Source organism: Anastrepha obliqua, chromosome 1 (genome assembly GCF_027943255.1).
Source record: "Anastrepha obliqua isolate idAnaObli1 chromosome 1, idAnaObli1_1.0, whole genome shotgun sequence".
Lineage (NCBI taxonomy): Eukaryota > Metazoa > Arthropoda > Insecta > Diptera > Tephritidae > Anastrepha > Anastrepha obliqua.
The window spans coordinates 172,328,234-172,389,181 of NC_072892.1; the positions used below are offsets into that span (position 1 = coordinate 172,328,234).

Below are 60,948 nucleotides of genomic sequence, written 5' to 3' on the forward strand. Positions count from 1 at the left end.
ATTTGGCAGGATATGATGTTCGCTGGCGCTATGTATCCTATCGATAGCGACTTTCTCACCTCTGTACGCACCGAGGTGCTGCAGAATGCGCGTCGTATCGCCTACCATCCCAGTTTGATCGTACACGCCACCAATAGTGAAAACGAATTGGCTTTGGCCCAAAATTGGTATGGCACTTTGGTTGAGCAGAAACGTTTCGAAAAGGAATATCGCGAATTATATTTGAATAACGTGATTGGGCAACTGAAAGCCTTGCAACATGCGGCACGCATACCACCACTGATGTCCTCGCCATCCGTAGGGAAACGTGAAGAAAAATTCAACTACCTCGCGCCCGATCCACAAAGCGCGCAATATGGCGATAGTAAGCTGATGTGCTTTATAAATCATAGTAAATGCTGATTTCTCTCACTCTCTCACTTGCTCTCTCTTTCTCCCTCTCTGTCACTCTTTTAGTACATTACTTTGTGGTGCACGAAAACGGTTGGAATGTCAACATCTATCCCACACCTCGCTTTGCCTCCCAGTATGGCTTCCAGAGTTTGCCGCGCAAAGAGTCTTGGAAACGTAGCATGGCTGGCGGCGAGAATTTAATGGAATTAATGCGTCATCGTCAACACCATCCCATGGCAATGCTACCGATTGTGAATCTGATACGCCCGAACTTGCCGCTGCCGCTCACGAAAGACGCGCGCTACACGGATGCTCTCATTTATTTCAGCCAAATCGCACAAGCAATGGCTCTTAAAGTCCAAACGGAGTGGTATCGCAGTCTTCGAAACTCTGAACATCGCACAATGGGTGCGCTCTATTGGCAATTGAATGATGTCTGGGTGGCACCTTCGTGGTCCACTATTGACTTCTACGGCAATTATAAGGTAAGAGGCAGTTGACAGTTGCAATATTTCTCACTTAAGTTAAATAACAAACCTCTTCCAACATCGCCATCAGCTCGCCTATTACTGGTCTAAAGAATTTTTGGCGCCTATTACACTCATTGCTACACCTGACTCCACCGCTGGGGTCATCAATGTGACAGTGGCCTGCGATCAGGTCGAAGTCAGCACAGAAGGTATTCGCGTCACAGTGCAACTATTCAAATATGACAACTTGACGGCTACGAATTACACCACATTTGATGTCTTCTTGGTAAGTTGCGCGCATTATTTAAGTACAAAATTCCCTTATAACCGCTCATAAACCGATTTAGAAAAAAAATGCTGTTGTTAACGCTCAGACACTTGCCAATGATAAAATCTTCACAAATACTACCACCGAGAAAAATACCTTCTTACAATTTGTGCTGCATAGTGCAACTGAAGAGCTCTCTTCGACCTACTACTTTCCGTCGGCCATTAATAAAGCACAGGGCATCAGCGATCCCGAACTCACAGTGAGTGGTCAAAGCAATTTTGTAGTTTTTTTTTTCTAACTAACTTCGCTCTCTTTTAGTTTGATTTACAATGGAAGCACTGCGTCGACAATGGCAAGACCTACGAGAACGCCTACACTTTAAAGATTATGGTAAAGCGACCAGCACTTTTTGTCTATATCGACATCATTCATCCGAAAGTGGGAAAGTTTAAGCTTTCACGCAACGGTTTCGTGCAAACCAAGCAGTCCACGAAAGTGGAGCTGGTGTTCACTGCGGCAGAGTGTATCATCCTACAAAATTCCAATGTCGTAATTAAAACAGTAAACGACTATAAGGTGTAAAGTGAAGCGGGCTAAGGGAAGTAGTTATTAAGAAATATATAAAATGTGTATGCCCAAGAGTATAAAGAGAAGTATAATAAAGCAGAAATTTACTAATCGAAGATGCTGTTTTTGGTTAGGTACCATATTATGATAAGCTGCTCCCAACGGCTTGAGCTTTCCGGTAGCTTCGTAAAATTAAATTTTCTATTGGCCTTTTATAAAATACCCTCGAACAGGTTAAAAAAAAGTACGAGGGGTGCCTTTTATATGTCGGGATTTGGCAACCCTGGTATTGAAATCTGGCAACTGACAGCTGTATCGCAAAGTTTGACATTTTTGGCTTTTACGTACTCAGAACGATTTGAAATACCAGCGCTATTTGTGTTGTTTACAGTAACTTAAAAGATTCATCTCGGTCCAAAAATGGAATTAAATCGTGAACATTTTCGTGCGATTATTTTTTACAGCTTTCGACGTGGATTAACTCAGCAACATTGCATAGATGAACTTAATTCATTTTTTGGCGATGAAGCTCCATCAAGGACCAGTGTTTATCGATGGTATGGTGAACTCAATCGTGGTCGTAGTTCACTCCAAGACGAATTTCGTGAAGGTCGTCCAAAATCAGTTGTTGTTCCGAAAACCATTGATGCTGTGCGCGAACTTATATTGCAAGGTCGCCATGTGACCTATCGTGAGATTGAGACAATCTTTGGCATTAGTGGGACCAGCATACATTCAATATTGCATAAACATTTGACTGTCAAAAAAATTTGTTCGCGTTGGATCCCACACAATTTGTCAATCGCTCAAAAAAAGGCTGGTGTCGATTGGTCGAAGGAAATGCTCAAAAAATACGATCGCGGGGCTTCGAAACACGTCTATGACATCGTGACAGGTGATGAATCATGGATTTACGCGTATGAGCTCGAAAGTAAACAGCAGTCGACTGTATGGGTGTTTCAAGATGAGCCAAATCCAACAAAAGTTGTTCGCGCACGAAGCACTTCCAAGCAAATGGTTGCCTGTTGAACAGTAAATTCTGAGTGGTACACAACCATTTGTTTGCCAGTTGTCTTCCAAGGAATTAGGAAAACCAATCGCCAGGACAATGCGAGCTCTCACACATCGGCTCAAACAACTGCATTTTTGAGCACCCAAAACATCGAATTGATGGGTCATCCGCCGTATAGTCCTGACTTGGCACCGAATGACTTCTTTTTATTCCCGTACGTAAAAAACAAACTGAGAGGTCAACGTTTTTCGACACCTGAAGAAGCGGTTGCGGCATTCAGAATGCATCATTTGGAGGTACCTCATTCAGAGTGGCAAAAGTGCTTCGACAATTGGTTCAAACGCATGCAAAAGTGTATAGATCTTCACGGAGAATATTTTGAAGAACAATAAAGTGATTTTCGATTATTAAAATTTGTTTTTGTTCTCTAATCCCGACATATAAAAGGCACCCCTCGTATTTAAAAAGTTACACCTTCAGTTAAGCACTTCGGCTCTGGCTAAACCCCTATACAGATGTATGCATATATGATGAATTTTGACTATTCTACCTGATTTTTTCTAATTTTTTACGGCAAATCTATATTTAGACTCTCTTTTACGGTCATTAAGCTTACCTGCACATACCTATACAGTCCGTGTCAGAAAAAAATAACCGGTTTTTTCTTGTAACCTTAAGATAAATTTCGTTCTGGTTTTTGCTGCGTAATAGTCCCACTCAAAGGCCCACTCTACCAGTGCCTATTCAGATTAGTGTCGTTCGAAACTTTCCTGTAAACGTAACCAAACAGAAATGAGTGAGAAGTACGCGAAGCGTTTCGAGACGCATTCGAAATAGCCGCAATTATCTTACGCCGCGGCTGCAAAAGTGATTACAAAATAAAAAAAGTTTGTTGTGATGTGGAATCAGCGGTGTAAAGTGTACAAAAATCTTTTTGACTTTTCTGGCCACGGCTTGAAACGAATAACAAACAAGCAGGATAAAGTGATCGTCCAACTTTTTAAGCGGGACCCTTCTTTGCGACTACGCCAAGCACAATCAGTTCTTGCTAAAAAGGGAATAGATGTGAGTATCAAAACCATCGAACAACGACTAAAGGAGACGAACATATCCTACCGTCCCACATCATCAAAACCACTGCTCTCAGAAAAATACATTGAGAAACAACAAAACAAGAAAATTGTGTAATGTAGTAATGGGTTGACCTTCTCAGTCCCCAGACGCCAATCCTATTGAAAATACATTGTGAACTATGAAAACGCATCTTGCCGGTAAGCCGGTCCACGATTTAAAACAACTCTGGTTCTCTGTCGACGAGTTATGCAGAAAAGCTGGTTCAAAGCATGCCGAGAGGATGCCAGGTTATACTCGACAACGATGTAGTCTACACGGCTTATTGAGTAATTGCGGCTCGTAGTTTTTTACATACTTTCATGTCAAAAAAATGTTAAATATCTATATAATATATCTTTTATACTTCATGAATAATCGCGCTTACTTTTTTCTAACGAAGACTGTATAAACCGGTTTCTGTATCGTCTCTTTGCCCTTTTTTGGGTACATTTATATTTTTCAGTCAGCCAGCAAGTAAACGTTGAACACTTAACACGTTAGTGCCAAATAAAAAGTAATTTACGCGCAAAATAAAGCTTCATAATGGACGTTTAAATGGAGTTCTTTTCAACACAAGATCACGTGGAAGAAGTGTTGATTACACAGGTCTGCAAAAAAATTAGTTCGGAATGTCCTATAAAAGTGTAGTGTCATTTCCGAAGTAATTTTTTGCGTAGAATCCGAATCGGGGGTTTAAATTGCTCTATCACGTCAGGATTTTGAGATATCCTAACCTAAGCAAGTTTCCATGCTTGTGAATTTTTCGATATTCGAAAATCCATTGAGATAACATGAGACGTGATACGGTCGATTACATAAAAAAAAAATAAATAATTGGCGCGTACACTTCTATTAGGTGCTTGGCCGAGCTCCTCCTCCTATTTGTGGTGTGCGTCTTGTTGTTGTTCCACAAATAGAGGGACCTACAGTTTCAAGCCGACTCCGAACGGCAGATATTTTTATGAGGAGCTTTTTCATGGCAGAAATACACTCGGAGGTTTGCCATTACCTGCCGAGGGGCGACCGCTATCAGAAAAATGTTTTTATTAATTTTGCTTTCACCGAGATTCGAACCAACGATCTCTCTGTGAATTCCGAATGGTAATCACGCACCAACCCATTCGGCTACGGCGGTCGATTACATAGTCGCACAAAAAAAATAAAAAAAACTTCAAAATGCGATATCTCAGTGAAAAATAAAGATATTTGAGCAAACTCAAGGGCATTTAAAAGAGAAAGACTTATACTTTAAAATACTATGTGTACTTTTTTATGAAGAGCAAAATCTGCGTAGCTACATAACCTCAAAAATGGACAAAAACAGCGTTTTTTGCACTTCTAGGTTAGGATATCTCAAAATCCTGACGTGATAGAGCAATTTAAACCCCGGATTCGGATTCTACGCAAAAATTACTTCGGAAATGACCCTACACTTTTATAGGACAAAACATTGTCGACCTGTGTTATTATCACCGGCTTTCTTCGGCGTTGGAGACCGATATTCGTCGTCGAAGTACAGATGCAGATACTGATGTCACTACATCATGCATTATGATAGTGATGATGATCGAAATGATGATTATTTGCCTGAAGAATAAGCATCCGATTTGAGGAAGAAGAAATAATCGAGCCAAATGATACTTGCAGCGATGAAGAAATTACGGACGATTTAGCGAATGAGTCGACGGTTGCGCCATGCTGGCGAGTGCTGACTATCAGTTTTTCTACGGCAGAGATGGAACAAAGGAGAAGAAAAATTAACCAAAGGTTTTACGTATCGAGGTTATGTTTAGTTAGTAGCATCTCTTGGAAGAATACGCACCAAATTTCAGTCAGTCTATTTCTTTGTGTTTGGCATCCGTCGAAAAAGTCGACGTACCAGCTCACGTCTCAGCAGTTATGATCACAAAATTAATGTAAATAGGACTCCAACTCGTTTCACATCCCCTCGGAACAATCGGCCTATTTTTGGCTCCCCCATTTGAAGAAATCGCTAGCGGGAAAAAAATTGTATTCAAACGAGAATTTGATTGCAGAAAAGAATGCCTATTTTTCAAGCTTGGAAAAGTCCTATTATTCGGACGAGATCAACAAACTAGAACAGCACTGGACAAACTGTAGGAGCCTAAAAGGACACTAAGCTGAAAAATAAAAAGAAACTTTATCCCAAACATTTCAGTAGTTTTTATTTTTTCCCGGACTTTTTAAATGACCAGCTCTGCAAGCGTTCATCAGTCGTTGCCTCTGAAGGATTGTGCGCGTTTTCTGGCTAAACACGAAAATGGAAATGGATTGGGCATACAATTCGGCAAAAGTAGCCTTAGACGGATGCCCCACAAGATAGTCGCAGACGCGGGAGACCATCCAACACGTGAAGACGATTAGTTGAAACAGCAGCGCTTCAGGCAGGCCGCTCGTGGCGACAAATCAAATTTCCTGCATTGAACAAACCTAACTTTAACTTTTTTGTTGAAGCCCTATGTTCCTCCTAGGAACCACGGGAAAATGCATATACATATAAATATATATATATATCGTAATTGGGAAATGCCGCTTAAGTGGCAGTATTTACCCGGATTTAAATCCTGGCCATTCTGATAATGTAGAACCGACTGCCGTGGAAACATCAAGGCTTGTCTAAGATCTTCTTGCCCTAACCTTTCTTCCATTCCTATCTTGAGTTCCTTCCTAATAGTATCTTTGACAAAATGTGCCTCAACTTTTAGCACAACCATTTACGTTTACCCCAACCTCAGCTTTCTTTTTTGTTTGATAAAATATTTCGAGAGATTCGACATTACTGAGTTTCTTGTTTTGTAAGCCGTCAGCTAAAGATACGAAGTCTTAAAAGCCCATTCTTCAGATACGTAAGTAACGTAAATATATTTAAATGAATTTCATAAAAAGTCTGAAAATGCTTGGATAACATAGGAAATCGGTTAAAAATACCTTCCAGAACTTAGCACAGATGAAAATTAAGTGTTTCTTATTGCCCTTCAAATCCTAAAAAAAAGTGGAGCATATTGGAATGATGGTTATGTAAAACTGTAATGGAAACTAAATCGTAAGAGATGGTACATTCGTCCAAAATGTACAGAATGCAAAAGCGACGCCCAAGAACAGTAGAAACAAGATTGCGCCCGTCTGAGGCGAAAATTAGCTGATATTGTCGAATTCGCTGAGAGTAAAGTAGCGGTACTACGATTGGTGCTACCTTTTTATTCTCTCCATCATGAGTGACGCCCATCTCGTACCGCTACTTTGCTCTCAGTGAGTAGCCGGGGGTATGCAATTCGTTAGTGTTTTTCTTGTGCAATTTCTGTTTCTTCTGACACTCTTGTACGTATTTTCACATTTCTCTCACGCAACTGCACCCGTGGGACGTTACGTATTCTGATGGACGCAATCTTGAACTCTATCGTTCTTGTAATAGTCATACCACAGAGAAGACTTTATGCTAAACAACTGAAAAAGTAATCGCCTGCGTGTTTATTCTACAGCAGCACCAGCCTCCTTATTCAGAAGGCAAACCTTGTATGAGTTACATAATTCGTTGGCCGATACTTGTCATTATTTCTCATCATAACCTCAGTCGATACTTCTTATTGTTTCTTTCTTCTGCTACCAATTTTATAGCGTATTTTCTGGTATTAGACTTTCCTTCGCTACAGTTTTAACAACTTACAATAATATTTTATTTTGTTTAGGCAAATTTCGCTCTTATTTACGTCAGCCCTCCAATATCATGTTTTTTTATTACTTAAGTTTGAGTAGCCAAAGAAGAAAATATATTTCTAATGGGAATTAAGCGAAGCAAAGATTGATGTACCGACAGCGAGGTCTTTCTACTGGAAACAGTTTCAACAGAACTCGGCACCATCTCACAAAGTTCGAGTGAACCAAGAATGGCTAAGAAACAACGTTCCGAACTTCGTAACGTCCACACAATGGCTCTCAATTTAACCAGACGCGAATCGGATGGATTATTCTCTTTGGACCATTTTGGAGAGTAAGGACCGAACTAAAAGATTCACTAGTCTGGAGGCGCTGTAAAAAACCCTTGTCTGCGAGTGGGCCAAAATACCTAAAAGTCACATTGGTGCAGCTTGCGTTTCGTTGTTGGACTGTCTCAAGGCCATGGCCAAGGCAAAAGGTGGCCATATCGAGCAAAAGTAAATTGATTCTTAATTTTGTATTATTTTCACACATTTTTTACTTTGAATTGAATAAAAGTAATTTTCCAAACTAAATGTATGGCCTTTTTAATTGGTTACACTTCGAGTGCCGGACCCTGTAAATGGAAGAAAATGGCTAGCAACGGCCAAATTTTCTAGAATTGGGTGGAAAATCAAATTAAGCGGAAATCGCTCAAACAAACATCTTTTTATTCCTCTGTTTATAATCCACCGCTTAACTCAATTACATTTATGAAGGGTAGTCCAAACTCGAGTGTATTTTTGATTCATAGCACAACATCATCGCCTACATCGGGCAACTTTACGGCTCGAGATGAGCTTTAGCTTCGTTCACGACTCGTTTCCATGCATCCTCGGTAAGAGCTCTCCAGTTTCTTACAGCCAGTGTCCGCAGGTCCTTCAGAACTTGTTCAAATCATGTTAGTCTTGGAGTCTTCTGCTTTACGCACTACGGCACTACAGGATTGTTTGACACGTTTGATTTCTAGGGGCGGTCATTTCTCACGCAGGTCATATTACGCTGACCCATCGCAGTCTGTGGGGCCGCCCTAGCCGAATGTGTTGGTGCGTGACTACCATTCGGAACTCACAGAGAGAACGTAGGTTCGAATTTCGGTGAAACACCAAATTAAGAAAAACATTTTTCTAATAGCGGTCGCCCCTCGGCAGGCAATGGCAAACCTCCGAGTGTATTTCTGCCATGAAAAAGCTCCTCATAAAAATATCTGCCGTTCGGAGTCGACTTAAAACTGTGGGTCCGTCCATTTGGGGAACCACATCAAGACGCACACCACAAATAGGAGGAGGAGCTCGGCCAAACACCCAAACAGGGTCGCAGTCTGTGGGACTAGACGTATTTCACGATGTTCTCGCCATTACACAACATACCGACAAAAAAGCAGATTTTCGACTACCCACTAATATGACTTCATTGAAGATGACAACTTAGATCTGGGCCAACCATTTAGTAATTAAAAAAATTATTGAATAGTGGGATACCAACTGTTTTTATCACTTAATAGTAAAATTGCTCGCACAGACATATTTTTTTCAATTAGTTTTTTATTACAAAAATAATACATTCAGTTTGAATTCACATTCCAACATGGCCACTTACAAGCACATATTTTATTTACAGCCTTAAAACTAATGCACAGTGAGAATTAGGCACATAATTTCGGTTAAACTTGTCCCCTTAAGAACAAGTCGTATGTATGTAAATATATAAATATATTTTCATCTACACAAAATCTCTTTTATGTATTGATTTCCATTGACGAACTAAATAATAATTTCACTAAAAATTTAATGTTAGTCTTGGATTTACATTATTTCCTATTTCCACCTACAATACTAATAAATTTCAGAAAAGTGTGTATTGTCTATTATCTACTATCGTTCCACATTTCACTAGAGCAACCATTTCAGGAAGCTGCCAAACACGGTTATGCCCAACAACAATGCCGGCACTGTTACCGTCAGAAAACTGCGCATTCGATTGCCTGCACCACGCGCCGCGCGGTAATCCTCTTCAGGCAGGTACTCGCGTATGTGACGTGTCTTGTTCATCATCCAATAGAAGGCCTGCATATTGCCCTGACGCTTCAATTCGCCACCGACGAATTCCCGGACTTTCGCATTATACTCGTTGAGGTAACGTTTCTAGGGAAGAGAAGAAAATCAATTAAGAAACCAGTTAATCCACAAGTGTCTAAAATTAGGCAGAAGCAGTGAATAAAATTGTTTTGGAGTTATGGACTTATATTATGCAACGTCATGTGAAATGGTTCAAAAAGAAAAGAAGCGACTTGAGCGAAGTCCCCGGCAAGGTGCCAATCAAGTGGCGAAAAAACTGCAAATATCTGACCCTAGCAATCACCGCATACGAAAAAATGATCCCAAAGTTAAGCCTTACAAGATCCAAAAGGCGCATGAACTCGCACCAAAGCAGCAACAAGTCAGACTTGAAAGAGGGAAGGAGTTCCATCGCTAAACCGAATGCGGTCAATTTCCGAACATTGGGTTTTCTGACGAGAAAATTTTTCAAATTGAGCAATTCGTAAGCACTCAAAACGATAGGGTTTATTTGGTCGACCGTTCATACGAGATCGGGAAAGTATTCTGGAGGTTGCTTTGAAGCCGTAGGCAGACAAAGTTTTCGGTAGCAGGCCATGGATGTTTCCACGGGACTCCGCACCATCTCATAAAACTCGAGTGAACTAAGAATGGCTAAAAACAACGTTCCGAACTTCATAACGTCCACAAAATGGCTCTCAAATTCACCAGATGCGAATCCATTTTGCAGAGCAAGGTCCGAACTAAAAGAGGCGCTGAAAAAAGTCATTGTCCGCGAGTGGGCCAAAATACCTGCAAATCACATTCGGGCTGCTTGCGATTTGTTTCTGTACCGTCTCAAGGCTATAGTCAAGGCCAAGGCAAAAGGTGTAAAAGTAAATTGATTCTTAATTTTGTATTATTTTCACACTTTTTGTTACTTTTTTGTTTGAATAAAAGTATATTTTCAAACTAAATTTATGGCCTTTCTAACTGGTTATATTTCGTGTTCCGGACCCTGTACTCGTAGACTGAGAACTACTTACTCTGATGACGACCACTGCGAACGAACTAAGGATTACGATTTGAATATCCTGAAATATCCGGTCCTCTTAATGGGGAAGGTACCTCTGCCCGGCTGGTTAATGTCCTCGTGAGAACAAAGATTCTTTCTATGAGCGCCTGGAATGTTTCAATGGGCGCTGCCCCCTTCAAGACACAAAAATCGTGCTTGGTGACTTCAATGCCAGGGTGGGTAAGGAGAGAATTTTCGGTCCCACAGTTGGAATATTCAGCCTGCACAGCAAAACATCCGTCATGTCAGTCAAAAGCAATGCCACAACGGATACAAAGCACTGTGACAGCCCTATTATACATGTTGCAGTAGACGGGTGAAAAATGTTCGCGCTAATCCGAGACGTACATAGGTCAATGATTAGTGGGCAACTGCTCACCGTAGATTTTATCTACGTTACAATATTCGACGATTATATTCATTCATGGCTGCAAAAAGGTTCCCGGCAACAAGCTCGGTGACAAACAGCCCACGGCCAGGCCCCAGCCGCATATCGAGAACAAATGAAAAAATTGAACTCAAGTTTGCATGATAATCCGCATCAGCCCGTGCGCAAGGGGACCGCTGCACTGGCACTTCCAAAAACTATTGTACATGAAATATTGAGGAAGAGTTTTAAACTTCACCCATTCAAAGTTCAAGCCAAACAATTACAATTTGTGTAAAAATTTCTGCGAAACAATGTTGGAGCGCTTTCGTACGGCAATCAACATTTTCTGGAGCTAAGAAGCTATGAAACCCATAAATTAGAAAAATTTTCATTATTGGTCACCAAACGGACATAACGCCCTATTAAAACATCAACAGCCACTTCCAAATCCCAAAGTGAGGGTTTGATGTGCATTGTCAGGCAGTGGAATAATTTGTCCACTTTTTTTTCAATACGCGAAGGGCAAGCAATTTCTGTGGACGCTGTCTCTAATGGCGCATGCTCAACGATAATTTTCTGCTAATATTGAGAAAACATCCTTCCTTCAATACATATAACGGGTGATCAATTAAGAGGAGTTTTTTTCATTTACGTTTTTTTTACAGATCGCGCGCGAGTTGTGGCAAACTGTCATCGTGGATTTGTTGAACAGCGTTTGGCATTTCATCATGGAAAGACTCACACCGCAACAACGTCTACAAATTGTTCAACTGTATTATAAAAATCAGCGTTCTGTGACAAATGTTTTTCGTGCGCTTAGACCGCATTATGGTCAACATAATCGGCCTGCCTTAAACACTATTCGACATACCATCAACAAATTTGAATCCGAATATTCATTGGTGGATAATTCTCGACCGAATAGACCACGTCCAGCAAGAAGCATTGAGAATATAGCGGCAGTAGCAGAGAGTGAACGTGAAAACCGCGATGAATCGATTCGGCACCGTTCTCAGCAACTTGGACTGTCGTATGGAACAACTTGGTCAATTTTACCGAAGGATCTTCATTTAAAAGCATACAAAATACAGCTCGTACAAGAACTAAAGCCAAATGACCTTCCTGCACGCCACCCTTTTGCTGATTGGGATCTTGAAAAGATTGAAGAAGATCCGCTGTTTTCGAGCAAAATTTTGTTCAGCGATGAGGCGCATTTCTGGCTCAATGGTTACGTCAATAAGCAAAATTGCCGTATTTGGGATGAAGAGCAACCAGAACAGGTTCAAGAGCTACCTTTACACCCAGAGAAAACAACGGTCTGGTGTGGTTTATGGGCTGGTGGAATCATCGATCCATATTTTTTCAAAAATGATGATGGCCGCAACGTAACTGTGAATGGTGCTCGCTACCGTACCATGATATCGGACTTTTTGCTACCTGAAATTGAATCTAATGATCTCTACGACATTTGGTTTCAACAAGACGGAGCCACTTGCCATACAGCTCGTGAAACAATGACTTTATTGAGAAGTCATTTCGGAGAGCAGCTGATTTCACGTTTAGGACCTGTGAGTTGGCCACCAAGATCTTGTGATATCACACCTTTGGACTTTTTTCTTTGGGGATTCGTGAAGTCCAAGGTCTATGCTGATAAACCAGCTACGATTGAAGCTCTGGAAGCCAACATTACGCGTGTTATTCACGATTGAAAATTTGACCTTCAGAATGGACCACCTTAAGCGTAGTTGCGGCCAACATTTGAATGAAAGTAAATGTCAAAGAATGTCCTTTCAAATGATAAATAAAGGTTTTGAACATAATTTACATTTTTTTTTTTTTTAACTATTGAAAAAAGCACCTCATGATTGATCACCCGTTACATGGGTTCAACAAGATGGCGACACGCTGCACACAGCCAAAGAGCCCATGGCGATTGTGCGTAATTTCTTCCCTAACCAACTAACCAAATGGCCCTAACCGGTTTCGGTGAGATATTTAGGCCACCCCGGTCGCCCGATCTTACCCCTATGGACTTTTATCTGTGGCATTACCTCAAAAATAAAGGCCATGACACGAACTCAGCGATCATCTCAGCACTAAAAGAAAGTAAAGTGTGATCAGATTGGAGGTCCTTTCCAATAGGGTATTTTTGGCACATAACGCGTGACTACTGTCAAACTGAATACATAGTTTTTTTCAGAATTCATTGACATTTCAGCGTGGAAAGTCTAACGTCTCTACAACGTTTACAAATCATACAAATTCTATTACAAAAAACGAAGCGCTGTGAGAAGTGCTCATCGCGCACTCAGACCAATTTATGGTGTACATAACTCCTCTAGCGAACGCACTATTCGGCAAAACTGTGAATAATTTTACATTATTGGGTGATACTCGACCGATTAAACTACATACAGCCCGAAGTGAAGATAATACTGCGGCTCTAAATGAGAGTTTTGCCGAAGACCCGGAAGAAACGATTCGGCGCCAATCTCAACAACTAGGCCTATCTTAAGGCAGTACTTGGGCGATTTTACGCAAAGTTCTTGGTGTGAAATTGTATAAAATACAGCTAGTATTCCAAAGCATCATAATTTCAGTTGTGGGGCTCTTGAAAAACTCGCCGAAAATCCGCATTTTGGGACCCGAAATTCGTTCAGCGATGAGGTCCAGTTTTGGCTTGATGGCTATGTCAAAAAGCAAAATTGCCACATTTGGGTTCAAGAGCAACCAAAAGTAATTCAGCTATTGCGTCCATTGAAACCAACCGTTTGGTGCGACTTATGGGCTGGAGAAATCAACGGCCATATTTCTTCAAAGACGGCGCCAATGTAACAGTGAATGGCACACGCTATCGCGTCGACTTTTTGATAGCTGAAATGGAAGCCCGCGGTCTCCACAATAAGATGGCGCTTCTTGCCATACAGCCCGTGAAACAATGGATTTACTGCGGGGTCGTTTCGATGAGTGCTTTATCTCTCATCTCGGATCAGTGGATTGGCCACCAAGATCGTATGATATAACACCTTTGGACTTTTATTTGCGAGGGTGTGTAAAATCTAAATGTGTTGTGTATAAACCAGCTTCAATTGAGGTATGCGAAGCTAACATTACTAAAGTTGTTCGCGAGATGCCGACTGAAGTACCGAAGGCCGCCAGCAAGTAATTCATAATACGTGTTTACGGATGACGGAATTACGGCGCAGTTGCGCCCAACATTTGAAAGCGATTATTTTTAGAAAATAAATGTTATAATTGATTCTACACAAAAATAATAAAGAATTTTCGTTGTTTTATTTCAATTTAAAATCCAATACCTCTAAATTGATCACTCTTTATAACAGTATCTTTATTCCTTTAAGCTGTTATAAGCAGCCTTTATGAGATGTAAGAAAAGTTAGGTTATATGAGCTCAGAAGGGCTGCTCTAAAACGGTCGCTCGTTAGTTTGGTAATATTACGTTAAAATGTTTCTGCCATTATTAGAATCGAAATTTGTGCTTGCTAAGGAGTTCAATACGTGTCTTACCTCCATTGCGTTTAAGAGCGTTGGATCGATTAGCTTGGGCTCGAAAGGCACCAAACTCACTTGTCGAAATTCCAGAAATTTCATGCCATTCGGATGTACTTTGCCGGTGTCCACCACCTCTAGCACATTTTTCAGTCGTACACCAAATTCACCCGGTCGATAGAAACCAGCCTCTGGAAGTGTTCAAAAATAAATTAGAATATGAAAACGCCAAATTGTAATATAAAACACCCACCACTTGAAAAGAAATAACCCTCATGAAAATGATGTGAACCCTCCTGTCCATACGCTATTGATATTGGGGCTATGGAAAATAGTGAGTCATTAAAAATTTTCCTCTCACACTACCATTTTGCTATACTTCAACTTACGCTCCTTCACCGCTCCGTAAGCGCCTATGCCACTTCCAGTGGTCTGCGGATAATCAATCATATCCTCCCATTCTAGACGGCGCACCAAAACATCCACACCCGATGCACGCAAGTTTGAGGGGAAACGCAATTTCGACAATTCCAACATGCCCGCCAACACATTCGTATAGGCGTGTTTCATAGCGGCTGTCGGTTCGCCGAAAATGAAAGTACGCGAAACATCCGTTGTACCTTCGTAATATTGACCACCCGATTCGATGACCAATAAACTCTGATCGGTCACTTCAATGTCGGTGACATTACTCGAGATGTAATATGGCAGTGCGGAATGTTCGCCAAAAGCCACGACACTGCGCTTGGAGAGGCCACGCGCATTGCTCTGTGAAAGCCGCGAACGATCGATCTCATATTTCACCTTCTCCTCGGTCCATTGTTCGATGAAAAACTGCATTGCGAATGCGGGCGCTTAAAAAATTAAATTGCTTTGAAAGCCGCATTTATACTCACTCGGTTCTCCAGAACGCTCATTGCCTCACAGATGGCTGCCGCATCACGTATGTGCGCCTCACGCATGCCACGTTGCTCTTCGGGCGTTTTTTGGGCGCGCATAAAGATTATAGGCGAGGCCTCTATGTAAATTATGTTACTCGGCATTGCAGAGAAAACGGCCTCAGATGCACCCTCCTCCTGCACACAGGGACCCGGTACAAGTACGCGTTTCCAAATCTGTGCGTATGTTCTTAAGTCATTCCAGACTTTGTAGTACTCCTTGATTCTGCAAAAGAGAGAAAAGAGCAAGTTGAGAGGGCGCAGCAAAGAAAAACGGACTCTTAAGAAATTCTTACTTCACGCAGCGTTCGTTGTAGCAATCGGTGTGCAAATGATAATCAACACCCTGTGTCATCTTACTGTAATCAACATAGAAAAAGATCTCGTCGTGGCTCACCACGAGATATGACTGAAAAGAGACCACCAAAATAAGCAAATAGAGAGTAATTCGCATCAATTATGGTCAGCTCACCTTCACCACTGGTGTATAGGGTATGTCGAGACCGCGTATATTCAGCAAATAGGCAATCTCTGTCAGCGATGTGATGACCATGGCATCACAACTGTACGCTTGCAGCTTTGAACGCAACTCGTCCACTTTACTCTCCCACCTTTCACCGGCGAACTGAAGCACTTGCACGCGTATTGTGAAATTCGTAGGACTCGGACGATCTACCCAAATCATATCTACCAAATTGTTATTAACCTTATCGAGTGACAGTAATCTGTGCGCCAGCTCACGCTCCCAACGCATCCACAGATGATGTGGCACCAGATGCGGATCGGCACCCACTCGTTGATTCGCATACAATTTAGACTGCAAGTAAAGTTAATTAAGTGGCAAATATCATATATGTATTTAGTGATCCTTTTTTTTTCAAAATTCACAAGCTAAATATCACTCACCGAAAGCCATGTTGTTATAGTTACGGTTGCATTCATCCGATAGAGCTCCCATTCGCAATCGATTTCCGCGTCGACTTGCTGTACATAACGATTATCTACCCATATTGCGGCGGCATGTGCGGTAACAACCGCAAAGGCTCCTATGCCTGTGAAGCCAGTTAGATAATACAGACGTCGATCACGTTCGGCCATTTCCAGATTCATGTGCTCATCGTAGGGCGACAAAATGTAAGCGTCTATCTCGAGGCCGCGCAATGCGGAGCGGATGCGCATCTGTTCGCGCAGCGCATGCAGTCGGTGACGGTGCTCGGTCACCGGTTGTAGCTTGAATTAATATAAAAAGAAATAGAAGCTGGTCAGTAAGCGGCAAGTAACTGAACTCGTCAGATATATGAATGATCACAAAGGATCAAATGGGGAAGAAGTCAAGAAGAGATTTGAATTTAGAATTTTTTTTACTAACTCCATTTTTTATTGCATTCTGACTATTTGAAAACTTATTTCAAAACAATGTTGATTCAATCGTAATATATTTAAAGAAAAAATATATATAGACTTATGTAGGTATGTTTGAAGTGCCACTCTGGCACTCACCAAGTAGTATTAAAGCGCCATTTTGACACCATTATGAGACTTCGAGCGGACCTTCCAGTGACCTTGATCGCCTAAGTACCAAACCCGGACATTTAAAGAGAAAGTACTCAATAGGCTCCTTCTCTGGAAGGTCCCACAGCTTCTGCAATGGAGATTATAGAGGAAACCCCAGCTTTTCTATGTGAGTGCCGATCGTCAGTTTAGAAATTGATTGGTGTGGACCCCCCTGGACTTTTTGAGTCCTCCATCTGGATACTGGGGCCAAAGGGTTTTGGAAATACCATATAAAGAGAAATAAGTTGAGCAATTTAACAACAGTCAGAGGGATGCCGATAACCAGGTAGAAGGTCTCTGAGACCAATTCATTCCCTTCTTCGCAAGCTCATCATTTCCCTCTGTGTTTCTATGTCCTTGAGTCAAGAGCGGAGTAATGTTACATGCATATCCAAGCGGTTTAATATCTCCCTGCAGGACCGCAAAGACTCCTGCCTGAAAAACACTAGCAGCATTCGGCAGTTTAAAGCGAAATAGATAAGTTGACTGATTTAGAGAGAACCCTTGCCCCGACTACCGATTCCAACTTGGAACCGTCAGTGAAGGTAGAGGTACCAGCTTCGTTGCAGATTTTCCCCTCGTTCCAATCCTGCCTACTTGGAGAGATTGTCCCATCCCGACCCTCAAACTCCAGTTTGCGGATGAAAAGATTTGTACGAAGTTCTAAAAATGCGGAGTTAACTGCCTGAAAATGCTGTCTATTCTTTGAGTGGTTTCCTTCAGAGACCATCTTCCTTGCACTTGGTCCGAGGTCAACCTGATTGCACTTTGATCAGCGATGGAAATAAGGAGAAAATTGATGGGAAGTAAGTGCAAAACGACATTAATAGCAGCACTGGGATAAGTTCTACATGCTCTGGTGATGGCAATACAAGGATTCTTTTGCACACTCCTCATCATTTTAACTACTTTAGACTTAAATCTCTGTAGTATTTCGATATTTTAGTTGACTGCTGTACCCCATAGCTGGATGCCGTATGTCCAAATCGGTCTAAGAATGGACTTATACGAGTATGAGAGAATTTTGTTTTGTAGAGACAGTAGGTAGAAGTAAATTTTAAACCCAAAACTTTTCTTTTGGTGAGGAGTGAGTTTTGAGTACATAAGGAAGCCGAAATACTTAAATACGTTTGATTGTGGAATCTCGATGTCATTAAGCTTGACTGGAGAACAGTGTTCACATCAGGTTGTAAATATTACTTGTGCCGATTTATTTTCATTCGTTTTATTTTTTTTTTACTTTGTAAAGTATCATAAGTCACTGTACTCCATCAAAAACTTGAGAGATGGCGAGAAAAGCAGCTGTGCAAAATTCTTTACATATCGAAAGCTTTATTTATATATTCGACGCTTATATAAGTAGAGTAAGGACTATTTTTATAAGTTAGTTAGCTAAACTTTCCCTCTGGCGTGCTCAATCTTGGCAAGAGAATACCTGCCTTAGCAAGCTCATCGGCGCTCTCACTTCCTTCTACTCCTTTGTGTCCTGGGATTCAGTAATAAGTGGCCTGCCCGATTCCGCAGAGGTCATTCATTTTAGATCTGTGATGCTGAACGCATTCTGAGTTACTCCAAGGAGCCACAATTGCTTTAATACCCACTTGGCTATCAATGAAAATGTTTGTCAGAGTATTAAAAGGACCAATATATTAGAAGCAATTCAGCTGGTTTTGATGCGGCATAGATTTCAGCTTGAAATATATTATTGTAATTAGATATTATAAGCCATCGAATTATAATTGCTCACATTCCCTGGTATAGAGAGGATATTTGATAAGTTTGTTTGGGCACTTATGTTCCTCCTATGAGTAAGAAAGTTAACTCTAATTGTCGAATTTAGTGAGTGTTTTGCAGATAGAAATGTTTGATGTCGGTCAAAGATGTCACCTGATACCTCACGTCGATTCCATGGATACTTCTTTAAAAACGAGGTTACCCATCTCCAATAATAACTAAAAACTTTCTTTTATGGCGAAAATTGAGAAACTTCTTTGATTTAATAAAAAAGTTTAAAACCACTCAGACAGAATTTAAATGGGGGAAAAAGAAATTTAATTTAAAAAAAAATCTATTATTTTCTCGTCAGGTCAGTCCATAAGTTCGTGCGTTTTTTAAAGGTGGTTTCAAAATTAATAAAAAAAGATGTTTAAAGTATTTATTAATCAATAATATATTTTCCTTCATTATTTACAAGGTCTTCCCAACGTTTAGGCAAATTTTAATTCCCTGCTCAAAAAATTGTTTGTCCTTGGAGCCAAAAGACGCTTCGATTATAACTTCTTTTTGTTAAGTGCCTCATTCAGGTTTGATAACTGATGGGAATATCCCACCAAATAGACAGGAGAATCTTCTTAGGGTGAAGGCCATCTCTAGATGTCGGTTCTGGTGTTTCATCTTTATCTAACCATTGGCGTTTGCGAACAGGATTATTGTAAAGGACCCATTTTTCATCACCAGTAACGATACGGTTCAAAAGACTTTCATTTTCAAGCCGTTGCAGCAGCTGAGAACACATTCATTCTCTGCTGAAGATTGGCGACAAAAAGTCTATGCGGAACCCATTTTCCCAGATTTCAAACCTTTCCCAACTGAACCAGATGCCTGTGAACTGTTCCATGCGATGAATTTAACCTTTGAGCTATCATATCGACTGACAAATTTGACTCAGCTTCCAGGAGTTCGTAGTGATCGATATCTCGTAAGTATATATTAAAGTTTATGCTCGTTGTCAAGGTGACACTCCACAATAAAAAAACTTCTTTTGCTATTTTTTGTTTGTTCCATTCAGTTACGAGTTACAGGGTGTTAACAATGGAAGTCAACAAAGGGAAAATTCGGTACATTTTACATTTTTCTTTGATTAAAACGAAAGTGCAAGCCAAGCCACTGAATTTGTGAATGGTGTTTATGGTGCCGATGCTGGAACAGTTAATTACGAGCAATTTTGGTTTCATCGATTTCGTTCGGACATTTTTGATGTTAAAGATGCAGCTTGCACAGGCAGGCCCATCATTGAAAATGTCGATAAAATCACAGAAATGATCGAAGTTCACCGGCATGTTAGTAGTCGCAGAATCGCCCAGGAGCTAAAGATCGACCATAAAACAGTTTTAAGCCATTTGCGCAAAAATTTTACGAAAAAATAATGGATTTATTCTCCCCAGCTTAATATAAAAATCTCTTCAGGATATGGTCCCTATACTCATATAATCGCATGCATACTCAATTTTATAAATTAGTATTAATTGCACATGGAACGATTTTTTAGCGAAGCCATTCATTTCATTAAAATCAAAACGGAAATTGTTCGAAGCGGTATGCAGAGCGATACAAACCCACGCAGCGCAAGTTTGGGGATATGCCTTATTCGATGAGGTAAATAAACTTCAACGTTCCTTAATTAAAACATTCCTCAAACTACCCGAGTTCATTTCAAATTACGCAATAACATTAGAAACTAATTTAGATGATAGCCACATTTATTCTTTAGAACTACACATGAAGTATATCTGGAAAACTATTTATAAATACAATTGCAACAAACTCCCACACAAACTAATACAAGGCATCTTAAGTAAAAAAGTGTTTTGGCTTAAGCATCTGAACGACATGGGAATGGAGTTCTGTCTGAAGTTTGAAGAAAACATCATCGCTACAGACTGGCAAGATCGCTGTGTGCAACTTCTTACCAAAGTGAAAATAAAAGATATCAACATGGCAAGGCAAAAAGCACAGTCAAGCGCGACGCGAATTTATAAACATTTAGACCACTCAAAAGGGGAATCATATATTAAAGAAGATATGCGACTAGCAGACATCACAACAATTTTCAGAGCAAAATGTAATTTACTCAAGCTAAATGCAACCACGTATGAAAATAGCCAAAAAAATTTGCGCCCTCTGCAATTTAAACGAGGAAGAAGATGTGCAGCACTTCTTAGGAAGATGTCCGGTACTGAAGGAGATCAGAACAAAATATCTAAACGCAGCGAAGCTAAATGAAGCAGAAGTAATAGATATACTTAATGGTCACAATTAGAAAAGACTAACATGCTTTATATGCTCAGCCTTGCGCTATAGAAATTTTCTTATTGCAGAGTTTAATTTTTGATTAATTTTTGAGCTGTGACAGACAACATTGTTATTGCCATAAATTTATTATTTCTATCTTTATGTATTTATATATTTAAACGAATTATTGTAAAAATTATTGAAATGTAAGATGAAATATTTATAAATAAATAAAGAATTACTACTACTACTACTCAATTTTATCAACTGCACTAGACCACCACAATAATTTGTAACCTTCTGCCTGCATGCAAAACTCACTGTCATTTATGTCCAAGTCAATAATCTTTAAGATGTTTTATAATATATTTAAGTAGTCGTATATTAGCAGACAAATCGTATAATCTACTCACCAATTTCCCCTTACGGTATTTGCAGACCTCACGAAAATATCCGGTCGGTTCATTGGCCGCTGAGTTGGCTACTAACACAGCTGCAAAAAAACAAAAAATTAAAATAAAAGTGACATGTATAAACTCAATTAATTTGACATTAAAACACTAAGTAAGCAATTAGTAAGAACCGAAAAAATTATTGGTGATCGTAAAATTACTGTTAGTTTTGGATTTTACGGCTTAAACGATCGCATTAGTTTTATTACTCAAAGTATTTTTAGACAAACGAACGGCGAGAAATTCAAAATCCAAATTGCAGTTGTAAGTGTACATTTAAAAATTGTTGTGAAAACTCTTGGAAACCAAACATACTGGGCGTGTGTGTGTGTGCCCATACAATAATACTAAAATCAAACTTTCTATTTCAAAAATAAATCAAATGCGTCACAGTCCTTCTCTGCCAAGTTCAATATCATAAATATATTTGTGTGTGTATGCATGAAATGCATAAGGGTGGGGCAATTTGGTGCAAAAAGGAGAGTTATATATAATATAATATATTTGAGAGAATCTATGGAATTTTAATGCCATTTCTCAGATTACGTTGACGAGTTCCCTGGACGAGATTCAAAAAATATACATCTCCAATGCAAGATCAGAAGATCATCGATTTGTTTGTGACAAAGCCGCACTTATTGTTGGGTGAAGCTTAAGAGGTTAAGGGTAGTCAGAATTAAAAAAACACTGGATTCTTTTGCATTTTCTTAAAGTATAATATCTTAGAAATATTGTGTGAAAATTTAAAGTGAATCCGAAAAATACTTTTCGAGTTATTCAACAATTAGCAAAGGGCGCACAGGCGCTCCGTAAGCGATAGCAAAACTTTAAATGCGTTTTTCTCAAAACTATTTTTTGGGATTGGGGTTTACTGTAACTTGAAAACTGTATTGTAAATTTCAATCAAATTTATAGTGCTTTTGAGGATTTTCTTTTTCAAAAATTTCGATTTTTTTTTAATTAATTGTCGGTTTTCCCCTAGAAAATCTGAAAAATATTTCCTGAGGCCGCCTTGTTGTTAATTTTCAAATATAAAAAGCTTCGATCAGGCACAAAATTATCCATTAATAAAACTAATTTCTCTTGTCCGATTGAGTTTAAATGAATTTCCAAGGACTTGTGATGATCACCGCAAGGGACTTCTGGAGAAACGAACTCGACACAAACAGCGATAACTTTTACAATTATTAATTTTTTTAACGTGATAACGTCTTATAATTCGGTTTAGCCGGCTGCACGCACGAAAAAATGTGTCGTTACCTTGCTCATTGCCGTTACCTTGAATGAACTGCAAGCGAAAGCGCAGATCGGAGGACAAAGCAAACAAAGCAAACGAACGGCAAGATCTCTCCTACTTAAGTGAGCGTATACAGTAGGTTCTGTTTTTATGCAGTAGATACGTTCCGCAAGAAACAGCATAAAAAAAAAAACAGCATAAAAAAAGCTACTAGTTCTATAGTAAAACTATAGATACGTTTCAAAAGTGCTAAAACCGCATAAATCTGAAATAATGTAATAAAATCGCATAAAAAAGGGCACTAGTCCCATATTATAACTATAGATACGTTCCATAGACCGCATGAATCTGAAATAATTAAATAAAATCGCATAAACAAAATATTGTATTTTTGAAAATTATATCTTTATTTAAGAAACGTCAGAATCGAAAAATAAATTTAAGTCAGAAATAGAATCAGACAATACCCACATGTTGCGCATTCGTTTAGGATTTGGCGTAAAATCACTTTCGTCTCTTGAAGAAATGTACACGTCTGATCTAGATGGTTATGCAGGCGGTTCCATACTTGTAGGGTTAGCATTTCTGATGTAATCTGTGATGAGTTTTTGCTTAACTGGTTTAGAATCTTGTTTATATGTACAATTCCCGATAGGTCGGTATGCATTTTTTAATTAAAAAAACCGCACTATTTCAAAACCGCATAAAAAAAAGCCGCATAAAAAAGAAACTTCTGTATATGTATGTATATGCGCATATATAAATTCACGTATTTGTATTTGCATATGCCTTCTTATTGATTATTATTAATTTGATTTACTTGAGGAATTTAAAATAAAACTAAGTTTGTTAATAATACCTGTTGTTTTAATGTTATAATTATTAATTTTTTTATTATATATGAAGGAAAAAATGTATTTTAATATTTACCACATACCTTATAAGATATGTTGTATACTAATATATGTATATAAACATGCATATACATATACAATTTCACGCAATTTTCAAAAAGAACAAATCTATATGTAAAGATGCATGATGCAAAGAATAATGAGATGGCGCCCATCGTGGTACCGTTACTTTGCGCTCAGCGAATTTGACAACTAGTTACGTGATTTTAGCTCCAGTATGGCCAGATTACCATTTTCGTAACTTGATTTATCTTTTTTTTTTTTTTGTTATTTTTATTATTTTTTGTCTCGGAGTTTTAGTTCATTCCACATGACATTTTTCTAGCCTATTCTAATTAAAAGTAATGTTTATAATTTTGTAAAATATACATTTTTTAATAATTATTTAAATAATTCACTCAGTTTTATTTAGCTTTGCTTTTTTTTAACATCTGGTGGCATTGCCCGCGATTGCCGGTGTTGTTGGTGTTCTTCTGCTTTCGGCAGTCAAATCTCTCTCTCGCTACTGTAGAGTTGCCTAGCTTTGGATATACAAACGCACTAAATGCCCATTTAAAGAAAATAAAACACCAAATTTTTATTGGATCACTCAAAGAACTTTGTATGCGTGACAAATTGTCTGTAGAATGTGCGTTTTTTTTTAAATAAATGTGTTATGCTTATGTACAATTTAATTTATGAGTTTTTTTTGTTAAGCGAGACTCTTTTATTAAGGGAATGACTTTTTTGCTATATTTAAAGTTATGTAACTAGATAAAGTACTCTTTTTGTAAAAATGTCAGCATGGTTTCTTTAGTATTTTCTGGTATTTTGTTGCTTATTTTTACTATGAATACACCTCTTGATGCCCTATGTCTCACTAAGGATTGATGACCGGAAGAAACGATTACACCTCTATGGTTTTAATTCGCATTCAATAAAATCAAAGGCTTTTTAAAATGTGTAAAAAGGTTTTCAATCTTAAGAAGAGTTGAGAGATAGGCATTTAATATTTTTGCATAACCTTAAATGGAGCCAAAAATTAAATTTGCACTTTCAAATTATCAAATTTTTTAGGAGTAAAAAAATTTTCATTAGCACTAAAATCTTCTCAGAGTGACCTTTTTTAAACTTCTTTTGTATAATAATACAGTTTTTTTAACCTAAAGTTTCGCTAGCCTTAAATTAAAAACAAAAAGAAACAAACACCAAACTTAAAAATTGTCGCATTTTCGGTATAAAAAAGCACTAAATTTATTGCGAAGAGCAAATGGTTGGCAATACTGCACAACTCAGCAAACGTGACGTCACGTACGCTCTGATGGGCGCAATCTTGTTTCTATCATTCTTGTGTAAATATGCATACAAATCATATGGACATATCAAATATTATATACGAATCTATTCCGTACGCAAGCAAATGTAAGCTAATGTGCTTGAACTGCAAGCGAGAGCGCGGAACGAACGACAAACGCATGTATATGCGCATTTGTATATAAATTCACATATTTGTATTTACATACTATGCCTTCTTCCTGTGTGCATGGTAATGAACCATTTCTCTATTGAGAATAGGACGATGATAGAAAAAGTAGGAAATGAAAGGGAGTGCTTCGAGTGTAAAGTGTCTTGAAAAAGGCAAATCGATGATGTTGCCTCTTAGTGTTGTTGACTTATTAACGTCTGATGCCCATCGAAATTGAACATATCCTTCATGAATTTGATAAATGTTTCGTCATTTTTCACGTTTGTGTAAATGTAACTTGACCTATTCCATTGCAATTATATTTACCTTCTCCTCTATATCCATACAAAATATCTATCAAACAAATAAAATTAAAATTTTGTTTTGAAAATTGCAACCCTTACATCAGTATTTTCTTATGACGTTGTCACGTTAAACTATCGTCAGTAAACCGACTTTACAGACAACCTCTTTTTTTTGTTGAAATTTGGCTAAAGTCAAGTCGAAAATGATGTATTAATGCCATGTTTTTTTTTTCGGGCCTCTGACTACCTCAAACCCCTGAAGCAATTTTAAGGAAAAGTGGTGTCAACGTATAGAAAGACACTATTCGAGGACATTCACGTGCAGAAGGCCTCAAATTTTGGAGCCCATTGAAAAAACCGCTGCTCTCATTGTCACACATTCAAGAAGGGTTAAAGGAAATTCAGAACGAAATTGGACTAACGTAATATTCAAGGATGAATTTTCCTTTGGGCGAATAGTTGCCGACTGCCCAGGTGTACTGTTGATAATGGACAACTTAAACGAATCCGGTTAAAGTTCACGTTTGGGGCCACTTCCCCAAAAAAGGATTTGATCTTTTGTTTACCCCCCTATTTAAAAGCAATTTTAATTAATAAAACATAGCGAAGCTGTTTGGAAGAACTATAAACCCTTGGATTTTACAGGAAAACAACGCTCCCAAGTATCGAAGCCGAAAGTGCGTAGAGTGGAAACAGCAAAATGGATTGAAATGTTGGATTGGCCTTAACAGTCGCCAACGCTATTAAAAATGTCTAAGAAAAAGTTAAGCAAAAACTCAAAGGAAAACAAATGTGGACACTCAAGCAATTATCAATGCAAATTCGGCTGAATATGAGCCGATTACCTCCACAACTGGGGCAGAAATTAACACAAAGTATGACTCGAAGTTGAAGGGCGTTTGACACGCTCAACCCTGGTGCCCTCTGGAGGACCATCTTCTGTGAAGAAGTATCTGAAAAAATGAAAAACTTCATAAAATAACTGTACACAGATGCCACTTGCAGAGTGTGATTTGGGGCAAAATTTTCACTAATGGTGTTGCACCACATCTCTGTTGGATGGAGACAAAGGACCCTATTGGGAAAAGTGGAGGTATTTTATCACTCTTTAGTTATTGAAATAAACCTTTTCCATTAGTAATTATTTTTTTAATTTATACAGGGTGGGACAAATAAGACCTACTAATATTAAGCACAAATAACTTTTTTATTTTTTGACATATTTATATTTCTCTTTTTGTGGGTTTTTTTGTATTCTTGTCAACGATCAAATGTTTTAACGCAGCGTAAATATCGGCAACATTGTAATTCCAGATCAGCTCCCACAGCCTTTATGATAAGAAGTTTGGTCGGTCGTTTTGAGGAACTGGGTTCAGTGGCCGACCATCCTGGACGAGGTGCCCATCGAAATATTCGCACTGAAGACAACGTGGAAACTGTGCGGCAGAGTGTTGCAGATGATCCATCTGTCTCATCTGTCGTTCCAGCCAATTGGGCATTGCCAGAACGACATTGCGTAGAATTTTAGAGTTGGATCTTAAGTTGTACCCATAAAAAATTCAAATTGTGCAAGCACTGCTACCACAAGACCACCAACAACGACTACAATACGCTATTCGTTTTACACAATTAGCCACACAAATTAATTTTTTAAATAATGTTTTGATGTCGGATCAGGCGCATTTCCATTTAAATGGTTATGTCAACAAACAAAACTGTAGATTGTGGGGCTCTGAAAATCCAACGGCAACACACCAACATCAGTTGCACCCATCTAAATGTACTGTTTAGTGCGGTTTTATGGTTACTAGAGTTATCGGTCCATATTTCTTCGAACTGATTTCAGGAGCTTCTAACAGAAGATTGATTGAAAACCTTTTGCGGCCAATGGCGGAGCAGTATCCTAATTTGTGGCTTCAACCAGATGGAGCAACTGCGCATAATGCTAGGCAAACTATGGACCTGCTGCGTGAAATTTTTGGCGAACGTCTGATTTCTAAAAATTCAGCCACACACAAATAAGCCACCCGCACTTATACAAAATTTATACATCTCTTTACATTTTGTACGATACTACAACAAAATAAGAACTTAATGAGGATGAAAAACTACTTTCTTAGAAAAACTATTTGGAAAACTCAAAATTGATTTAAGATTCATGGTTTCTTCAGAAACTTTGCTCATGATTTCGCGTGTACTGCTTTCATTCCCTCCTCACTTCGCCACAAACAATTTACCCACCCTAATGAACACACTCTCGCTGTCGTACAGCTACAAATCAAAATCAAAAAACACCATTCACTTGTCATAGCTACAAAATATATTAAAAGTGTCAGCATTTTGTCTGGGAAATGTCAAAATTTGCAAAATGGTTTAAGCAAAAATATATTTTACAAAGGAAGGGGGTTTGCCAAAACTTCAGAGCGACGCTGCCAATAATTTTGCTAATCATTTATAAATATGCACATACATATGTACATATGTTCGGTAATTTTGTTGCATTAAAATGCACTTGTTATGACATTTTTTCGGATGTAATAATTCACAAATTCTGCTATTTATTGTCTTGTTTTCATTAAAGGAATTTTATTAAATTTTAAAAAAACATTTTTTTTTTGTCATTTCTTTCGAAAGTGAGGTTTGCACAACATTTTAAAATAAAATACAAAATGTTTTTCGCTTTATTAGCTTTAAAATTTTGCAACATTCAGCGTTCATAAATAGTTTCGAGCTCTCTCGACTGCGTTTCAGCGCACTTTCTACATCGACGGATCCAAAACCAATGATGGTAGCGGATCTGGATGGCACTTAGACAAAAACACTAAGTAAGGGTTTTCCAATAACGGGTGTTACAGGAGAATGGATTGCGCTATCGAGAGATGATTAACGATTTTTTATGGCCGGAATTGGATGCTATTGATCTGGACAACGTTTATTTTCAACAAAGATGGCGTTACGTGCACAACAAACAACGAAACCATTGATCTTTTACGGGAAAAGTTTCCGGACCGTGTTTTCTCTCGAAGAGGTGATCACAAATGGCCACCGAGATCTTGTGATTTAACACCTTGTGACTTTTTTCTTTGAGGCCACGGGAAAGAGAAGGTCTACGCCAATAGCCCAGGGTCGATTAAAGACCTCAAAGATGGAACTCGGGAGGATATCGAGGGCATAGGGCAACCACTTTGCATCAATTCGGTAATGGAAAATTTCATGAAAAGGTATTGTCCTGTAAGCGTGGTCGTGGTGGTCATTTGCCTGATGTTATCTTTCACTATTAACGGCGGTCCTTCCTCTTTATAATGAAATAAACATCCGATCATTTATATTAAAAAATAGCATTTTTCTTTGTTGATATTCAAACAACACCTTTTCCAATAAACCCTTTATTTCCACGCTACAGGACAATATTCTTAACGTAGCGATATTCTTAACGGAAGCGTATGCCATCTTGAATGCAACTGGCTCCTTGAGAAAAAATTAAGGTGTAGTAGTAGTGACAGTCAATCTGCAGTAAGAGCCCTTGCTAACCTGGTCCATGAATTTAAGACAAAACGGGACAGTATTGCAAAACACAACAAAGTTTGTCAAAGTTTGAGTGCCTGGACATTGTGATATTACAGGGAAGGAGTTGGCTGACAAACTGGCTAATGCAGGCTACGCAATCATACCACTACAGCCTGAACCCTTTCAAGTTGAGGTGTAGACTTCATGACGTCTACCCATAAAAGGCGTTGGTCTGAGTTGAGCTCCTGCAGAGTAGCCAAGTGCTTTGTGAAAGAATCAAACAGGGAATTAGCGACCTTTTAAAACTTAGTACGATGGGCCTGAAAGTATTGGTGTGTTTAATCAGAGGGCACAATGGCTGTGGTCAGTATATGGCTACCAAGGTAATCATTGGTGACCCAATATGCCTATCCTGCCGTGAGAATGAGGACACTGCAGATCATTTTCTCTGTAGCTGTTCGGCGTTTTTTAGAATTAGGCTTAGGCTGTTGGGGTGCGATGTACGGAGTATGGGCAAAGTTTATACTTTTTCTCTTGCGGGTCTCTTAAGACCCATCAATTAATTCAAAAGATTCGTGGAAGAGTGACCTCAAATCAATTTTTCCGTCTTCCCATCCATACTGTATCTATCCTGTCTCTCTATTTTTCCCACTTTTCCCTATTTTTAGTGCTTGAACTTCTAGCACACCTCACAAATCTAATCTTGTCTAACAATACAAAAGCAACTGTAAGTATTTCGCGTGTTCCAGTGGAAAGTGTTAATCCATTTACATAGCAAGGTTGCAGCTTTGTATGATACGAATTAAGATGTGAAATCTCACATTGGCAAAGCAAAAGCTGTTTTTGGGCTCCTTTCTTCTGTGTGGCGCAATAACAAACAACCTTAACGCCCACACAAAATTGAGGTTTTTAAAATCCTACGTGGTATCGGTTTTGCTTTACGGCTGCTACACATGGAAAGTGTCCAAATCCATTACTTCGAGCATCCCGGTTTCCTTAAATTGCTGCGTGAGCCGATAGCAAATTCTGATTTCCCAAAAAAGGCGCAAATAGAGTCAGTCAAAGTGCTCATGAAACGCCAAAAATGGAGGTGGACTGGTCATACCCTACGCAAAGAGGAAAAATGCATTGCCGGACAGGTACTGGAGTAGAATGCTCTTGCGAATGCTGGTCGCAAGCCTGCTAGACCAAAGGAAACCTGGAGGCGAACAGTCAAAGAGGAAGCTAGAAGCATCGAAAAGAGCTGGAGCGACTTAAAGTACATTGCCAAGAATCGCACAAGATGAAGGACAAGCGTGGTGAAGAAAAGAAGAGCAGATCTTACACAAATCATTGGAAGATTTACTCTTTGAAATGAAGAAAAAAATTATAGAAAGATTTAGAACGATTATATTTTTATAGCATTTAAAAAACAAAAAAAAAAAACAATTTTCCATTTACATTCCTGTAAAATATAAAACATTTTTATGTAATAGTTGCCAACACCGCAGAGACTTTAATTTATTTAAAAAAAAATTAAAAGTAAACAAAGTACTTAAATTCTATCATCACTATTTACAAGTTTTTGAATGATATTCCATCAAAGAAAAAAAATATTTTTTTAACTTTTTTCTAAAAACAAAAAACAGATGAAAGACGCACGCACATTCACCACGCACAAGCACCTCAATCGCTTTCACGATGATAACATCAACCAAACATCAGCCGGCAAATTTGTAATAAAATAATAGTGAGAATGCTTTTAGTCAGAATTTCATGGTCAAAAGCAATAATTTAGTTCCAATTGCAAACACATGGCTGTCGTCCGTTCATTCATGCCGCCATGGACCAATGATGACGCGGCTCATCAACATCAACGCTGCCCGTCATGCCCTGCATAAAGCGCTGGTGACATCAGCTAAGCTAAACGCTTATAATTTATTGGTAAGCCGCCAAGATAAAGGATTTTCGGAAAATGTTTTGAGGAAATGCTGCTAAATATTTAATGTTCCTGTTAAATGGCCGCGTAGTCATGCGGGTTAAAAATTATGAAATTACGAAAAAGCGAAAACAAATTAAAATATTAATCATCTGTGCGTATGCGGATCTGAGGCTTTCACTGATACGAAATAAAATTTATGAAGAATGCGAAATCTTGATGATTGTAATATTTATTTTTAGTTTGTTTACGATTGCCTTTTTGTGAATTTTATGTGTGTAAGAGGCATGAAATGGCAGAAGCAGTGTGTGCTTAGAATAATGTAAGTAAAAGTTGTTGTAAAATGAAAAATTTAAATGGAACTATTTATGGCAAGAATGATAGAAAGAAGATTGCGCCCATCAGAGAGTGCGTGACGTCACGTTTTTTCGAGTTGTGCAGTATTGCCAACCATTTGCTCTTTGCAATAAATTTAGTGCTTTTTATACCCAAAATGCGAAAATTTTGAAGTTTCGTGTTTGTTTCTTTTTTTTAATTTAAAGCTACCGAAACTTTAAGTTAAAAAAAACTGTATTATTAAACAAAAAAATGTTAATATAAAAAAGGTCACTCTGAGAAGATTTTAGTGCTAATGAAAATTAGTTGGTTCTTATAAAATTTGATATTTTGAAAGTGTGAATTTAATTTTTGCTCCTTCTAAGGTTATGCAAGAATATTAAATCTTCTAAACTCTTCTTAAGATTGAAAACCTTTTGACACATTTTAAAAGGCGTTTGAATTTACTGAATGCGAATTAAACCATAGAGGTGTAATCGTTTCTTCCGGTCATCAATCCTTAGTGAGACATAGGGCATCAAGAGGTGTATTCATAGTAAAAATAAGCAACAAAATACCAGAAAATACTAAAGAAACCATGCTGACATTTTTACAAAAAGAGTACTTTATCTAGTTACATAACTTTAAATATAGCAAAAAAGTCGTTCCCTTAACAAAAGAGTCTCGCTTAAAAAAAACCTCATAAATTAAATTGTACATAAGCATAACACATTTATTTAAAAAAACCCACCTTTTAAAGACAATTTGTCACGCATACAAAGTTCTTTAAGTGATTCAATAAAAATTTGTTGGGTTATTTTCTTTGAATGGGCATTTTAGTGCGTTTTTATACCCAAAGCTAGGCAACTCTGCAGTAGCGAAAGAGAGATTTGACTGCCAAAAGCAGAAGAACACCAACAACAACTGCAATCGCGGGCAATGCGACCAAATGTTAAAAAAAAGTAAAGCTAAATAAAGGCGGCCGCCGTAGCCGAATGGGTTGGTGCGTGATTACCATTCGGAATTCACAGAGAGGTCGTTAGTTCGAATCTCGGTAAAAGCAAAATTAATAAAAACATTTTTCTAATAGCGGTCGCCCCTCGGCAGGCAATGGCAAACCTGCGAGTGTATTTCTGCCATAAAAAAGCCCCTCATAAAAATATCTGCCGTTTGGAGTCGGCTCGAAACTGTAGGTCCCTCCATTTGTGGAACAACATCGAGACGCACACAACAAATAGGAGGAGGAGCTCGGCCAAACACCTAACAGAAGTGTACGCGCCAATTATTTATTTTTTTAAATAAATCTAAGTCAATTATTGAACTAATTTTTAAAAAATGTATCTTTTACAAAATTATAAACATTACTTTTAATTAAAACAGGCTAGAAAAATGCCATGAAGAAAGAACTAAAACTCCGAGACTAAATAACAAAAAAAAATGCCAAATCAAGTTACGAAAATGGTGATCTGGCCATACTGGTGCTAAAACCACGTAACTCATTGTCAAATTCGCTGAGCTCAAAGTAACGGTACCACGATATGCGCCATCTCATTATTCTTTCCATCATGCATTTATGGTATATGTGCATTAGGGGTATCCCAATTCGAATGGAAAATATTGAAGTTCTTTAGATTTTTGTATTTAAATAGAAATTTTTAATGTATATATACATTAGGGGTGTCCTAAAATGAGTGGAAAATGGTGAAGTTCCTCCGGTTTTTTGAATTTCAATTGAAATTTTATGGTATATACTTGTACCTTCGTTACATGTGCATTAGGGATGTCCAAATTTGCATGGTTCATATTTATTAAACTTCTTTTAGTCTTTGAATTTAAATGGAAATGTTATAGTATAGACCCTTCATTATATGAACATTAGGGGTGTCCAAATGTTCATAGAAAATAGTAAACTTCTTTAATTTTTTAAATTTAAATAAAAATGCTTTACTATATATACTTTTATTTTATGCATTGAACATTAGGGGTATCCAAATTTGAATGGAAAATATTGAATGTTATAGTAGTAGTTCATTATATGAACCTTAGGGGTGTCCATTTTGCTTGGAAAATATTACCATACGTTGAATTTTTTAATTTAAATGGAGATGTTTATGACACATATAATATACTATACGTTCTTTATATGCACATTAGGGGTGTTCAAATGTCAATTGAAAATATTAAACTTCTTTAAGTTTTTGAAATTTAATGGAAATGTACCTTCAATATATGCGCATTAGGGGTGCCCAAATTTGCATGGAAAATATCAAACTACTTAAATTTTTTAAATTTAAATAAAAATGCGCGATAACCGCTTACGCGATTTTGGCTGAATTTAACAAGGCGCGCCTGTCGTTTCTTTCTCGTGCTAACCGGCGCCAATTGGACACACCAAGTGAAGCCAAGTCCTTCTCCACCTGATCTTTCCAACGCAGAGGAGGCCTTCCTCTTCCTCTGCTACCACCAGCTGGTACCGCATCGAATACTTTCAAAGCCGGAGCGTTTGTATCCATTCGGACGACATGACCCAGCCAGCGTAGCCGCTGGATCTTTATTCGCTGCGCTATGTCTATGTCGTCGTAAAGCTCATACAGCATATCGTTCCATCACCTACAATATTTGCCGTTGCCAACGTGGAAAGGTCCAAAAATCTTCCGCAGAATCTTTCTCTCAAACACTCCAAGCGTCGCTTCATCGGATGTTGTCTTCGTCCAAGCTTCTGCGCCATACGTTAGGATGGGTATGATGAGAGCCTTGTAGAGTGTTAGTTTTGTTCGTCGAGAAAGGACTTTACTGCTCAGTTGCCTACTTAGTCCAAAGTAGAACTTGTTGGCAAGAGAGATTCTACGTTGACTTTCAAAGCTGACATTGTTATCGGTGTTAATGCTTAGGAACCAACTATACGAAGTCCTTTACAACCTCAAAATTATAACTGTCAACAGTGACGTGGGTGCCGATACGCGTGTGCGCCGACTGTTTGTTTGATAACAGGAGGTACCTCGTTTTGTTCTCGTTCACCACCAGACCCATTCGCTTTGCTTTTTTATCCAGTTTGGAAAATGCAGAACTAACGGCGCGGTTGTTAAGGCCGAATATGTCAATATCATCGGCATAAGCCAACAATTGTACGCTCGCACAAAAAAAGTCAAGACTTATAGTGAAAATAGAAATCGTATTCGTAAATAATCGTGAATTGAGGCAACCTTAATGTACATTAAAAAATACGCTCAAAAATATTATGTTTGCTTATATTTTCTTATTAATTTTTGGAGCCTTCAACAGCCTTGGCTAAAATATTACATTAAATAGAAACACTTTTACATTTTAAAATAACAAAAATGGAAATACTAAGAAATTTTAATTGCTCAGCATCGACGCAAATAACGCAATTTTTATATTTTTCTGGCCCTCATTGGGATTTAGCATTAAAATATTTCAACAGTTGCAGCAATAAAATGAGGCTACACTCGTGAATACTTTTCCTTTTTCTTATAAACTACGCAAATCATAGCGATCTCTGCCAGCCCATACACATCTATGTACTCACCTAGAATGCTCAACGCCAATCGCCAAATCCATTTAGCTGTCGTCATCTCAGGAATGTTTTACTCCAGCCGATGCTATCGATGCTCGCGCAATATTCACAAAGTTTTGCGCGTATCACAGTTTGCTCTGCTTACAAATTGATCTGTCTTCACCATATGTTTGTATGTATGTGTGTGTGTACTTATAAAACATGCAAACGCCCACACACGCACTCTTCACTACAAATCACTTTTCCGCAATTAACGCCAAGTGTAGCTGCAGTGCTGCGTTCACTTTTCGCAAATCACATAAACTTTTCGCAAACGCCACGGCGCTGTCTCATTGAGGGCACAACCGGTAATTCAGATGTGGTTTACTGTTGTTGTTGAACTAAAGAAGCAAAGATGTTCTGAAAAAAGATGTGGTGAATGCGGTTTTGTTATCACGTGGTTTTTAATGCGCGATAAGATTGCCAGTGGAAACTAGAAGAGCACAGCTGCCTTGATTGCGTGAATGCACTGTTGCTGTTTGTGGAGTCAAGCGCTAAAGATTTAGATATTTTTATATTGTCTACTTTATCTGGTGTGTGCATTAGTGCACACATAAAAAGATATACGGATACACTGAAATTCTGGAAGATGTTTCGTATACCCTCTGTTCAAAAAAACACTTTTATTTTCATAAATAAAATTTTTTTCGAAAATTGTTTAATTATATAAAAAAGTTCAAAATTATCATGCTGTGAAATGCGGAGGGCAACCGATCAATTCAGTGGGCTGGCCTCGACAGGCCACCGACAAAATGTACTTGAAAAATGCAACAGACTAGCCGTACAGCACTCAGACACAAATAAATCCATTGTACTGCACTCGGATTCTCTTTTTCATTTTCTTTAAATCTACTCGACCTCCGAAGAAATCTGAGCAGATCTTGTGGTGCCAAGGAGCCAAGGTGGTCGCTTCTTAACACATCAGTGCCAAAGACCTCAAGCCAGGTTCGAACGAAGTCCGGACAGACGTACAGGAAGTGGTCCGCCGTCTCATCCTCCTATTCACAAGCTGGGCAGAGTACACTGTCTGAGATGCCTACCTTTTCCAAGTGCTTGGCCCATAGAAAGTGGCCCGTCAACAGTCCAACCAGCCTCCTACAGTCCCCTCTGCTCAGTGACAGGAGGAACTGCGACAGTCGGTCGGACATGACAGGTAACATCAGTTTTATCCATCTGGAGCCTCTCTCAGCCTGCCAAGCTCACTTGTGGGTTAGAGTAACCCATTTGCTAACCGTGGCTTTGATGGCTGCAGAATGGAGTGACAAAACGGGCTCTGGGCCAAAGAAGTTGGTCTCAGAGCCCATCCTAGCTAAAGAGCCAGAGGTCTCGTTACCCACGACACCCACGTGTCCCGTGACCCATGTTAGCATCAGGCTATTATGTCTGCCGACATAGTTCAGCCTTTGATTTACAGGACTCGACTACCATTGAAGTGGTTGGGGGCTGTCTAAGGCCATGAGCGCAGCTTAGCTGTCGCTGCAGACTCATATCTGCCTCTCCATCTATTTTCCACAACAAAGTTCATCGCTTCTTGAAACACAGATGCATGAATTTCAAGAGCAAAGAGCAGTTTTGTACCGCTGGGCCGTGCTCGGTCCTGGAGCCATTCCTGAAAATGCGAAAACAGTGTTTGCCGGGCTTGAACAATGTAATTTTCAGGGTGTGTATGGTATTTGAGGACAACTTGAGAGTAAAACTAATTAGCTTTTATTTTGAACAAAATTTATGAAACTTCACGATTTTTTGACGCAACATTAAATTATCATATATCTATGAAATCATTCAGAAAAATCTCTAAAAGTTCGGTGTTCTCAGAAGCTTCAAGATATTTAATTTTATTTAGCAGGCATTTTGATCGGATAACTTGCTGTTCTCTCGTTTGATACGACATTATTATTATTTATTGTCCAGAAATGATCAGTGCATAATTAGGAAAAAGAATAAAGTCTATCAAGGCCGCAAAAGGTTGCCCTCAAGGGGAGTGTTCTATCCTCTTCTGTGGCCACTAGTAATAGACGAAGTTCTCCACAAGCTGAATAATTTAGCATTCCATACTAATGAAATGCTTGTATACATAGTAGTTTAGCAAGAGGAGATCATTTCTAGCCTCATGAAACAAGTCCTCGGCATGATAAACAAATACTGCACCGAACCATCTAAAACTATGCTAATGCCGTTCACTAGGAAAAGGATCATCAACATTAAATGTCCTGTCCTAAATGAATTGTTTCTTCAACTCTGCCCAGAGATGAACTACCTTGGTATAAACCTTGACAAAACGCTCACTTGGAACTCTCAACTTGAGAAAGTAACTGCAAAGTCACAAGAGGCACAAGGCCTTTTGGAAAAACATGGTACTCAGCGTCAGAAAGACTAACTGGACATTCACTACAGTTGTTAAACCTATAGTCACTTAAGTTTCCATAATATGGTGGCCCAAAATTAACCGAGTGTCTTGTCTTAAACAAGCAACCTGACTAACCTATACCTAATTCCGACGAGCTGCTGACTGAGCTATTCAAACATGGCCGTGGGGAGATGATAAGATGGTACTTATATGCAAAATATGGTCGCATGAAAGCACTACGGCCGATTGAAATTTAAGTGGAATTTAAGTTCTGCAATCTATGCCAATTACCGCGGGATTACTCTTTAATATATCGCTTACAAGGTTCTAGGGAGTGTATTGTGTTAAAGTCTGAAACCAACCATCAACCAACTGATTGGACCTTATCAGTGTAGCTTTAGATCTGGAAAATCCACAATTGACTAGATATTTACAATACGACAAGTGTTGGATAAAGGCCCATGTAAATAATCAACATACTTCTTCTTTTTGTCCATTTTAAGGCTGCATTCGACAGCACGAAAAGGAATTACCTAATGGCGCTGTCAGAATTGGGAAGGACCTCTCCGAGCCGTTTGGTACGAAACGAGGTTTCAGACAGGCTGAGCCGTGCAGAAGTTTGGACGATGACGATATCCGATGAGGCGTCCCTTGGAGTGTTTGAGAGAAAGATTCTGCGGAAAATTTTTGGACCTTTGCACGTTGGCAACGGCGAATATTGCAGGCGATGGAACGATGAGCTGTATGAGCTTTACGATGACTTAGACATAGCCCAGCGAATAAAGACCCAGCGGCTACGTTGACTGGGTCATGTCGCCCGAATGAATACAAACGCTCCGGCCCTGAAAGTATTCGTTGCGGTACCAGCTGGTGGTAGCAGAGGAAGAGGAAAGTCTCCTCTGCGTTAGAGAGATCAGGTGGAGGAGGACTTGGCTTCACTTGGTGTTTCCAACTGGCGCCGGTTAGTATGAGAACAAAACGACTGGCGCGCTTTGTTAAACTCGGCCAAAATCGCGTAAGCTGTTATCGCCCCAATGAAGAAGAAGAAGAGTTCCATACAATCTTCAAATCGGTTTAGATTAAAGCAATCTATCATTAATTTTGATTACGATAAACTCGGTAGGCTATCCTAGCATGACTTACTTTGTATTTCCTTTACTTCCTGAGTGAGAGAGAAGAAGTTAGCCACAAAATGGTTCTGGGCCTACAAAATAGGGAGGCCGTTCCTTTCCTGTCCAGTTTATTTGCCATTTCGTTCCCGGTAATTCGTATGTTCCCTGGAATTCATAGGTCTGGTACGTAATCTATGAGTTCCAGGTTTTGGCCTAAGATATTCAGCTTATCAAGCACCAGTTTTGATGTAACCTGGAAATAGTTGAGAGCCTTGAAATGAATGAGGATAGCTATGATATATACAGTGAAATAAAGAAGGACCTTTCATGTTACAATAATTTTTAGAAGGTAGTTTCACTTCTGTCTTTCTTATCGGCCATGACGGAAGTCAAGTTCCTTATTTTTTCTGATACTAACTTACTTAGCCGCCGTAGCCGAATGAGGTGGTACGAGACTACCATTCGGAATTTAGAGTGAACGTAGGATCGAATCTCGGTAAAACACCGAAATGAAGAAAAACCTTTTTCTAATAGCGATCGCCCCTCGGCAGGCAATGGCAAACTTCCGAATGCATTTCTGCCATGAAAAGCTCCTCATAAGAAGTATCTGCCGTTCGGAGTCGGCTTTAAACTGTAGGTCCCTCCATTTGTGGAACAACATCAAGAATTATGAATAACTTTCATCGTAATAGAAAATTTCCGTGGCTGTTGCAACATGCGTTATGGGTCAGGGACTCGTCTGCCGCAGCATAATTGATCTTTTCTAACAGCCAAGCGGACATTAAATTTTTACAGCGCAGTTAAACTTCTGCAAAAGTAGCAGAACTATTCTAAATTAGCTGGCCACAGAGAAATTCCTGAAAATTTCATAGCGGATTAGCTGGCTAGGTGGGAAACCAACCTGAAATCAATAAATTCTGTTCAGCAAGTGGCCGTAAATGTGACAGTAAATTCTGTTCAAGCAGGCTCTGGACCAGGTCGGTGTGCATTACGCAAGCCAAACGCAAGCTTACAGTAGTTGGGTTATGCAGCCTACTAGTAAGATAGCTAGACAGGTCTGGTCTAGAATGAATGAATACAGAACTAGGCCTCTCTTCAAACTAAGCCGATCTTCCACTAATGCACTGGTAGGTACAATCACAGCGCGCTGCCTAATGGAAACACATGGGAAACGGTTAAGGTTTCCCTCAAATGTCTTTTGTCTCAGCGGTTGGAACGAGAAGGGGATGGACTTCATTGCATACTTTCTCTGTCACTCTCCCGCTCTTGCTGGAACGCGATATCGTTGTCTAAAGTCTTACCTCTTTTGTAGTCTGGTGGACTTGCAATCGGCAGTCATCCACATGATTTTATTGTTTATCCAAGAGATGAAGTGGTGGCGTCATACTGGGAATTAGAGGGAGAAATTGAGTTCGGGCTTTTTGGAGAATGGCAACAACCGGAGCCTAACCAAACCTGTACCTTTAAGTTGGACTTTTTTCCAAGTGGCTTAAGTGTGCTAATAAATAACCGTTAATTGAACAAATTCGCATAAGAGTATTAGTCGGTTACTACCCACATTGAAAGGGGTAACACTGCAGCTGTCTTCTGAGGTTAAATATTTAGGAGTAATCCTAGATAGTAAACTTACCTGGAAGAAGCACGTCGAGCAGAAGATCTGTGGAACACTAAAAGTCTTCTGGCAGTGTAAGAAAACCTTTGACAAGACATGGGGTCTAAGGCCGACTATAGTACATTGGCTGTACATCACCCAGATTAGACCCATTCTTACATACGCCTCTGTGGTATGGTAGAAAGCCACAATGATTAATTCCAGAGTAAAACCCCTTAACAGGCTACAGAGAAGTGTCATTCTGAACTTGCACTGTCTAGATCTTCAAGTTCGAAAGGAAGCAATGAAGGCGGCGTACAGGCTCAAGTTAAACGGAGTCTGAGGAAATATAGTAAGCACTGGCCAATGTCAGATATACCACTAGTTGTCGGAGCGGTGCACACTGTTCTCGCTGCCAGTGGACAATCGGATGCCTGTCGTTATCTTCGGTAGGAAGTATGATGTTTTGATCCCACTTAGAGATCAATGGTTAAGTCCAGAGAACCTATTAACCTATATCAGGGGTCCAAAACCAGTGAAAGAAACTGATCTGGATGGTACTTAGACGAAGACACTAAGTACTCCTATGCCACAGGACAGATGGCCACGGTATTGAATGTGGCGTACTGGCTAATTGAGAAAAAATGGAATATATTGGAAGTATGGGTGGAGTATTGTAATTTTTAGTGACAGTCAAGCTGCACTGAAAGCCCTTGCTAACCCGCGTTACTCTTCGAAGTTAGTCGGTGAATGTAAGACAAAACTGAAGTGTTGCAAAACACAAAAAAGTTAGTATTATTTGGGTGCCTGGACATTGTGGTATTACAGGGAAGGAGTTAGCTGATAAATTGGCAAATGAAGGCTCTGCAAGTATGCCACTGGGCCCTGGACTCTTTCTAGGTGTCAATTCGGCATCGGTTCAACTATGGATTGACGACTTCATAAGGTCTACCCATAGAGGGCGTTGGTCTGAGTTGTTTTGTGAAAGAACCAATCAGGAAAACAGCGACCTTTCTCCTAAAACTCAGCAGAAAGGACCTGCGAGTGCTGATGGGTGTAATCACAGGGCACAACGTCTGTGGTCAGCATATGGCTACCATGCGGGTCGTAGACAGTCTGATATGCCTATCCTGTCTTGAGAATGACGACACTGCAGAGCATTTTCTCTGTAGCTGTCCTGCATTTTCCAGAATTAGACTTAGGATATTGGGTGGCGATATACTGAGTATGGATAAAGTTCATACTCTTCCGGATCTCTTAAAATTCATCAATGAATCCAGAGTGACCTCAAACTAATTTATTCGTCTTACCACTCACTTTTTATCTTTCCTATCTCTATTCTTTCTACTGAAATCTGTCCGGGTGTAGTACAATGGTCTACTGACCGAATGCTTGGACTTGTCCAACCCCCCACAAATCTAATCTATTGGTCGGTAGCTGTGCGATATACATATATTACAAATACCGGCTACCTCTCCATGCCTTCATTGCAGATTAATTACAAACAAATTTAACGCCTAAAAAATTCACAAGAACTTTGTAGGTGCTTCACCTTTTGCGCAGCTTATTTTTTGTTATTGGCATACATATGTATGTATGTATGTTGTCGGGTGCGTATACACTAGCATATATGCACACATACATACATACATACATTTTACAAGCTTATTAACGCGCTTCGCACACCCACATCGCAACGGAAACGAAATTTTATTGCTTCCTTTGGACGATTGGCGTCTTGAAAGCTGCTGATTTTGTTACACAAAAAAGCAAATGTACAGCATGTAGGGTACATATGTACGTACAACTGCTTTGCTTGAGAGAGCAGCAAATTCAATAACAGCAGTTCTGTAAACTCCCAACGATGCAAGTTGTATGTCAGTGTGTGCGAAACGCAAGTCAAGCAACCAGAAGTTCAAAATCAAAGAACATTGAACTAGGTGGGGTATACGTATGTATGTATGTATGGATGTGTAATATGCATACGTATATTTTTGGTATGTCAAACAATGTGACGATTTATATTCTAAGCTTCACTGACTATTCCATTCCTTTACAGCGTTTTATATTCATTCAAACAAAAAAATTCTTCATTTATGGCAACTGGCTAATTAAAATCGAATTGACAAATTAAAGCGTTTTGGTAATAAAAAGTGGCCTTCCGACTGTGCCAAATTTGGAGAGTCTGTCAAATAAATAAAAATAATTTTTTCTTTAATTTCCCCATAATTAATTGCTCGATCGTAACACTAAGTAAATGCTCGCGCCAATTCATTCCAACGCCAGCCAATTTTGAATGGCAACTTTCTATGCACAGCGCTGATGTGCGTGTGTGTGTTTTTTTGTATGTGTATCTTTGCACATATGTATGTGTATGTATCGCCTGTACACTGCAGAAATAAAAGTGGGACAGTGTCGCTGCAGATTTCGTGGTTATCTCCGTGAGTGTAAGGCAGTTGGTCTTCGGTTTTGCACCAATAATTGTCTCCAAAGTGTGAAATATTAAAGGCAAAAGAGATGAAAGTTTTTGTATTGCATTTCACATACTCGTCCATAAATATTAGAAAGGATATACATATGAGATTTAAGGGGACAGATAGTTGTAAAATTTCGAAAAAAATTTCTTTTTTTTCATACAATGTTAATATAATCCTTTAAGAATATGTCAAAAAAATTTTAGAACGTAAATTTAATCATCTCTTATATTACAGATTGACAACCGTGACGACTCTATTCTTTGCGCTCAAGCGCTGGGAGAGGTATAGTTACGTTGTATTCAAAAATTTAGACGCGTTTTTCTCAAAACTATATTTTTCGAATTGGCGTACACGATAACTCAAAAAGTTATTGACCAATCTCCCTGAAATTGTATACACATCTTTTTTATGATATTACTTTCTATGTGATTTCGAAAATTTTTCGAAAAAATAAGTTTTTCGAAGCAAAAATAGGCGGAAAATTCACCCCAAAATAAATTTTTTCTTTTTGGATGCATTTTATTCCGCGAAGCAAAAATAGGCGGAAAATTCACCCCAAAATTAATTTTTTCTTTTTGGAAGCATTTTATTCCGCGAATTTTTTTCCATTTTTTTTAAGTCATATAGAAATTATGACATTAATAAGCAAAAAATTTGTTGGTTTTTTGTATTCAGGTTACTGACGCCGATGCTACAATCCCCGCCGATTGAGAAGCCCCGTTGCGACCTTCCTGGAAGAATTGACTGTACATCCGCCATTTTAAATGATTAAAATAAATAAAAAAAATTATATTATTTTAATGTATAAATAAACTGTATTCCAATTTTGAAAAAAATATATTGACTTCTTCATTTTAAATAATTGTAATGAAAATCAGGGAAAATATGGCCATTTACAGGTATCTGCCCCCTTAAAAATGCTTGAGAGTGTGAAAATAACGATTTTCTATAATCATTTGATACTTACTCTTACACTCACTCGTATAACCAAAGACCAAACAAGCGTTCTAAATATTTTTGTCAGTCTGTTCAGGCCAATCTCGGCAACCTAAGCAACGATTTTAGGTTAGGTTGAAGCGGTTGTCAACAAGCGGCCAAACTCAGGCTCACAGCTCATTGGGATGCCGCGTGGGAACTTATTCTTATCTCTCCTACAACCATTGTGTACTATGTAAGTATTTCAGAAGATTCCGATTTTCCACAGCACTGAGATCTTCCAACTCATTAAAAATTGTTTACCTAAAGTGGTGAATCTACGTCTGGATGGAGCAAGACAATGGCACAAAAGGTGCAAAATCTCTTCCTCTTCCTCATCTAGAGAGCTTCTGCAGAAGTCATGTATTGGCACACCCACCATCGGGCGTGCTTACCTATTAGGTAGTACCCCGTTATAACATAAATCACTGTGCTAAACCTATACTTATTTCGGCTTATCAGAGATTCTGTGCGTTTAGCACTGAGATTCGGTCACAATTGTCGGGCAGTTCTGCAGGTGGTTTCATTACGCCATCTTTCATTAGCTGCTCTTAGAATTTCCTGAAAGGTAAGTAGGTTACACGCTTGTCAGGGTATGCCTAGATCACTGTCAATGTACTCATCGGTGAACTTAGTGCCGAGTCTCGCTCTGCGATTACCCTCAATATCACAATGGCCAGAAATCCATGTTACCTTTATATGAAATAACTAATCTCGATAAGAGGTGTCCGGTATTTCATGGTTACCTTGGAGATTGTCGAGTGCTATGTACGGGACTTTTTCGCTGCCTGGCTATGGAAATGTATGTAAATATCATCTCTAGGTATCGCATCACACTGTCCCACACTGTCATGGCTTTCATTATTGCCATCAGTTCGGCCTGAAATACTCTGCAATAGTTGAGGAGCCGAAAACTAAGGGAAATATCCTGATGTTCGTAATATACACCTCCACCCATCCTGCCCTCCAGCTTTGAGCCATCTTTGCATACATACATCTGTCTAACATCGTCCCGTTCCCACTCTTACCTCAAGGGTAGAAAGGTCGTGAACATTAGAATGGCAAGCGTAGGATGTCCGGAAGCTTCACAATGCAAGCTAGGATTATACTGTGGCCGCAGTCCGTGTTGGACCATTTACTTAAAGTGTTCAATCTTATTACTGGAAAAAAGTTTTTAGGTCGGCTGTTATAGGAACAGGTGCGAGTATTTGTGCCTTGTCAGCTCCTTTAATGTTCACACCCTTCTCAAGGACATTCCACCATATTATAATTTAAAGCATCAATAACTTACTTGGTTTGTCGCATACCTAACATCCTTACTGCAAAGGCAGATCAGTGAAATCTGCCCTGCACACAATTGTTAAAGATATTGAGGAATCCCTATATCAGAAAGAACTCGCAGTTGGCGCCTTCCTCGACATTGAAGGGACTTTTAATAACGTTCTCCCGGAGGCAATCACTAAATCTCTAGGTAGGCTGGGGATTGGAGCCGACCTTTCCAGGTTTATCTACAGAATACTTAGCGACAGAACGGTCGTGGCAGAGTGGGACGGCGTCTTTCTCCGCCGGCAGCTGAGCAGGGGCACGCCGCAAGGGGGCGCTCCGTTGCTGCTTTCTGACAAGGTGAAGTACCTATGCAGGTCTAATCCTTGACAGTAAGCTAACGTGGAAGCCCAACATTGAGGAGAGATTAAGGAAGACTACAATCGCCTTGTATAGGTGCAAAGGCGCAACAGGCAAAAGATGGAGCCTATCGCCTAGAGTTGTATTTTGGCTCTATAATACCATAATAAAGCCAATCTTGGAGTCGTTGTCTGGTGGAACTCACTGGAGAGGACGACATCAGTTTAAAAGGTAGAGAGAGTTCAGAGGTCCACACTCATTGGAATCAGTGGGGCGCTTCGAACTATTTCTACTCTGGCGCTTAATGTAATGTTAAATGCGGTACCTATAGACATCGCAGGCAGAATTGCTGCTACACATACCGCAATCAGACTGAGAGGCTTGGGCTATAAGGTCAATCTCACATATCCACTCGTCGACGGATTAGTGTGTGCCCTCGCTTAGTCTAAGCGGAACTTTCTCCACCCAGGGCCTGGTTAACCTGTTCACGGATGGCTCGGAGTTAGACGGTAGGGTTGGAGGAGGAGTATTCTGCTCCCCATCAAACTCAAATTCATGTTACCGGATCACTGCAGTGTGTTCCAAGCAGACGTGACCGCAATTAAAGAAGCAGCTGACTAGCTACTTACTTGCGTAATAACTGTTAAGAAGATAAATATTTACTCCGATAGCCAAGCAGCAATTAGGCCCCTAGGCTCTATTATGGGGCATTCGAAACTGGTCAGGGAATGCCTGGTCTCTCTCTCGATTGCATCAGAATTCTTCGATATAAGGATAATTTGGATACTTGATCACAGTGACATTGCTGGAAACTGCGAAGCCGACGAGCTGGTCAGACAAGGGACCTGTGAGGTAGTGTGCCCGCGAAAGGAGAGGATCGGGATCCCCTTGACAACCTGCGCTCTACTCCTGGAAGGGTGGGCTTTGCACCAACTCAGCGAGCGCTGGGTAAGTACACGAATGTGTAAGGTCGCGAAGTCCCTCCGGCCACGTTTGGATAGGAGGCGTTCGAGGGATATTCTGAGGATGACAAAATCTCATCTCTTAAATTTCGTGGGCATCCTCACGGGGCACTAGCCGCGGGGTATACGTGCCGTGAGGCTCGGAATTACTTCGAATCCTTTTTGCGTCAGCTGTATAGAGGATGAGGTGGAATCATATCAGCAGCTGCTCCTTAGCTGCCCAGCTTTCGCGAGACTAAGATTCAAGCATCTTGGTGCTCACTTCTTTTCTGCGCCTGCTGATATAGCAGGTCTTGATAACAAAAATCTGATGAACTTCATCAGCAGCAGAAAGAGGCTAACACAACCGCAAACTAGTCACCGTTCATAGTTCACAAATACTCAACCCTCCCCACCCCTCTCCTTTTCGTCCTATCGATTTTTCCTTCACCTCTTTTTTGCCTCTTGCAATGGTATCACAAAGGATGAACCAAACTTCTTTCGTCCAAGTGGGCCCACTCTCTGGGCTTTACTGCCTAACCTAACTTACTTGATAGAGAACTATTTAAGGCTTTTTATTGTACACTATTTTGTTTTTGTTTTTTTTTTCTTGAGATACAAAGTTTGTTACACATGTAATGTGTAGACATAGCGCTAACAGTGACAATTCTATATACATATTTCGCAACCATTTAAAAAACTCATTGTGTGATAATTTGAAATTAGGCGCCGTCAATTCGCCACTTCTCTGCTCGCTATCTCTAGGCTCTACAAAGTCATCGAGCGAAATTAGCGAACTCATAAAACTGTTATAACTCACCATTTTCAATGTTGCCAAATCTCTCTTCTGAAGACTTATTAGTTGTCAAGATTTAATAGAAATTTTGTGATTCAAATAATTGGTATTTAACTTGACTTATTTCCGCCTTTAAGAAGGTTGGATGGGAACTAGTGAATTCAATTAGCATATACGGATATCATAAAATGAAATGGAGCCAGAACATCCTTCTCTTTCGACTTACCATTGAAATTATCGCTTTGCATAGAAGCCTTATAGTTCTACCCAATTTTCTGTCAACTATTTATTGTCATGCAACTCTTACGTGAATTCTTTATGAGTTACATTAGTCGGAAAGCACGGTTTTTAGAAGTATCTTAAACCCAAGGTCATCTAACTGATATAAATGAACTGATCGCAACAAGTAAGCAAAAATTGCATAGCAATTGGGCATATGTACATAGCATACTTAAAATGATAATACAAAACAGAAATATTGTTGGAATGATCTTTTTATTATAATCTGGTGGATAACTTCATGGCATTTATTGTTTGAATATTATATCCGGCATATGTCCGCCGCGGGTACGAGTTACGTGCTTCAATCGACCAGTCCAATTCTTTACTATTTTTTCCAATAAATTGACGGCATACAAATGATGGCTTCATCTTTGCAATAACTCGATTGTTAAGCGCACTGTTGTTGAAACCAAACCTCGTCGATGTTGAGCTAAATAAATTTTTGGATACAAAAATTCAGTCAGCCCCAATAGCGCTCGCCATTCACCGTAACGGCAGCTACTTCCTCATTCCGAAAGAAATAAGGATGAAAATGAATAATGGAAGGAAACTGACGAAGTGTTCTATGATCTTCGCGAACAGTTTATTTTCCGAAGTAAATTTCCCCAATTTAGAATCTTTGTTCTAACGTTAAAGATTCATGATAACTCGCCAAGCCTTACTGAACAGAAATGTCAACAGAGTTTGCCATTCTCAGCTATCAAACCATCGTTCTCATACAGCTAAAAAATCACCCGATACATATATTAGATTTCAGACAAACTTAATATTATACCTAAATGTACTCCAACGACAACGAATTTTTACTAAAAGATGCACCGGCTATATAAAACTGCAACCAGTTTAGAACTAGTACCAAATGCCCTGTAATTGGTTGTGACTTCACAGTAAAAGTAAGCAGTTGAAAGCAATGCATGGGCATAGAGCTGGAACCGAAAGAAATTTTTTCTGCGCTAAAAATAAACCAGTTCGAAGTACCGTAGGCTCATATACAGAGATATATATGGACATTAGGGTGATTCCATTTTTTTGGATCTTTTTTTCGGCAATACTCATAGCAAATTCCTACATAAAATAATGAAACTCAAATTTTAAGAGAAGCTACGTTTACTTAATACGAAATTAAGATGAGTATTTCATCTAAAGGCGACAGATATCAAAAACAGGAGGAGCATTCTATGTGTAAAAGTCCACGCAAGTGCGGAAAGTCCCTGATTCCCATTCACTTAGGAGTGGTCAGGACGATTCTTTTGCATACGGTCCAAACAAACTCTGCATCCTCTGGATAGCTGCCGAACATCCGCTTGAAAGCGAGCTAATGTGAGAAGGCGAACAAACCTTTATTGGTGCTGGGTTTTGCACCCGCGACGTAAAACTCTCCCCCAATGAAAAATAAAGCAAAGCCTCGGATGAGAACTACTTAGTTTGATGGCAATCTCTGCAAACGAACTAAGGACCATTCACTACCCCTTAATGGCGAAGACGTTTCTGTCCGGCTAGTTGATGCCCTCGTAAAACCAAATACTGACATCACTGTCATACAAGAGATGCGATGGGCGAGGCAAGGCAAGAAGAGCATTAGACCTTAGGATGTATGTAGCTGTCACGTAAAGCAGCGCAAATTCAGTGTTGGATTTATAGAGAGAGAGTTCGTCGCTAAGTACTTTCGTTTACTCCGGTGGACGAGCGTCAATAATCTGCAACCTCACGCTCATTTGCGCCCACGCCCCGACGGAAGAGAAGGACGATGCGACCAAAGATTGCTTCTATGAGCACCTACAACGTTCCTATAACCGCTTACGCGATTTGGGCCGAGATTAACAAAGCGCACTAGCCGTTTCTTTATCGTGCTAAGTGAAGCCAAGTCCTTCTCTACCTGATGTCTCGCTCTTCCTCTGATACCTCCAGCTGGTATCGCATTGAATACTTTCAGAGTCGGAGTATTTGTATCCATTCGATCGACATGATCCAGCCAACGAAGCCGGACATAGTATCCGTCTGTGACGACGTAAAGCTCGTATATATCCATGAAATGAGACTTTCAGCTATTAGTCCATAGATGTCGCTAGGAGTATTTTTAAACCTTCCCAAATGTGTTGTTTTTTTTTGTCTGTCATCTTTCAACAATATTCAGTTCATTGTTTGTTGCGTTTCATGCAACAATGCATTTTTGTCGCTCTTGAAAATGTCGAATTTCGTGTCTTCAAACTACGATTTGCGGACACCGTGAAACCACTTGTGCAATGCTGCTCTCCCGGTTCAAAAGGAAGTCTTTTTTGCATCGAATCGTTACGGGTGATGAAAAATGGGTGTATTTCCCCAATCCCAAGAGTTAACGATCGTATGGTCCGCCCGGCCATAAGCCAAAAACAACGACCAAACCAAATCGCTTCGGCTGCAAGGCAATGCTGTGCGTTTTCTGGGATCAGCGTGGTATGATTTGGTACGAGCTATTAAAACCAGGTAAAACAGTTGACGGTGCACGCTACCAACGACAATTGGCCGATTTGAACAGCGCTATACACCGAAAACGCCCAGAATATGCCGATCGGCGTCACAAAGTAATTTTTCTTGATGACAATGCACCACCACATCGAACAAGAGTGACCCGGGAATTGGTGGAGACGTACGATTGGGAACCGCTGGTGCATGGGGCTTACTCACCAGACTTGGCGCCTTCCGATTATTATTTGTTTGCATCGATGGGCCACGCACTTTCCGAGCAGTGCTTCAATTCTCACGAAGAAGCCAAAAAATGGCTCGATGATTGGTTTGCGGCCAAAGACGGCGAATTTTTTTGGCGCGACATCCACAAATTGCCTGAGAGATGGGAAAAATGTGTCCCTAGCGATGGTAATTATTTTGAATTTTCAATTTGTAACCATTTTTTGTTAATAAACGTTTGAAATTGAAAAGAAAGTATACCTGGGTGCCGATACGCGAGTGCGCCGACTGTTTGTTTGATGATCGTTTTGTTCTCGATAACTGCCAGACCCATTCGCTTTGCAACATACTTATTTTCTTATAATTTTATATAGAATTAGAGTCTACTAAGAACATTGCCGAGAAAAAAAACACTGCCCCACCCTAATGTACACATTTATATTTCATATTCCTATACAAATTGTGTGTTGTTATATTCATATATAGATATGCTTTATGCATCTCATTTAAATAGAATAGAATATATTTTAATATTCGCAATATTGTTGGCATTTCAACGGCTTGCCTTGTTCCAAGTCATGTGTAGGTTTGGGGTGTTGGAAAAATTGCAATAACAAAAATGCAACTGCCTTAAAATAAACAGCAATTCTACTAACGCCAGAGTCAGTTGGCTGCAACAGCTGCCAGCAAGGGCAAATATTTTAATTAATTTTTTTTGTTTTATTTATTTATTTTTTTTTTTGATCTAGTAAAATTAGCTATGCGCTTGGGTTCAAAGATGGATAGAATAGATATAAAGCCGATATGTACAAATATGCATGCTTAGCCAATTCAAAGCTGCTCCTACACTTGCGTATGTAAAAGTACATATGTGCGTATATGGGTGTATGTATGTAAGTATGTATGTATGTATGTCAACGCAACGCATTAAAGGAAATATCAACTGTTTATTGCATTACAAACATTGTTGCAAACGACAATTTATTGCACTTGGCTTGTGGGCGAATTTCGGATCGTCTAACGATTGCACGCTGGCACTTGCTATCAAAGGTCATAAGCTACTAAAATATATGTACGAGTATGTTTGAAGAGTCAAGGACGCATGTGGTTGGAATTGTGTTATTTTTATTATAACTTTTACTTCCTTGTACTAAAATTTATTTAGAGTTCGAATATTCTCAATTCTATGCCTCACTTAGTTTTCAATTTGTTTCTAAAAATGTTTGGTACCGAAAAAAAATTTGGAAGTGATTTCTAAGAATGAGCTGAATTTGGAATAATTAGTAAATTATTAGTGGTTGTGAATAACACAACCGACATCGCCACAAATCGACATCCTTCAGCTGATTTGGATTCTATATAAAATTAATACGAAAATTTTATTTACAGAAAATAGATATCAAAAATAAATTATTCGTACAAAAAAAATACGCGTGTACAACTTTGTACAAGGTGGCGCAAAGTTAATCGTCCTATTTTGTTTTTGAATAATTTTGTTCCTAAATAGGAAATTAATGTCGAGTAATGAAAATCTTTTGACCTCGAGGCGCACGGTTTCTCTGTTAAGCTGTCTAGTAGCTGTCGATAGGGTGGTAGGCACCACCTTCTATTAACAGTTTGGCAGCTTAATTGAAATGTTCATCCAGAAAAGTCCAGAGCTCGTCAATCGTAGAGAAGTTATGTTCCATCACGAAATTCAAAGATTACTATAACTTAGATAGGATTTGTTGCCACAATCTACTTTCGAAGTTCCAGTCGATTAGGATAAAAGATTTCAGAAACGACATCAGTAACTTCACCTGAAACTTAACTAAATTTCTGGCCATTATTCTAGCAAAACGTTGAACTTCTTCAATATCTAGACCATGCAGGACGTTAGAATGGAATTCCGTTTGAGAGACATTCCAGTGGAGCCTGAAATCTGGAGCCTGGACATCCCTCACAACACATACTGTCACTGGTGTCACTGTGAAAGCCCTGTCCTATGGAAGAACAGAATGTTAACACTGGGCAATCCGCTGCTCGAGAGTCTTGAACAATTGTCTGGCTTAGACGTCAACAACCTAATAAGGTTCTTAAACCGCACAGACTGGATATAGTCATGCCGTTAACAAGTCGGTAACGAGGATGTGGCAACAAAATGGTGCGGAAGCTCTAGTTGGATTCTGGATGAATCACCACTCTAACCAACCAAGTTTAAGAGCTTCATGAAGTGTAGCGCAACGCATTTGGTTCTCGTATTTTCCCCATCGCTGTTTTCCCGCATTTCTATTCTTTATGCCGAAGGCAATGGGGACGTTTACTATAACGACGTTTGAGATGCTCCATTTTTTTGAAATTCTACTGCGATTGGATCTTTGATATTTTACGATTGTAGAGCTACCAATTGCACTATTTCCAGCCAAAAACGACCTAAAAGTGTTCGTTGTTTTTCATGTTAGTTCAAACTAAACTCACAATTCATCAAAGCCAGACTCATTTCGGAGCAACGTTTACAAATTGTTCAAATTTATTTTGAAAAACATGGTTGAACTTGCAATGATAAGCTACCAACCTTCCACAAACAGGAAAAAACACAGTTTATATCGCTTAAAGAGTTGTTGTGGTTGTGACAGCTTAAAACCATTTACATAAGTATTTGTAGAATTTTAGTTAGAGTTAGAGTCCGTGGCCAGATATAAAGCCGGCTCATTCTGGTAACGTAGTTTATGAATTAGTGGAATCATCTGCCATCTTCTTCATGCAATACGACTCTTTTAGGTTATTTTCACTGCGGATATGTATGCCGATAAACCAGAGATCATTAAGCACTTTGAAATTAATATTTGACGCGTTTTTTCCGAATAACAGCTTGATTTACGACGAAGATTGTGTGAAAAGTGGATCTCCAGATTTAGAGTTGAGAAATCCAATTGTAAGGGCATTAAAACATTTGTATGTGTTTTATTTCCTTTTAAGATTCACCACCCTTACAAATAAAACCGTTTCTTTCATGTAATAATTTTTTTTATTCCTTTTTTATTTTTTTATTTTACATTGTTGAACAGCGTTTGGCATTTCATCATGGAAAGACTCACACCGCAACAACGTCTACAAATTGTTCAACTGTATTATAAAAATCGGCGTTCTGTGCCATACAGCTCGTGAAACAATGACTTTATTGAGAAGTCATTTCGGAGAGCAGCTGATTTCACGTTTAGGACCTGTGAGTTGGCCACCAAGATCTTGTGATATCACACCTTTGGACTTTTTTCTTTGGGGATTCGTGAAGTCCAAGGTCTATGCTGATAAACCAGCTACGATTGAAGCTCTGGAAGCCAACATTACGCGTGTTATTCACGACATACCAGTCGAAATGCTCGAACGAGTGATTGAAAATTAGACCTTCAGAATGGACCACCTTAAGCGTAGTTGCGGCCAACATTTGAATGAAGTCATATTCAAAAAGTAAATGTCAAAGAATGTCCTTTCAAATGATAAATAAAGGTTTTGAACATAATTTACATTTTTGTTTTTTTTTAACTATTGAAAAAAGCACCTCATGATTGATCACCCTATACAAGGGTTTCCAACAAGAGCGTGCCAAAATACAAGGTGACGTAAAATTAATCATCCAATTTTTGTTTTGAATAACTTTTTTGCGTGTTAGGATTCGTGTTTTTAATTCGTGTTAAGAAATTTAAAATGAAATGGATAAGTATTGCTTAACGATCTAGTAAAAATATGAAAGTAAATGCAACGTAATAGGGATGAACAGTCCATTTCTCCTTAATTACACTAAAAACAAAAGACAGTGAGAGTATAGATCTTCTACTCTCTAGAGACTTTAAGTTAATTAAAATCAACGAGAATGATATGAAAGGATATTATTTGAGAATTTTAACGACCTGCGAGCATATTTAAGATACACCTTCTGTACACGTTCAATTCTCTCAATAACAAATTGGTGGCAAGGCTTCCAGATAAAAGTTGCATATTCTAATATATAGCGAACAAAGGAAGTAAAAAGTAATTTGGGAGTGTAACGGTCCGAGAACATCGAGCTATTACGCCTATTAAAGCCTAAGATTGAGTAAGAAGTGGATACAACAGAGTTAATGTGACTGTTGAAAGAAAATTCTGAGTCTAAGATCAGCCCTAGCTCTTTGAATTCATGAACAGATTGAAGTAAAGTATTATCAATGCTGTAAGATGAATGGAAAATATTTTGAGTTTTAGCGAAGGTGACATGAAAATATTTCTTAATATTTAGAGAGATGCCAGAGTTACTGCACCAACGAAAGAGCGCATTAATTTCCGTTTGCAATATGGGAATATCCTAATTTTTTTCTAATGGCTGAAAATATTTTCAAATCATCAGCATACAAAAGAAAGTTGGCAAATAAAAAGCAGGTACAAATATCATTAATAAATAGAACGAAGAGAAGAGGCCCTAAAATACGGCCTTGTGGCACCTCTGAAGATGCAATGAAAGGTTCCAAATAGTCACCCTCAATCGGTACCATACATCTCCTATCAGATAAATAAGAGTTCAACCATTGAAAGAAAACAGAATAGAAACCAAGCGAGGCTAATTGACGTAATGGAATTGTCTGAGAAACTCTATCAAATGCTTTAGAAAAGTCCGTGTAAACACAATCGACTTGAAAATCTTCAGCAAAAGTTCCAAAGCAGTATTCACCAAAAGCAGCCAGGTTGGAAACTGTAGACCTACCCGAGGGAAATCGATGCTGATTGGGCGAGATTAAGCTCTTAGTTGCAAAATACATTTTTTATTTTACAATCCCTTCGAAAAGTTTAGAAATAATAGAAAGCTTCGAGATCGGCCGATAGTTGCACACATCATTATTTTTGCCACTCTTGAAAATAGGGGTGATAGTTGTGATTTGCCAATCTATACTATAAAGGTGAATGTCCGCGCATCACTACGAAACGACAACACCAAATGACGTAAAAATTTTTATACATTCATATTTTCCCCCAATCATGAAGGTTATAGCCATATTTTTATGATGGAACTCCCTTCCTACAGCCCCCAGGCCGCTACACCACTCTCATTCGTCACTAATAATCGAATATTTGCTTAAATCTATATATATAAAAATGAAATGATGTTCGTTTGTACGCATTTTTTTGGGCCGATACGAGGCCAATTTTATTCGTTCTTTTTTTCATATTATAGGGATCCACTAGGGGAAGGTTTTTAGCAAAAAAAAATTTCTTTTAAATATTTTCTTCATATAAAAAAAAGAAAAAATCAAAATATTGTACAAAACAAAACTTGCTCGATTCTTAGATTAAAGTAAGTTTCGAATCGACATTCATTTTATGTGTACAACTTTTTTTGAATTTTTCGTTATTGTATACAGAAATTTCAAATGATTCGAATGAAATTTTTTTTTTTTTTTATTTCTTCCATAAAATATTACACCTGTCGTTAGACAATAAGTAATTTGATTTACAAAAAGATGGAATGAGAGTGATATTGAAGGGCCAATGCCCCCAAGCTCATTTAGAAGAAATATATACATATTATTTAAAAACAAGTGGTTAACAAACAATGACATATACGATTAGTTGACAATTGATTACAAGGATTTTGCAAGATCTGTTGGTGTTTGACGGTTAAGCCGACTTTGGGTAGATTTTTCTTTATTTGGTAGTCTTCTCATCATAGGATTTGTATGCGTTAATAGTCTATTTATGTGTCTTCTGCTAGCGCTTTGTATTGTTTCATCAATAGTATCGATGTCAAGGTCGCGATGAATATCTGCGTTAGGTATGTACCAAGGTGCATTAGTTAAGGTCCTAAGTATTTATGAAAATAATGTTTCAATTCAATTGAGCAATGCTTTCTTTGACCAATTCTATATGGAAATGAATGCGTTTGCAAACGATGTTTTCGGCTATGAACAAATGTTGGAATCGAATGAAAAAGGAAAGAAACGCGAAATGATAAAAAGAATTCTTGGAAAATTTAAAATGAATGGTGCTTCATTGGAAAAATTCATATGCATATTATTTACCATATCAACTTTTTATGGAACATATGGACCAAATGAACACAAAAAAATAATTTAGTTTTGTTTTGATTTTTTGCAACATTTTGGTTTTCAGTTAATACAATAAAAACAATACTGTTTTTTCGTGAACACAAAATTCTAAATTTATTACGTTGTTTGTTTAGAATTTTTTTAGAAAAAAAGTAAATGTTTTGGTTTTGAGGAAATTTGTTTATTGTTGCTATTTGTGAAAGCGTAGATATTTGTAAGTATTTGACTATAATCCTAAAAGTTAATGGAATACCACTATGACACATAGAAAACATCAAAGGGGTGTTTTTTGAAAATTATAAAAAAAATTGTTTTCAAAAATTTTGAAGAAATAAAGTAAAATAAAAAAATTTCGAAAGCATAAGATTTTTTCAAAACCAAATTTTCCTCAAAAAGATAAAAGAAATTTCTTCGAAGAGGTGTTTTTCTAAAATTACAAAAAAAAAATTTCAAAAATTTTAAACAAATAAAATAAAATAAAACTTTTTCAAGGGTATGGAATTTTTTCAAAACAAAATTTTCTGAAAACCAAAGAAAATTTAAAAAAAAAAATGGTGTTTTCAAAGCATTTCATATTCCACTATTAATAGAGAATACATTTTTTCGAGGGGGTGTTTTTCAAAGCGGAAAAAAATCTTTTTTAACAAATCAATTTCAACTTTTACAAAAGTATGAAATTTTTTCAAGAACAAAATTTTCTCAAAAATGTTAAATTAAAAAAAAATAGTTTTTTCAAAATATTTAATTTTCAGCAATTAACTGAGAAGAAATTTGTTAGAGCGAAGTGTTTTTCAAAACTTCAAAACACTCTTTTTAACCAAAAAAATAAACCTTTTTTCAAAAACAACAGCAATGATAACATTGCCTAACAATTTCTGCACTTTTGCGCAGTCTAAAGAGGCATTGATACAGAGTGTATTTCCAAACATAGTTCAACATTACAAAAACCATGATTGACTCAGCGAAAGAGCAATTTTAGCTGGGAAAAATAAGGACGTCAATGATATAAATTCAGCTATTTTAGATCAAATACCTGGTGACATAGTTGCGTATAAGTCAATGGACACTATTACTGATCAAGATGAGGTCGTAAATTATCCAACTGAATTCTTAAACTCACTCGATTTGCCAGGCGTACCACCTCATAATTTACGATTAAAAATTGGAGCACCGATTATTATGCTGCGCAATAGTAATGTGCCCCGACTTTGCAATGGTACCAGACTCGCTGTGAAGAAGCTAATGGGTAACGTTATCGAAGCAACAATTTTGAAAGGGAAATACAAAGGAGAAGACATTTTGATACCCTGAATTCCACTGATTCCGGCGGATTTACCATTCGATTTCAAACGTTTGCAGTTCCCTATTCGCAAGGACAGTCTCTACAAATGTGCGGTATTAATTTAGAATACCCAATTTTTTCTCATGGACAATTGTATGTAGCTTGCTCACGAGTTGGCAAACCATCGTCATTATTCACGCGAAAGATGAAAAAACCAAAACCGTTGTCTACCAAAAAGTGTTACAATAAAGTTCGAAAGAAATTGTATCAAAGAATTTGCTTTGTTTCGTATTAATTTTATTCTCTTTCAGCAAATCATTGAATTTATCGTCTAGCGAAGCGGGCGAGGGTACGCTAGTTTAATATAAAAAACCTTAGTTTTTCCTATTTCCCACTATTTATAGCCCACTCTAGACTTCATAATCTGCATAAGCTGTTCAACTATGACCCAAACAATGACCCAAAGTTCAAAAACGGTTTCAGATAGAAAATTAATAAAAATAATTTTGCTTGATATTTTTCTGATTGGTTGTTTTGATTTTATTCAACGAGGCATAGCAACGGATGCCGGGTATTGTAATATTATGGTTATTAATAAAAAATTATTTTCTATGAAATTATTGTTTGTAATTCTTTTACGTACATATACTAAATCCCTCAAAACTACTCTTATGCGAGCGCGGCCGCGGGTTAAAGCTAGTCGTTGATAAAAGTTCCCGAAAATAAAAATTTATTAAAAACTAATTTGAGAGGAATGACAATAGCCGGGCAGTTTTTAAGAAAAATTACGGACAGCCCATCCTTATCAGCCTGCGAAGAAGGTTTTAAACCCAAAATCCTTTGCTTTTAAACCTTCCAAAAATAAAAATTCAATCACTTCATGATACTAAATTTTTTCCATTGTAGAAAATACTGTGCCATCTGGCATCATCATTAACAACATCAATCTCTCCCTGTTACACGACCCTATATGTTATAATAAATCTAGAAAAAAGGTCATTTGCCCCAACACGAGAATGCTTTAACTAATAAATTTATAGTCCATGCAGATTTAGCTCTTAAGAGAATTTGATTTATTTCAAAATTTTCAACTTTGGCAAATTATAGAATGGAGAAGAAGAAGGAGAAAGGTAAAAAGAAAACGAAACAAAATAGAAAAGGAAAAGGTCCGAGTACATACTACGAGGGTGCCTTTTATATTTCGGGATTTAGCAACCCTGGTGTTGCAATCTGGCAACTGACAGTTGTATCGCAAAGTTTGACATTTTTTGGCTTTTACGTACTCAGAACGTTTTGAAATACCAGCGCTATTTGTGTTGTTTACAGTAACTTAAAAGATTCATCTCGGTCCAAAAATGGAATTAAATCGTGAACATTTTCGTGCGATTATTTTTTACAACTTTCGACGTGGATTAACTCAGCAACATTGCATAGATGAACTTAATTCATTTTTTGGCGATGAAGCTCCATCAAGGACCAGTGTTGGTTATGGTGAATTCAATCGTGGTCGTAGTTCACTCCAAGACGAATTTCGTGAAGGTCGTCCAAAATCAGTTGTTGTTCCGAAAACCATTGATGCTGTGCGCGAACTGATATTGCAAGATCGCCATGTGACCTATCGTGAGATTGAGACAATCTTTGGCATTAGTGGGACCAGCATACATTCAATATTGCATAAACATTTGACTGTCAAAAAATTGGTTCGCGTTGGATCCCACACAATTTGTCAATCGCTCAAAAAAAGGCTCGTGTCGATTGGTCGAAGGAAATGCTCAAAAAATACGATCGCGGGGCTTCGAAACACGTCTATGACATCGTGACAGGTGATGAATCATGGATTTATGCGTATGAGCCCGAAAGTAAACAGCAGTCGACTGTATGGGTGTTTCAAGATGAGCCAAATCCAATAAAAGTTGTTCGCGCACGAAGCACTTCCAAGCAAATGGTCGCCTGTTTTTTCGGAAAAACTGGACATGTCGCAACCGTACCACTAGAACAATGCAGAACAGTAAATTCTGAGTGGTACACAAGCATTTGTTTGCCAGTTGTCTTCCAAGAAATTAGGAAAGCCTATCGCCAAAGACGGATAACTCTTCACCAGGACAATGCGAGCTCTCACACATCGGCTCAAACAACTGCATTTTTGAGCACCCAAAACATCGAATTGATGGGTCATCCGCCGTATAGTCCTGACTTGGCACCGAATGACTTCTTTTTATTCCCGTACGTAAAAAACAAACTGATAGGTCAACGTTTTTCGACACCTGAAGAAGCGGTTGCGGCATTCAGAATGCATGTTTTGGAGGTACCTCATTCAGAGTGGCAAAAGTGCTTCGACAATTGGTTCAAACGCATGCAAAAGTGTATAGATCTTCATGGAGAATATTTTGAAAAACAATAAAGTGATTTTCGATTATTAAAATTTGTTTTTGTTCTCTAATCCCGAAATATAAAAGGCACCCCTCGTACCTAGCAGTTGAAAACTGCGCACCAGACGATTTTTCGAAACCTGCTGCTTCCTGCTCAGTCTACTAGCCAAACAATTTCACGTTCCCCTTCGAAGCAGAGGCCATAAGGCCAAGAGGAAATCTATAACAAGACAATTACAACCAAATTAAAAAATAAACACAAGAATTTTATGAACTCCACACAGTTTACATGAATAGCAGAATAGCACAAACAAACGGCTGCAGATCAGAGTGTTGCACTTGATTTAGGCCGCAAAGCAGCCTTTGCAGATGCGAAGGAAAATATTGTACTTCTATATGTGAGTGCGTATGTATGCATGCACAATTTTGTATATGTTTTCAAATACACTTTTTTTTGATATATATTTTTTTTTGTATTTATTTTTTTGTTTTTGGTCGAACATTGAACATGAAGATTCGGCACAATAATTAATGCGCCACCTATTTATAGCTTGAAAAACTGCTTTTGTTATATGGAACAGCAATAATTTTCCACCAACGCATTTTTCTGCGCTTGTATATGTAAATGTGTGTTAAAAAAAAAATTTTTTTGTTTAAAAAAAATTGTATGTTTGAAAAAAATTTTTTTTTTTATTTTTCAATTTTTACGATGTAATTTTTTCGCCCATTTTCGGCTAACTCATCCAATTGAGTGATTGTTGTTTAAAATAGCGCTACACTGGCGTGAAAAATAACAGAAATAGCGCATAATCTATTTTGTTTATATGCTTGGCAATGTGCTGCGAAAAAAACAAGTGACTCACGCAATGCGCAAGAGAAGCAGTGCCAAAAAAATAATGCCACGCAAACTGTTACGTTTTAAACAAATCATTTAATTATATATTTGATATTTTGATTCACTATTAACCTTGAAAATGTGAAATTTTCAAACTTTTAGCAATGACCGTGACAGTGCGTAACATTTTATACATACATACATACATATGTAAATACAAAATTGTTGCTCTGCCAATTGGTCCTTTCGCTTGTAACCACTTTTTGAAGGCATACAGCCGTTACTCATACGCCGTGTACCCCCGAGTTACTTTAACGCGTTTTACCGCATGAATTTTTGCAGCATTTTTCTTTGTTTCTTTTCTATTTCTTACACATAATAATACTCCACAAACAACAACAAAGCCTTATCGCACTAATGCACCGCGTTGACCTACTAAACTGCAATTATTATTCTCATCCCCATTTTAAATTTGTTTTTTTTTTCTTTTTCTTTTTGCTATTAACCTGTTGGATTGACGCGCTCTTGTCACACTTTTGCCACTGTCGTCGACGCCGCAGCGAATAAGTGAACAAAGTTCTTCAACTTTTTTGTATTCAATTTGTTTTTTCGCTTACTTCGAACCGCACGCGAGCAACGCAAATAGCAAACTAAATAAACGCGCCTTGCTCAGCTATAATGATTTTATTTTTTGAAAAACTCAAAGTATGAAAAAAAACCAATCCATTGCACTATGTTTCGAACAGCGCCAACATTTTGTGTGTGTATGTGCTTGTGAGCAACGTCGCGCGTTTGTGGCTGTGTGCATGTGTGTGAGCATACCTACAAGTACTTACATGCATACATGTGCATGTGTATGTTTGCATGTGTACGCATACAAATTTATGTACTAAAGAGCTGC

At 38.5% G+C, this 60,948-nt stretch overlaps 2 protein-coding genes across 3 annotated transcripts in view; one reads left to right on the forward strand and one right to left on the reverse strand.

The window, feature by feature from the left end:
* LOC129241020 (beta-mannosidase-like) overlaps positions 1-1,817 on the forward strand; it is an 8,667-nt gene extending 6,850 nt beyond the window's left edge. The window contains exons 8-12 of the mRNA XM_054877144.1: positions 1-364; positions 457-878; positions 952-1,149; positions 1,211-1,393; positions 1,453-1,817. The exon at positions 1-364 is cut by the window's left edge and continues 116 nt beyond it. Coding sequence (XP_054733119.1) covers positions 1-364; positions 457-878; positions 952-1,149; positions 1,211-1,393; positions 1,453-1,716 — 1,431 coding nt within the window. The 3' untranslated portion in view covers positions 1,717-1,817. The remainder of the gene's footprint in view (positions 365-456; positions 879-951; positions 1,150-1,210; positions 1,394-1,452) is intronic.
* Positions 1,818-9,066: 7,249 nt separating this feature from the next.
* LOC129241027 (xaa-Pro aminopeptidase 2) lies at positions 9,067-60,680 on the reverse strand. Of its 2 annotated transcripts, none has more exons than XM_054877156.1 (11): positions 60,554-60,680; positions 34,674-35,060; positions 21,448-21,527; positions 16,376-16,699; positions 15,942-16,286; positions 15,766-15,878; positions 15,428-15,695; positions 14,921-15,365; positions 14,785-14,853; positions 14,550-14,722; positions 9,067-9,684 (listed from the first exon to the last, which is right to left on the reverse strand). In XM_054877156.1, the coding sequence occupies exons 2-11, from the start codon at positions 34,717-34,719 to the stop codon at positions 9,433-9,435; spliced, it is 2,115 nt and encodes a 704-aa protein (XP_054733131.1). In that variant the 5' UTR covers positions 34,720-35,060; positions 60,554-60,680; the 3' UTR covers positions 9,067-9,432. The 2 variants fall into 2 exon arrangements, with proteins under 2 accessions (XP_054733131.1, XP_054733139.1); XM_054877164.1 differs by lacking the exon at positions 60,554-60,680 and adding an exon at positions 39,790-39,810.
* Positions 60,681-60,948: the final 268 nt, after the last annotated feature.

What these genes read in the sequence shown, in the direction of transcription:
- LOC129241027 (XM_054877156.1), bottom strand. Translation starts at nt 34,719, where the DNA reads ATGACGACAGCTAAATGGATTTGGCGATTGGCGTTGAGCATTCTAG. An exon ending in TTACGGAGCGGTGAAGGAGC is followed by an intron (nt 14,854 to 14,920) that starts GTAAGTTGAAGT and finishes TATTTTCCATAG; the next exon opens with CCCCAATATCAATAGCGTAT. An exon ending in GGGTTATTTCTTTTCAAGTG is followed by an intron (nt 14,723 to 14,784) that starts GTGGGTGTTTTA and finishes GAACACTTCCAG; the next exon opens with AGGCTGGTTTCTATCGACCG.